Consider the following 72,089-nt stretch of genomic DNA (forward strand, 5'->3'; position numbering starts at 1 on the left):
TTTTCTTCTCCAGGGGATCTTCCCAACTCAGGGATCGAACCCAGGTCTCCCGCATTGCAGGCAGATGCTTTACCATCTGAGCCACCAGGGAAGCCCAACAAGGTACAAAAAAGCCAAAATTACAAAGAAAATTATTAGATACAGGTGACTTGTCAATGGCAATGCTCTTATTATTTAAAGTCTAATTTAGACCTTCCTAAACAGTTTTGCTCCATGTTTTTAAATGTGTTTAAACATATATATGTCGGAACCTCCATAACACTAGCAGTAAGAGGCAGCTTTGTGCTGGGACATTATGTCCGCACCTACTTAAACGTTTGGAATGCAATTAGGAAACCCTCAGTGAAAAATATCTGAGTGGTCAGATAATAGTAAAGCTTATGCATGGAACTCTACAGAAAATATACTTATTTTCCCTATTTCATATACCATTTAATATACTTGGTTATTCAGTCTCCAAAGTCCACAGCAAACCAGACGATGAGAGCAGCTGACAAGGAGAGATGGATGGCTGTCATTTTATGCTGGCAGTTATGAAAAGTGGCAGGAGACCTATGTTCGATCCCTGGGTTGGGAAGATCCTCTGAAGGAGGAAATGGCAACCCACTCCAGGACTCTTGCCTGGAGAATCCCATGGACAGAGGAGCCTGGCAGGCTACAGTCCGTGGGGTCGCAGAGTCAAACGTGACTGAGCGACTATTACTGACACAGTCACTCATAAGAAGTAGCAGCTGAACTGACAGGAAAAATGAAAAGTGAAAAAGAGAAAACTTCTAAGAGCCAGGAAGATATAAGACCTCAAATCCCAGAGGTGCAGAACAACTTTGTTTCAGGACAAGCCCTCTAAGTGCCCTCTGTAGTCATCTGTTTCAACAACAGTGAGATAATTGACTTAATTATCCTCAAACCTTGGTACTAGAAAGATTTCTTGGGACTTAGCCCAACTCTCCCAATTTACAGATGAAGAGATGGAGGCCTAGGGAAGCTCCAGGGGCCTGGGTCGGCATTGTAGCAGGTTACTAGTGGAGCTGTAGTTGGAACCAGTTTTATTCTGACCCCAATACACTTTTTTCTTGACAAAATGGTTGAAGCCTCATTGGTTAAAGATGAGGCTTGACTGAGATAAAGTATAGATGGTGCATACAAAAACAGAAAGAAATCGAAATCTTATTAGCTATTATTATGAATTTTCAAATCTTATCTAAAAAATGGTTGAGCATTTTTAATATGAATCTTTTAAATAACGTTTCTTCTTCTGAAAATTAATTTCCATGAAGCAACCCATTCTTGGGTGCTAAAACGTCACCTCTTCAGAAAGGTTCTCCCTGATCACCCTGTTGAAAACAGTGCCTCTTTCTTTTACTTTCTATCTCCTTACCTTGGTTTAATATGTCTCATAACCTATCACCATATGAAGTTATATATCAGTTCAGTTCAATTCAGATGCAGTCATGTCCACCTCTTTGTAACCCCATGGACTGCAGCACTCCAGGCTTCCCTATCCATCGCCAATTTTCAGAGCTTGCTCAAACTCATATCCTTCAAGTCAGTGATGCCATCCAACCACCTCATTCTCTGCCGTCCCCTTCTCCTCCTGCCTTCAATGTTTTCCAGCTTCAGGGTCTTTTCCAATGAGTCAGTTCTTTGCATCAGGCAGCCAAAGTATTGGGGCTTCAGCTTCAGCATCAGTCCTTCCAATGAATTTTCAGGACTGATCTCCTTTAAGATTGACTGGTTGGATCTCCTTGCAGTCCAAGGGACTCTCAAGAGTGTTCTCCAACACCACAGTTCAAAAGCATCAATTCTTTGGTGCTCAGCCTTCCTTATGGTCCAACTCTCACATGCATACATGACCACTGGAAAAATCATAGCTTTGACTGGATGGACCTTTGTTGGCAAAGTGATCTCTCTGCTTTTTAATATGCTGTCTAGGTTGATCATAGGTTTTCTTCCAAAGAGTCAGCGTCTTTTAATTTCACGGCTGCAGTTAGCATCTGCAGTGATTTGGGGAGCCCAAGAAAATAAGGTCTGTCTCTGTTTCCATTGTTTCCCCATCTATTTGCCATGAAGTGATGGGACCAGATGCCATGATCTTCGTTTCTTGAATATTGAGTTTCAAACCAGCTTTTTCACTCTCCTCTTTCACTTTCATCAAGAGGCTCTTTACTTCTTTTTCGCTTTCTGCCATAAGGGTGGTGTCATCTGCATATCTGAGGTTATCAATATTTCTCCCGGCAATCTTGATTTCAGCTTGTGCTTCATCTAGCCTGGCATTTCACATGATGTCCTCTGCATATAAGTTAAATAAGCAAGGTGACAATATACAGCCTTGATGTACTCCTTTCCCAATTTAAATATATATATATATATATATACACATTCTCATATATGTATGTGCATATATATATATATAAGCTTTCCAAGGGGCTCAGTGGTAAAGAATCAGCTTGCCAATGCAGGAGACACAGGTTCAGTCCCTGGGTTGGGAAGATCCCCTGGAGAAGGAAATGACAAACCCACTCCAGTATTCTTGCTTGGGAAATCCCATGGACAGAGGAGACTGATGGGCTACAGTCCATGGGGCCACAAAGAGTTACACATGACTGAGCCACTGAAATGAACAACAAATTATATATACATACACACACACACACACACACACAAATGTAACTTATTATAACAAGCCTAAATTGTAACATATAACAAAATCCCTTTATAATGATGGGTGTTTAGATATAAATACCAATATTCCCACCTTAAACTGAGTTCTATCAAGATTTTTTATCTGTAGTTAGGATTTAAGAGGAAATATTTGGGCTGTGGTAGAGGTGAATTCATGTAATAAGCATTCTTTTTTTTAATTAATTTATTTATTTTAATTGGAGGCTAATTACTTTACACTATTGTAGTGGTTTTTGCCCTACATTGACATGAATCAGCCATGGGTGTACATGTGTTCCCCATCCTGAACCCCCTCCCACCTCCCTCCCCATCCCATCCCTCAGGGTCATCCCAGTGCTCCAGCCCTGAGCACCCTGTCTCATGCATCGAACCGGGACTGGCGATCTATTTCACATATGGTAATATGCATGTTTCAGTGCTATTCTCTCAAATCATCCCACCCTTGCCTTCTCCCACAGAGGCCAAAAGTCTGTTTTCCACATCTAACACAAGCATTCTTATCACACGGTTTCAATGTCACTGTTCCTGACATGGCAGATAGACATTAGAACACCTTCCTGAATCTTCCCATTTACTTTCTATGCTCTTTAAAAGGACCTGGACTATTAGCTCTGATGATCAAGCAAAAACTTAAGTGTAAACAAAATATAGATAACAGCTTAGATTGAGGTGGGAAAAGAATAGCATTTAACATCTTAGTTTTGATTTGATCTAATTTCTTTAAATGATCATTTTAATTCCATTTTGTTAAAGCAAGGTTTCTAAGAGAGGTAGAGAAGTAGATGAGATTGTAGGAAGGCTGATAATTGAAGATTTAGAGAAAATAGTATTTCCTCAGCACTACCACCACTACTACATCTCCTGAAATTTGAAAAATAAAAATAGGGGGACTTCCCTCATGGTCAGTGGTTAAGACTTCACCTTCCAATGCAGCGGGTGCACCAGTTCGATCCCTGGTCAGGAAACTAGATCCCACATGCCTCAAGGGCCAAAAAACCAAAACAGAAACAATATTGCAACAAATTCAGTAAAGACTTTAAAAATGGTCCACACCAAACAAAATCTTTTTTAAAAAATCCCTCAAATAAAATGCTGTGCAATTGACATTTTCTTTAACATTCCTTCAACTATCTTTACTTTCACCCTAGTGGATTCCTAGATGTTAAAACAGCCCTGGCAAGCAGATCAAAGGAAATTAGAATATAAGGGGACATGTTCACTGTGCCAGTTCCCTCTGACGATGATATGTGTGTTATGTACGAATTAGAAACCTCCTGCCTCCATCCTGTGTTAGGATGTCTCAAGGCTGAGTCCTTGGCCCTCTTCCCTCTTCCCCAGGCAATGTCACCCACCTTCCACAGCTTTAAATGCCACGAATGTGATGGCTGAAGTTGGTATTTCCAGCTCTGCCCTCCTGATCACCTGGCCTTTCTATCCAACTACTTGCTGAACATTATCACCCAGGTGCCTAGTGGCATCTCAAATTCACCATGAACAAAACCCAACACTTGTTTTCTTCTCTCCAGACCTTACCCCTAACAGATCTTCATCTAAATGGCATCACCGGTTCTCAGACCCCAAACCTAGGCATGCTTGATTAGCTTGATTCCTCCATCTCATCCTCATCAGAAAAGGATCCACCATAAAGCTTGTGAGGTTTCATCTGCCATGCCTTGCACATGCATAAGACCCTTGCAAGGCACCACATTTTATGTTTGGGTTTTCATTTTTCTTACAGAGGTCCTCAGCTTGTATATATTTCAGGTTCCATTAAACTTGGATCTGCCTCTGCATCCTACCTCCTGCCCTATTTCATAAGAAAAGTATTCCAAGCCACCACCTTCTCTGACCTCGAGTACAACAATGACCTCCTAATGTTCCCCAGCTTCCTCACTTGCCTCTACATAATAGCCAGAACAATCTTTTGAAACTGTTTTGCAGTCGTACCCCTTATTTAACCCACTGGCTTCCCGTTCCACTTAAAATAAGTCACAGCACTGAACCATCACAATGCCTGTGGTCATCTGGTCCTTGCTTAGCTCCCAGTCCTTTCTCTACGCAGCTGACTCCCCTCTAACTGCACCCTTCTTTCCTTGTTGGAATACACCATAGTCTTTTTTTTTACCTCAAAGCTTTTGTACTTGCCCTTTCCCTGGCTTAAGAGAATTTTCCCCCATTTCTTCCCTTGTCTCCTCATCATTCAAGTCTCAGCTCAAACGTCACCTCCCCTCAGAAGACTGTGTCCTTTGGGTGGAGATTCAGCTCCACCCCAGTCATTCTTGATCCCATTATCCCCTTCTTCTCACTTGTCACAATAAGAAATTATCTACTCAGTTTTCTTTATTGTCTGACTTCTTTAAAAATATTATGTACTCCGTGAAGATTCACTTGCTCACCACTGAATCCCCACAGCCTAGCAGTACCTACTGCAGAGAAGGTTGCCATAAAGCATTTGCTAAATAAATGCACAAGTGAAATGTGTGTTAAATAAATATTAATATAGTAAAATATGCTATGAAGAGGTACTACGCATAGAGTTAGTAGGATGGAGGAATATGAACTTTTTATGAAGTTTTTTTTCACTTCTTCCTTGTTAACTGTAGACTGGTAAAAACCTATCCTTCCAGTGGATGCAAATTTGAGATGTGAATTGATGTCACAATTAATACTCCACTCTGTACAGCATCATAATATGTGAGCTAAAATGTATATGTCTTTGTGTCCAAACTGTAATATATTTGCCATAGCAGCAAGTAAATGGAGAAGAAAATATACAGACTGAATCTCATCTGAATCTCCCCATTCTTCTTTCCCCAAGATATTGGTTCAGGAGTGCTCAGGTTTGAGGGTTATGAATGTTATCCATATATTCTGAACAGAGTTACATATATTGTGAAAAAAATTGGAAGAAAAAAATCAGTGAGATCTGTGTCCATTTCCTTCAGCTCTAAGGAAAAGCATTGTTTAAAGTATCTGCTTTATTGAGATATAACTCATATACCATTAAGTTCAGTCTTTCAAAGTGTACAGTTGAGTGTTTAGTATATTTACAAGAGTTTCACATCCATCACCACAATCACATTGCAGAACATTTCACTCCCCCAAAGAAAGCCCACACCCATTACCAGTCACTCCACGTTCCCTCCCCTCCTCTCTCACTCAGCCCTCCACCTCCAGGCTCCTGGCAACCACTAGTCCACGTTTGGCCTCTCTGAATTTGCTGGTTCTGGAAATTTCATAACCATGTAACCAAAAAAATATGTGACTTTTAACATTAGGTTTCTTTCACTGATACTGTTTTAAAGGTTCTTCCATGTTGTACACTGTGTCAGTATTTCATTTTTTTTAATTGCCAAATAATATCTCATTGTGTAGACAAGCAACATTTTATCTATTCATCAGTTGATGGACGTTTGGATTGTTAATTCTTTTTGGCTATTATGAATAATTTTGCTATGACCATCCACGTACAAGTTTTGTGTAGATATACATTTCCATTTCTCTCAAGGATATACTTCAGTAGAATTGCTGAGTCATATAGTAATTCTATGTTTAACCTTTAAAGGACTGTCAAACTGTTTTCCAAATTGACTGCTCCATTTTACATTCCCATCCACAGTGTATGTGGTTCCAATTTCTACACCAATCTTTCCTCCAGAACTTGCTATTGTCTTTTTTATTATAGTCATCCTTGTGGCTATGAAATGGTACCTCATTATACATTTCCCTAATAATTAATGATGTTGATCATCTTTTAATGTACTTAAATCTATCTGTATTCATGTATCTTCTTTGGTGGAGTGTCTATTCAAATATTCTGCTCATGTATTAGTTTGGGAGGGGTTTTTTTGGCTATAGATTTGTATAGTTCTTTATACATTCTCATGCAAGTCCCTTAACAGCTATATGGTGCAAATATTTCTCCCATTCTATGGATTGTCTTTTCCTTCTCTTGATGGTTTCCTTGCAAGCGCAAAAGTTGTATCTGTTTTTTTCTTTGTCTTTTTGTGATTTTCGTGTCACATCTAAGAAACCAATGCTTAATTCAAGGCCATGAAGATTTAATCTCATGTTTTCTTCCAAGAATGTCATAGTTTTAGCTCCCACATTTAGATCTGTGCTTCATTTTGAGGTCTACACACTGTGCAAGATAGCAGTCCAACTTCATTCTTTTCCTGTAGATATCCTGCAAAAGATAATATCAAGTTGTACCAGCAATCTTTGTTAAAAAAGAGTGTTCTTTCACACTGAGTGGTCTTGGCACCTGTATATATCCCCATTCTCCAGAGAACCATTAGCATACATTATAGAGAGATTTATCTTAAGGAATTAGCTACCATGATTGTCAGGCCAGGCCTGTCTGAAATCGTAGGGCAGGCCAACAGGTGGAAATTCAGATAAAAGTTGATTTTGTAATCTAGAGCCTGAACTTTGCAGAGCAAGCTAGCAAGTTTTCCTATGTTGCCGTCTTGAAGCAGAATTGCTTCGTCTTCTGTAAACGTGCCTTTGCTATCAAGGCCTTCCACTGTTTGAATGAGACCCACTCACCTATTGAGGGTAATCTGCTTTACCTAGATCAACTATTGTAAATGTTACTCACATCCACAATACCTTCCCAGCAACATCTAGACTAGGGTTTGACCAAACAACTGGGCTTCATTGCCTAGTCAAATCGAAACATCATAGCACCCTTGTCAAAAATTAACTGACCTCAAATGTATCATATATTTCTAGATTCTCCATTCAATTTCATTGATCTATATATGCCTATCCTTATGCCAGTACTGCTGTGGTTTGATAATTGTAGCTTTATGGTAAGCTTTACAATCAAGGTGTGAGTCCTCCAACTTTTGTTTTGTTCAAGATGTTTTGGCTATTTTGTAGTCTCTTGCAACTCATATGAATTTTAGGACCAGCTTGTCCTTTTCTGAAAAAGAAAAAAAAAAAAAGAAGTTGAAATTTTAAAAGTTACTGTCTTAAATCTAATTTGAGGAATACTGCCATCTTAATATTAAGTCTTCAATTCATGCACATGGATTGTATTTGCATTTATTTAGCTCTTCATAAATTTCTTTTAGCTATGTTTTATAATTTTCAGTGTACAACTCTTACTCTTTCATTAAATTTGCTCCTGAGTGTATTATTTTTGACGCTGTTATTCAGCATCAAATGGGATTTCCTTAATTTAATTGTTTTGATTGGTCATTGCTAGTTTATAGCAATGTAATTGATCTTTCTATATTGAGCTTGTGTCCTGCAACCTCACTGAGTTCTAATAGCATTTTTGTGGATTCATCTGGATTTTTTTCCATACAAGATCATGTCATATATGCATCTCCAGTACAATGAAAAATAGAAATGATGAGAATGGATTCTTATCTTATTCTTGATGTCAGGGAGAAAGCATTGATTTTGTGGGGTTTTCATCAATGGATATTATCAGTTTAATGATGTTTCTTTCTTTTCCTAGTTTGTTGAGTGTTTTTTATTTTGAAAGGGTGTGGGATTCTGTCAAAGGCTTTTTCTGCATCACTGAGAGACAATGTGATCTTTTTACTTCATTCTATTACTATGATATATTACATTGATTGATTTCCTTATGTTATACCAACCTGGCATTCCTGGGATAAACTCACTTGGTAATAGTATATAATCTTATTTGTATGTTGCTGGATTTACTTTGTTTGGATTTTGTTGAGAATTTTCGCATCAATATTTATATCGGTAAGTGGTTCTCCTGAGCTATCTGTCTTTAGTTTTGATATCAGGTTAACATTAGCCTCATAGAGTAAGTAAGTGTTCACTACATTCCTGTTTTTTGAGTTTAAGAAGGACTGGAGCTAACTCTTCTTCGAATGTTTGGTAGAATTTACAGCAAGTACTGGAATTCTGTGAAAAGTTTTTTTAAATTATCAACTCAATCTCTTTTCATTTTTTTTCTTTTTATCAATCTCTTTTCTATTCAGATTTTCTACTTCTTCTTGAATTCACTTTCAAAGTTGAGATTTTCTAAGAATTTCTCCATTTTATTTAGGTTATTTAATTTACTAGCATATGATTCCTCATAGTATTCCCTTATAATTCTCTTTATTTCTGAAAGGTTAATAGTGATCCCCTCTTGTCTTATTTTATTTTGGGGGGCTGTGCCATGAGGACTGAGGGATCTTAGTTCCCTGACCAGGGGCTAAACCTGGGCCACTGCAGTGGAAGCGCTAAGTCTTAACCACTGTACCACAAAGGAATTCCCTCTTTTTTTTATTTCTAATTTTAGTAACTTGAATCTTCTTTTCTTGGTCAACCAAGTCCAAAGTTTGTCGATTTTTTGACTTTTCAAAGAATAACAATTTTTTTCTATATTGTTTTTTTATTCTCTATTTCATTTATTTCCTTTCTTTTTATTTCTTCTTCTTACTTTGGGTTTAGTTTGCCCTTCTCCTAGTTTCAGAGGAATTAGATTATTGATTGGAGATCTCTCTTCCTTTTTAATGAAGATCCTTACAACTCTGAATTTTCCTATGAGAATTGTTTCCATTGTATCCCATAAGTTTTGGTATCTTATGTTTTCATTTTCCTCCATCTCGGCACTTTCTAATTTCCCCTGTGACCTCTTCTTCAAGAGTGGGATTTAGGAGTGGGATGATTAATTTCTACTTATTTGTGAATTTCCTTTGTTCTTGATCTCTAATATCATTTTACTGTGGATGGAGAACATACTTCACATGACTCCAATCCTTTTAAACCCACCGAAGCTTGTTTTATGGTCTAACATATGATCAATCCTGGAGAATGTTCCCCATGCACTTGAGAAGAATGTGTATTCTGCTGTCATTGGATGGAGTGCTACAGATAGATATCTGTTAGGTCTTCTATTTGTTCTTGCTTTTCTGCCTAGCGGTCCAATTCATTAATCAAAGTAGAAATTGAAGTCTCCAACTATTTTATTGAATTTCTCTCTTCAGTTCATTAAAGCTTTACTTCATATATTTTGGGGCTCTATGGATAGGTACATATGTTTATAATCATTAAGTCTTCTGGACTGATTAACACTTTTATCATAATAAAGTGTCCTTCTTTGTCTCTGATAACAATTTCATTTTAAAATTTATTTTCTCTAACATTAATATAGCCATTTTAGCCCTCTTTTGGATACTGTTTACATGTATATCTTTTTCTATTCTTTTACTTTTAAGCTATTTGTGTTCTAAGGAACAACATTAAACACTAAACTATTGTGCTAAGTACATTTTTGTCTCAGGTATTAGAATGCAGCAAGTGATGGTTTTAAAATCCATTTACTACATTTAAATGAAAATAATATCTAAATAATAAAAGATAGTCTTCCACACCCCCCCCCCCATCTCTTAACCAGTCCTTGATTTAACCCATAATGGTTTATTCCACAGGATTAAATCTGGAGTCTCACTTACCTTCTAAAGGTTCACCAATCCATTTATTGTCAAACCAGCAGGGAAAGGAGATTCCTCGGCAAGGAACACTGCTCAGAAAGTACTGCACCATGTCTGCAAATCCCTGAGAATCAAGTCCAGGAGACTGGAAGCAACGGAGAGCACTATAAGGTAACTGGTATTCATTTGAGTTCCTAAATCTAAGTGAACAAAGTACTCAGGACACCTGAGTTAGTTCTATTATTTTATTCTCTGGGAAAGCACTGTCCAATAAAAATATAATGTGAACAAATGCAAATAACATATGTAAATTTAAAAAGTTTCTAGGAGCCACATATTATTAAAAAGAAAAAAAAGCCAAATTTATTTACTTATTATTTAGCTAATAATTATAGTTAATTAATACATATATTTTATTTAACCCAATATAATATCATTTCTACACATGACTAATACAAGATTATTATTCTCTGTTGTTGTTCAGTACAAGTCATGTCCAACTCTTTGCAACCCCATGGACTACAGCACACCAGGCTTCCCTGGCTTTCACTATCTCCCAGAGTTTTTCTCAAATTCATGTTATTCTTAATTTCCTACTGAGTCTCTGAAATTTATACTTAAAGCACAACTTAATGAAATCTAGCCACTTTTCAGATGATTAACAGCCATAGTCACTAATGGCTACCACATTGGACAGTGCAACAGTAGTATTTAAAGCTGAAAATTAGCCTTGAAATCCTCTATGATGACCAAATCAAACCTAAAATTTCTTTCTTAACCACAATTATTATCCATTGCTTATATTTAGTAGCATAAAAATATAATAACCTAACAGGTGGTACAATCAGAATTAAATTTACAAAATTTGGAGGTTCCAATCTGCATTGGTTCAACAGACTGCATGGAAAAACAGACTGGTTCCAAATCAGGAAAGGAGTACGTCAAGGCTTCATATTGTCACCCTGCTTATTTAACTTATACGCGGAGTGTATCATGTGAAATGCTGGGCTGGATGAAGCACAAGCTGGAATCAAGATTGCCAGGAGGAATATCAATAACCTCAGATATGCAGATGACACCACCCTTATGGCAGAAAGTGAAAACTAAAGAGTTTCTTGATGAAAGTGAAAGAGGAAAGTGAAAAAGTTGGCTTAAAACTCAACATTCAGAAAACTAAGATCATAGCATCTGGTTGAATCATTTCATGGCAAATAGATGGGGAAACAATGGAAAGAGTGACAGACTTTATTTTGGGGGGCTTCAAAATCACTGCAGATGGTGACTGCAGCCATAAAATTAAAAGATGCTTGCTCCTTGGAAGAAAAGCTGTGACCAACCTAGACAGCATATTAAAAAGCAGAGACATTACTTTGCCAACAAAGATCCGTCTAGTCAAAGATATGGTTTTTTCAGTAGTCATGTATGGATATGAGAGTTGGACTATAAAGAAAGCTGAGCACCGAAGAATTGATGCTTTAAACTGTGGTGTTGGAGAAGACTCTTGAGAGTCCCTTGGACAGCAAGGAGATTAAACCAGTCTAACTAAAGGAAATCAGTCCTGAATATTCATTGGAAAGACTGATGCTGAAGCTGAAACTCCAATACTTTGGCCACCTGATGCGAAGAGCTGACTCATTTGAAAAGACCCTTCCTGATGCTGGGAAACATTGAAGACGGGAGGAGAAGGGGATGACAAAGGATGAGATGGTTGGATGGCATCACCGACTCGATGGACATGAGTTTCAGTAAACTCTGGGAGTTGGTGATGGATAGGGAAGCCTGGCATCCATGGGGTCACAAAGAGTCGGATATGACTGAGTGACTGAACTGACTGAATCTGCATTGGTAATGATTTCTAAGATTTTTTAAGCATTTGCTCTGTGCCAGGCACTATGACAAGTATTTTAAAACATTGTGAAAGTTACTTCTGTTATCTCGATTTCATGGAAGAGGAAACTGGGGCTAAGAAAAGTTAATTAACTTGGGTAAGATCAAGCAGCATGTGAGTTGTGAAGTCTCTTTCTGGCTGGCTCTGGAGCCTGTAAGCCTAGCCTCCAAATTCTACTGCCTTCCTAAAATGAATCAACCACCTGCAGACATACAGTGAATTTCATATATAAAGCTATGAGAGAGAGTCTAAATTTCCCCTGTGTGTGTTCAATTCAGCAATTTGCTGAGGGCCTATTGTGTTCAGTGCCCTTGGGAATCAGGTTTCACTCACCCCTGGCTGGCATGCTCTGACTGAAACTAACTGCTTCAGAGAGGGGCTTGAACATTTTGATAAAGAGCAGCAGAAGAAATGTGAACTGTTCAGCATTTTTTATTTTCAGTAAATAGCTCTTCAATAGCTCTCAACTTTTTCTGCTTGCTCTCATCTAGGCAATTGATAACATCAGTAATGGAGTTAGAAATCTTATTTATCAGCCAAGTGTCTACTAACTATTCTTTGATTCATCCACGTGCTATTTTAATTCATATAATTGAAAGACTAATAGAAACAATATTTTAAACACACAAAAATGTGATTACACATTTATATCATATGTAGCTTTAAAAGTAATTGTTTAAGGCCTGTTTATTATTTAATACCCAAATCTATCTAACTAATGATGGCTGCAACTGCCAAGTAAATATGATACAGATGCCACACTATGTACATTTACAAATGTTATCCTAGCTTTTACAACACTCCTATGAAGAAGTATTACTCCCATTTTACAGATGAGGAAACATAGCCAACTTTTTTTTATTACGTTATGTTATTATGTTAGCTATTAATAAAATACAAACATCTGTAAACAATATCATCACCTTAAACCTGTGTACAGTAACAGATGATAATACCTCCATTTACATCATCCAAATTGACTCTCACAGTAAGTCATGATACAGAAAGCCCATGTGCTTACAACTACCAGGATAGGTAACTGAGGTTCTTTTGGAGTCCTGCAGCAACTTTTAAAAAATTACAAATTGTTCATTCGGGAGAATCTTATTTTATTTACATTCAGCACCTAATGAACCAAAAATGACAGACAAGACCACATTCTACCACAGCTGACAGGAGCTTTCACAGAAGTTTTATAAGCTTCATTTGTCCAGCCTCCTGCCATTTCTAGGACAGGCTCATCCACGTGGAAGCCCAGGAAACCAAGGGCAGCAGCCAGAGAGGACTCTGAGGCTCTCCTTTGCCTCCCGTAGCTTTATAAACAGACTGATGGCCAGTCAGCGCAATGCCTTCTCACAAACTTCAAATATCCTCAGCTACCTAGATGTCAGGTCCCAGCTGACAGAAACTTGCAGCTTTCCATTTTTCCCACCTCACCGTCTTTTACAGGGAGTTGTAAAGGCCCTAAGCAACTATGCCTCCAGAATTTAATAGAGGTCTGGAGAATTCCAGACTATACAGTCCATGGGGTTGCAAAGAGTCAGACACGACTGAGCAACTTTCACTTTCACTAAGACAATAAGCATCAAGAGCTGGCAGTTTTCCCAGTTAATCAGCCCAAAGCAATGCCAACCAATTGCAAGTAAGACTGAAAAAGTTTTCTGCTTCTCCATTTCATTCCCAATTATAATGTTAGAACTTTTGTGATTAGTAATATCATACCTTATTCCTTTTTATAGATGAGACATTGAGCTTTAAAGACATTAAGTGCTCACTGAACTTCACATGACTAGTAAGAGGCTAAAGACCCAAACCCGTTCAACTGAAGTTCAAGGTTCTTTACCTTAAACCATCTAATCTCCTTGGGAAATAAATCTCTATTATTGTGGACTGCCTTTATACAATATCTGAGCTATTTTCTTATGGGGAGATAATACTCAAAAAACAAACTATATTATCTCCATGGGAAACTGGTTCCAGTGCAGTAAATTCCTAGAAAGCTGAGCATTACAAACTCTTCTAAGGTGGCAGGCAGTCCTGCTGCTGAGAGGACAGTAGGTCCTGCAATCTATCCACCTAGTAGGTTCTCTAGATGCCAAAACTGGTCTCAACTGTTAGGAAGTCTGTTACCTACCCCCAAGGTTATAGGAATTTCTCCCATTTGGGACTCTCCTTATTCATTACCCTTAAAAATCTGCTCCTTCTCTTTTGATTAAATACTTACAATATTAAAATAAAGATGGGCTGTCATCCCATATTCTAGCAGTTGATGTGACCACTAATACTAACTTGTGTTGTTTCTAGCCTGAAATAATTTTATGCTTTTTTGCCTCATCAAACTTCCTATTTTGACAAATCTGTAGACTTAGGTTGTGGTTTAGTCACTCAGTCACGTCCAACTCTTTGCAATCCCATGGACTGTAGCCCACCAGGCTCCTCTATCCAAGGGATTCTCCAGGCAAGAACACTGGAGTGGGTTGCCATTTCCTCCTCCAGGGGATCTTCCCAACCCAGGGATCAAACCCACATCTCCTGAATCACCTACTCTGGAAGGTGGATTCTTTACTGCTGAGCCACTAAGGGAGCCCTAGGCTTAGGTTGGAATTTCTATTATTTGAGAGTTATTAAATATATGTAATCTATAGAGTCATTGCCTATAAAAACACATACTACAGCAGGTGTTAGATCAGGCCATACTCTGAGCAAGACTGTAGGTAATTCACTTACTTCATAGGTAACCTAGTCATTAAAAGTGATTGTTGTAATATGTAATTCCCCAAATCCTAATAAACCTTGGGTGAGGTTATTAAGCCTCCTCAGAATCCAGACATGTCCACTGCAAAAAGCAAAACCCAAAACCTACCCCAAATTAATGTACACAATGGTTTGTCTTTGAAGAAATAACGTGTTGTAAGAATAACAAATTGTCACATCTAAGAAACATCAATTGTACAAAGTTAGGTTGGCAATCTTCTTACAGACAATACCATCACAGTTAGAGATAAAACTTTCTAAGGGAGTTTTCTCCTTGAATCAATCAGAATTCTTTAAAAAAATATCTTGGCCAGCAATCATAGTTTCATGTGGATCCCTGGCAGCTCAACTGATAAAAGAATCTGACTGCAAAGTGGGACACCTGGGTTGGGAAGATCACCTGGAAGAGGGCATGGCAACTCCTCCATTATTCTTGTCTGGCGGGCAACAGTCCATGGATTCACAAAGAGTCAGGCTCGACTGAGCAACTAAACACAGCACCCAAGCCTTGGCCCAGATTCTGGACACAGTGGTCTAGACTCTAAATGTACAGCCAAGGTTTATCATTCACTGAAAAGCAAATGTTTGAAGACTTTCAAAGACTAGAACCTCAACAGAATAGTCAACAGAAAATTAAATCCCCTAAAGAAATACTTTGAGCAGCTAGAAGTGTAGTCATCTCTATGTACTCCATGTGGAACCTTCTCACTACAAATGTGTCTTCTTGAGGCAAAAATGAATTGTTACTTTCCTCACTGTCACCTTTAGCCCAATGCATTGGACACAGTAGGAGCTCAGCAGAAGTGCCCTTTGATTGGAACACTACTACTCCCTCAGCCTTTGGCAGCTCCAGTGAAGGCAGATTGGGGGTATTATTCATTGAGTGAAGTGAAAGTGTTAGTTCCTCAGTCCTGTCCCACTCTTTCCGGCCCCATGGACTATAGTCCACCAGGCTCCTCTGTCCATTAATTCTCCAGGCAAGAATACTGGAAAGAGGGTAGCCATTCCCTTCTCCAGGGGATCTTTCTGACCCAGGAACAGAACCTGCATCTCCTGCATCGCAGGCAGATTCTCCACAGTCTGAATCACCAAGGAAGCCCAGTATCTGTGGATTGGACTTCCCTAGCCGCTCAGAGATTAAAGCATCTGCCTGGAATGTGGGAGACCCCGGTTCGATTAGTGAACTTCAAACTGAAACCAGGTCTCTGAGCTCTTAAGGACTGGTGTGAACCAAGCACTTAATGAAAGATCACTACAAGCCAGTCTTTCTTCAGGAAAGGGGATGGGGTCTTAATTTACCCCAGTCATTGAAAGAATGACATCACCGACTCAATGGACAAGAGTTTGAGTAAGCTCCGGGAGTTGGTGATGGGCAGGGAAGCCTGGTGTGCTGCAGTCCTTGGGGTCGCAAAGAGTCGGACACGACTGAGCGACTGAACTGAACTGATTGCAAGAAATGTGACCCCAAAACAAGGAAATCAAAGGAATAGTCTAGGATCCTGGGGTGATAAGAGGGGGAGGAAAGTGTGCTACGTGGCTATCTCAGGACAACGGGCTAGGGGAGGAGGGGAGGCCTCGCGGCAGGGCCCGGGGCTGAGTAACCCCTCTTCCGGGCAAGCCCAAGGCATGAGTCACCGGTGAGCGTGGCGGGAGGAAGGGGCGGCCTGAGTCACAGCCCCGGGGAAGATCGGAAGGTCTGACTGACGAAGGGATCTGTGGACCTCGGGGTGCAATGGAAGTAGGAGGTGGATTTTGAAACCCAGTCTCTCCCTCTGGGGCGGGGGTGGCTGAGGAAGTGGGGGTCTAACCTAGGGTCCCAGGGGCTGGGGGCGCTGCTGGGGTCGCAGAGAGGGGCTGGCGGACAGCAAGGGGGAGGAGACCCGCCCGCCTGCGGCGCGGAAATCTCCCGCGCTCTGGAGCTGGCCCCTCCTCCCCAGCCTGGTCTCACGCCCCCTCGCAGCCCGGCAGGCTGGCCCACCGGCTCCTCCCGCTTTCCCCGCGACACAGCCGCGACCACAGCTGGGCCGCCAAGGCCCCGCCCCCTTCCCGCCCCGCGCCCAGCCGGGCGGCCGGCAGCGCGCTGCCAGTGACGGCGCTGCAGGGTGCGTGGCCAATCGGCGCGGCCCCCGAGGAGGCGGCCTCGGCTCCGCCCCCCCGCCCGGCGTTCAGGGCCAATGGGACGCTGGCGCCGACGGCCGCGGCGGGGGTGAGGGGTCACGAGACCCCGCCCCGTCCTCCCCTTTCCCCTTTGCCCCGCCCTTTCCCGCCGCCCCGCCCCCCCGCCCCCCACCTCAGTCCCGCGCCGCTGCTGGTGCCGGTCCCCGCGCAGGGCCCGCCCCCGCCCCTCCCGCCGGCCCGCCAGCGCGCCTCACGGCTCCTGTCTCCCCTCCCTCCTTCTCTCTCTCTCTCTCACGCCTAGCGCAATGGCGGCGGCCGCGGCGGAGCAGCAACAGTTCTACCTGCTCCTGGGAAACCTGCTCAGCCCCGACAATGTGGTCCGGAAACAGGCAGAGGTAACAGCGCGCCGCCCCCGACTCTCGGCGCCCTGGGCCGGCGCGCCGACCTTGCCCCCCGACGCCGCCCGCCCGGGCCTCGGCCGGTCCGCCGCGGCGGCGGCGGCGCAGGCCGGGCCGGGCGGGCGGGCGGCGGCCGCGCAGCCCACGTGTGAGGCGGCCCGCGGCTCCCTGCGGTGCCCCCAGGCCCTTCCGGCCCTTGCAGCCGCGGCGCCCGGCGCCAGTTACCTCCCCGCCGCCGCTCGCACACACGTGCGGCCGCTGCTGACACGCTGCCCCCGCCCAGATGGGGAAGCCGGGCGGCGGGGAGGGATGTGAGGTGTGGGGCGGGCCCCTCGGTTCCCCTCGCCCTTTTCCCGCTTTTCTCCGGCTGGGAGCCTCCCCCGCCCTTCCAGCTGCGGTCTCCACCCTGCCCAAGCCCTTTGGTCCCCCCCCCAAACGCTGGCTGCTCCCTGAACCATCACCCCTGCTCTTCTTCTCCTGCCCCTCAACTCTTCACACCACCGTCCGTCCCTCCCTTCCCCGATCCCTCCTACTGAATTGTGTGCCTCGTCTTCTTTCCACCTATTTCCATCTTGTCCTCTTTCTCAGTCCAGTTCCTAATATCAGAAGCCGGATTTTCATTCCTCTCTCCACCGCCCCCACCCCCCCCACACACACACAAGTTTTTGCGAAGTTGCCTTTAGGATTTCTTTCTAAGCAGCTTGCACCTTAACTTTGCTCATCCTTCAGATAAATTTTCTGTGGTCTCTAGAGACTTGTGGTCTCTTAAATGGGGTATCCTCGGACTTCCGTTGTCTATCTCGGCCAGTGCCACATGTTTAAGGCTTTTTTAATTTCACCCAGTCTAACCTGAATTTTTTTTTTAACCATCTTTTTGGCTCCTGACCTCCAAAATGTGGAGCTGTGGATAAAGTTTCAAGAGACAGTGTTTGAAATGTATCTGCAAGTTCATTTATCAGGTAGCGGTAAGGCACACTTGATTCTGTGGAAGACTGTTGTTCGAGTGTGTTGAGATGCGATTTGAGACATGTCAAGGGAAGGGCAGAAACTTTCCTGTTTCTATGAAGTGCGTTATCAGATCCTATCCTCAGACTTGATTACATACGGAGTTCTTTGTCACCACGTGATTAAAGATTTTTATAAGATTCAGTGAAGGAAAAGAAAAAGATTCAATGAGGGATGTTCAGCCACATATTCTTATAGAGCAAACATTTATTTTTACACAGCTAATGAAGTCCTTTTCAGGACTCAGGAAATTTTATAGTTATTTTTAAAATTACAGCATCATTCCTACTTTAACTAGGTAGAGGATCTGCTGGTTACACTTAGTGGTTTTATGATCCCTGAGGTAAATACTCTGGAAGTTCAGTGCTGTATGAAAATCAGTTTAAACTATGGTTAACTTTATCCTAATGACTTTTGATGCACTTATTATACACGTGATGCATACTCAGGGTAAAAAATTCAAATTGCAAATAGTTTTTTATCCCATTCCCCAAAAGTAACCACTTTTAAGTGTTGTATGCATCTTCCTTGCAAAATACCTTTACGTGTATATCTGTATGCATTTATTTTTACATGAATGGGTTTATAATATGCGTCCTATTGCCCAGCTTGGAATTTTTTACTCAGTCTGTCTTCACATTGCCCCGTTAGAGGATTATGTTTTGTTTTTTAAAGCAGCTATGGATGCCTTACTCAGCCAACCTCCTATGAATGAACGTTGAAGTTTCCAGTGTCCTGCTGGTAAAAACAGTGCTGTACATAGCAGTACATGTATACTGTCTTTTCAGACTTTTGCCAGGTTTACTTGTATAGTACTTAAAAGTTCTCTTTTCCTCAGAAGTGATATGCATTTGTTAGTTGCATCACTGTGCACTGATACCAGTGGGATGTGATGATCCTATAAAAACGTTTTAATGCTGTCTGCTAACTCTAGAGGTAATTTTTCACCAAAATAAGTTCTTAATCCCAACCCATAATAGAAATTTCCATGTGTTGCAAAGCAGAACAGCATTGTAATTAGTAAGCTAGTTTAATTCTCCCTCTTCCCTCCAGTTGCTTAAGTCTCTATTGTCAAGCCTAGTGGGGAATCTCTCTTCTATTGAACTAAATACCAATGTCTGGTTCAGCTTGAATTCCAATTGGTGCCTGTTGTAAATCTTTTATCTCTCCCATCACTTTGGGGATAGTTAGCAGCATTCAGCACATTTTCTCATCAAGAACAATTGAAAATAAGTACTGTTACGCTCTCAGTCTCTTTATTCTCAGTGAAAACATACAGATACTATATTTTTCCTTTCATTGTCTATCCTGGGACTGTGTTAACATGTAAAGTACTATAATACACAATTTTCTTAATTTGACAGAAAAGGTAAATGTTTGAGAGGAAGCTCCCTGGCACTATGTAATATAGCACTAAACTCATCTGTAGATAGAGCTCCTTAGTAAAGCAAAATATTTGAAACAGAAATGTCTGCATGAAATGATACCTTAATACCACCTTCTTCTCTTTTTTGCCTTCCAAAGTGAACCTTTTATAACTACTCAAACTAAATAAAACTGAATATTACAGTTTGTTATAATGTAACCCGGAAGCCCTCGGGCTTCCCCGGTGGTTCAGCAGGTAAAGAATCCACCTGCAGTACAGGAGACACCAGTTTGATCCCTGAGTGGGGAAGATCCCCTGGATAAAGAAATGGCAACCCACTCCAGTATTATAGCCTGAAAAATTCCATGGACAGAGGAGCCTGGCAAGCTATAACCCATGGGGTCGCAAAGAGTCGGACATTACTGAAGCGATGGAGCACACACATACACACCACAGCAAATACAAAATTGTTTCTTAACTAAAGAACTGGCATGGGCTCAGTAAGTATTTGTGTAATTTACTCAGTCAAAATAAAAATACTTAGTTGACACATAAGTACCAAACTGTTGACTATGGTGGCTTGTTTTGACTTCACATATGAAGTCAAGTACATTTGAAAACTTATTGTTATATATTGAAATCATTGAATGGCTTCGGAACTTTTAAAAGTTAAAGCTTTTTCCATTGTACAAAGCACTTGTTAGGCTTTATTTCTATTAAATCTTACTCTTTAGCTTTACAAAAAAATGTTTCTGGTATGAAGAAATGATTTAAATTCCCCTAAGTCCCAAAATTCAGTAAGTTGAATGTCCATGGCATTCATTACTAGACATTTTTCTGTAACATAAGCTTGAGTATTTCACTAATCATATATGCATGGATTTTATATTCTCAGTTGTTCCCAATGACTTCTATTCTTCATTGATTCTAGTACGACACTTCATTGATGAGATTTAGAGGAGGGCAGTGTATTATAAATTTTACCTGAACCAGAGTGTTCATTAGATAAAAGTTGATTGTCCTCTCTTTACATTTCCATGTACAAGGTATGTGAAAGTGTTAGTCACTCAGTTATGTCTGACTCTTTATGACCCTGTAGATTGTAGCCCACCAGCCTCATCTGTTCATGGGATTTCCCAGGCAAGAATACTGGAGTGGGGTGCCATTTCCTTCTCCAGGGGATCTTCCTGACCCAGGGATTGAACCCAGGTCTCCGACATTGCAGGTAGATTATTTACCATCTGAGCCTACCAGGGAAGCCCATATACAAGGTAGGCTTGCCATAAATATGTATGGAATGAGTGAGATGAGTGCATATTAGCATTTCTCCTTTGGGAGGGTTAGATGAGGTCTGCTTTACATTGTGTGATTGTTTTTGATGGTATCAAATGGAATTGAACTTTTATTATGGTGACACTGCTCACATTTCATTGAACCTGCCCGGGCTGGTGCTAGGAATATTATTAGAAAAATTCCTTGTATTTGCTGTACTCTAACCTGCTCAGTGCTGGGAATACAACCAAAAAGTGATACCATTTCTATCTTTGTGGAACTCCGTCTACTTAGGCTAAGAAAAAGTTACTCTTTTGACTTCTCGGCTGCCAAACTATCCTGACAATGTTGTGGTATAAATGTAATATTAGATCCGGATTGCCACACTGAAACATATCAAATGGGGAGAACCCTCTTTCAGGAGTCAGGGGTCACACTAAACTCTCATCTAGTCGACTTCTAATTTGTTATGGGATAGAGTTTAATAAGTTTTCTGAGCATGGTCTCTTAGTGAAGAATATTTTTTCCCCAGAACTTGATTTAGACCACTGAAAAGTTAAATGTTTATAGCATCTACAGGGCAACAGGGGCTAAGCTAGTGCAAGGAACAGGAAGATATTTTTATTGTACTGTGAGAGTTTGTTTAAATGAAAATACCTTTACATGTATTACCTCATTTCTGGATAAATCCAGACCCTCTTTTCTCCTCAGCCATGAATGCTTTTGGTCACAGTTTTCAGCAGTGTTATGTTCTTATATGTTTATGTACTAGAGAGGAACTTGAGGTTATCAGAAGATTTTGTATTGTCTTTTCCTCAAAATGTGTTCTTCCCCAAATTCAGATATGTTTGAGAAGTTTGAAAACTGAATGGCACTGGTTTTTTTGCACAGTCGGGCTCCAGAGGTGAAACCCAGAGAGAGCATTCAGTGTCGGGGAGATTCGGGGTATGGTTAGTCTCAGAAGACCAGAGTTCTTTCCACTATTTATTGTCTGTGATGTTGAGCCAGTTGTTTAACTTCTGAGCCTTTACTTCCTTATCTGTCAATATCCCAGGGTACCACAGAGCACTAGACAAATGGGAGATGTGGATTCAGAGAAGTCCAGTTTTCCTTTCCTGGTCTTCATCACTTCTGACTAGAAAGAAACTAGGTAAATTATGGGGCACAGAAGCTGTTAAAGTGCAGGCCAGCTCTTTAAATTTAGACTGCGGAGAAATTAATGTGTTATCTACATGTTATACCCTTAAAGTGGACAGATGAGAATAGAATATTTACTAAGAGACTTCTTGGGGAAAACAATTCCAAGTGTTTTCCAATTAAAAGAATGATTTCTTTCCCACATTATTTGCATGCACATGAATCTATTTGTTGTTCAGTCGCCAAGTCATGTCCAACTCTTTGCAACCCCATGAATTGTAACCCGCCAGGCTTCTCTGTCCATGGGGATTTCCCAGGCAAGAATACTGGAGAGGCTTGCCATTTCCTTCTCTAGGGGATCTTCCCGACCCAGGGATTGAACCTGCATCTCCCACATGAGCAGGTGAATTCTTTTACCACTGAGCCACCAGGGAAGTCCGCATGAATCTATACCTCTCTTCAGTTTACTTCTGTAGGCATCATATACTTAGGTCTTATATTTTGATCCAATCTAACAATCTACCTTTTAATTGGTGTCAGGTTTTGTTTTGTTTTGAACTGTTTTAACAGTTCGCTCTCATTATTTATGTTATAAACGGAAAAGGGAAGAAGTGTCCTGAGTTACAAAACCTAGATTTCTAGATCTATTAAAGTGATACTAATGAAATGATACTAAGTTTTCAGGCCAACTTTCTCCTGACCTTTTGTTTATGTATATAAAATGGTTTCAGTATAATCCTTGCTTGAAAGAAAACGTAGCATAAAGAATTTGAATACTTATCCTTTCTCTGACTTGCGTCATCTGAGCTTATTTCTCTGGTGGTTATAATAAGTAATTTGAACCAGTTCTACATCATCTGATCAAAACAATGTTGACAAAATAAGCAGTTTTCCATGATGGAAGAGGATATTGAGTGAGCACTTAACTTTGCAGCATGGTATCCCAAGTCCCATTGATCAAGTTTTTGGTTCTCTTAGGCCTAGAGTTTTTGTTTTGTTTTGTTTTTTTCCTTTTAATTAACTTATTTATTTTAATTGGAGGCTAATTACTTTACAATATTGTGGTGGTTTTTGCCATACATTGTCATGAATCAGCCATGGGTGTACATGTGTCCCCCATCCTGAACCCCCTCCCAGGCCTTGAGTTTTATTAATCAGAGGACCCTAAGATCCTGTACATCAGAAAAATCTATTTAAGAAGGGTGGAAAGGATCTTAATTAAGTCACTTATTTGATATCTTCCCTTTCTTGGCCTGTCCAAAGTATGTTCTGTCCCAGGAGAAAACTTTCACACCAGACCTAGATTGGTAGACTCATCATGCATGAATCTTTGCTGCTCTTCCTTGTCATTTCCTTTCACTGGTATACTCATGAAGTTTTCTAACATTATATTCTAACCTTTAATGTTTTTCCTTTTCATGTAGGAAACCTATGAGAATATCCCAGGCCAGTCGAAGATCACATTCCTTTTGCAAGCCATCAGAAATACAGCAGCTGCTGAGGAGGTAGGTACTTCTTTAATACCTGAGAAATGTGACTTTTTTTTTTACAAACAAGTTGGGTATCAGATGGTGGTCAGAGTGGGTAATGCGAACTGTTGTTTACTGCATAGACATTACCAGAACCCTGAACTTAATTCGTTGTGAAAAGCTACTTGGAATGATAATTTTTGTAAATACTCTTGTCTTAAGAGTGAGGATTTCTTTTTTTCCATGTAAGATGGTGTATCCCGAATGTTTTCAAATTAATGGTTCTTAAATAATTACATAGAAATTATTAAATTTAAGTGATTTTTTAATAGCTATAAGATTTTTTCTTCCTAGGAACAGTTCATTCTAAAGGAGGAAATTGAGTTCAGTGTTCTAATGTGTTGCCAAATGAAAAAATACTTTTTGAAGTTTTTATGCTTAAACTATCTCTGGATGGTGAATTTGTGCTACAGATGCGTATGAACAAGGACATACTTTATTAGAATCCTTTAAAAATCATGACTTTTAGCAAATTACCTAGCTTCTGTACTAAATTCAAATTTATAGTTTGTCACTGCTCTTCTATTCGTTTAGCAGCCAGCTTTATCTTCTCAAAAGTAATATCCTTATATATAATGAATGTTCATTGAATAGCCTCCCTCATGGAAAAGGCGTCAAAATACCCAAGTCTAAAAAACTTACTCCAAGTAAAAAACATGGCATTAGAATTTTGTAAAGTGATACTTTATTGCTAGCAGTCACATTAGATGTAAAATGCTTCTATTAATTAACACATGATGGAAATGAAGTCACACTCATCTTCTTATAGTGTTAACACCTGCCTTCTAGTAAGTCAATTTAAGCTGGCAATTTAGTGCTTTCCAGAAACACTTAGGAAACACTATAAATGTGCCTCATTTTTTTAGAACAGGTGATAAAGGCACTTCTTCACCTTTGTAGCGTACTGTTTTTCTTTAATTCAAAATAAATGTCAAATGTGAGGAACAACATAGAAGTAACTTAAATCTCTAAAATAGTTGGCTGTTTTCATTCTTGAAGATCGATGCAGGTTAGCTGCGAAATGTTTCAAGCCAAGAATAATGTGAAAATTATTGAATTTTGTCTTTAAAAACCTATTTTGAACCCTCTTTAGATCTTACTTTGATTTATGAACTAGCCTCAGAACCTTCATAAGTCAGTGTATGTGTGTGAAGAATTGCACTAATTTTAACCATTGTTTAACTTTTCTGTGGGCTTCCCTGGTAGCTTGGATGGTAAAGAATCTGCCTGCAGTGCTGGAAACCTGGGTTCGATCCCTGGGTTGGGAAGATCCCCTGGTGAAGGGAATGGCTACCCACTCCAATATTCTTGCCTGGACAATCCCCATGAACAGAGGAGCCTGGCGGGCCACAGTCCATAGGGTCGCAAAGAGTTAAATATGACTGAGCAACTAAGCACTGCAAAGCAACCTCTCTGAATCCTTTGTAGAGCATAAATTAAGTTTTGCTCTCTGCCAGAAGTGATTCAAGTAAGATCCAGATAATGGAAAAAGTGGCAAATTTTATTTTTATGGCTTCTTTTTGTTGTCACCGTATCAAAATTGTTACGGTGATCTTGAGTACCCACGTCCAGAAAAAAAGAAGATGAAAAATTCAGTTTAATATTTTCAGTGGTTTACTGACTTATTATGATGAAATTTTAAAAGCATTTGTTTCAGCTTTCTTTTAGTAATCAAGGAATATTACGTAGGAAATGCCAAATTTAAATACATTTTACAAATTTGAAAGTGGGTTAGTAATACACATGCTGAGATTAGTTAGTACTTTTTAGATGTGGGGAACTTGTTATATTTACTTGCATGAATGAAATATAAAGACAAATGGATTTGATAGCATTTTATCTAAGAGGCTAATGAAAGGGTAATAATATAGTAAGATAGGCCAGGCTGGGAGCATAAGATTAAATAGGAAAGGTACCTTATATCCTGGAATGAGAGCCAGATAGAGACATAAGAAAAGACTTATTAAAGGGTTTTTGACTTATATTAAGATTTGCTTTTCTCCAAAGAGAAAATTAAAAATAGAAATTAAAGACAGGTTCATCATTACCAAGATTCAAGGTATAATATGCTCAGGACTTTCCCTCAGTTGTAAACAGCTTTTTTGTGGCATTTTCTGTACAAAAGACTAATGTGATTAGAAAGATTTTTGTATTTTTTATGTATTTCACCTTTTTTTTAAACAAAATGCTTTTGAAATGAACTGTAAAAATAGAATAGTGAAATATATCAATGGCAGTGTGAATGTAGTTTGTTGGAAATTTTTTCTCCAGTAAGACACCAGGTCATTAACAATGTTATCTATTTATAGGCTAGACAAATGGCTGCCGTTCTCCTAAGACGTCTTTTGTCCTCTGCATTTGATGAAGTCTATCCAACTCTTCCCACTGATGTTCAGACTGCCATCAAGAGTGAGCTACTGATGATTATTCAAATGGAAACACAGTCTAGCATGAGGAAAAAAATTTGTGATATTGCTGCTGAACTGGCCAGGAATTTAATAGGTGTGTATACAAATAAATTTATCATTATGTTACAGAAGAAAGTGAGTATATATATATATATATATATATATATTTTTTTTTTTTTTTTTTTTTTTTTTTTAGTGGAATCTTAGAGGAAGAGTCACAAGTACTTGAGTATCATTTATTCTGTTGGAAATGAGTGTGATTGTGGATTTTGCATTTAAAGCAAAACATTACAGATGTTGTGAAATGCAGATATAATTCTTACCTCTTGATCTTCAAAACCATTTCTCTATAGAGAAATAATTTTCTAGTTTCCTTTACAATTGTCAGTTTTATCTTCCTCTTAATCTGTAGTTTTCAAAGCGTAGTCTAACTTACAAACCTGCCCGTAGAAGTAGAAATCATGAACTCCAGGTGATTTTGTGCTGTTTTATTTGTGTTTATAAATTAAGCACATGTGTTTATCATACTATTATAGTTTGTTATTCAGTACCACAAAATATTTTTAGAAATTAGGCTAAAACATTTAAAAATGCATTTTATCAGCAGCCAGAGCTTCTTTTGGTCACACTTAAAACATTAGTAGTATAATTGGATATGCTGTTAACTTTCTTTTTTTTTACAGAATCATCATAAACTCCGTTCACTTAGGTGGTATTTTTAAAGGTTGAAAAGAATAATTCACTAAGATAAGACTAACTTAGAGAATATTTTTAGTTGTGCTTAGTAAATTATGACATGACTTTTTAAATCTCCTTTCCTGGTGGCTCAGTGGTAAGGAATCCGCCCTCAATGCAGGAGATGCAGATTTGATCCCTGGGTCAGATCAGAAAGATCCGCCAGAGAAGGAAATGGTAACCCACTCCAGTATTCTTGGCTTGGGAAATGCCATGGGCAGAGCAGCCTGGAGGGCTTCAGTCCACAGGGCCGCAGAGGAGCCAGCCGCCTAGGCAGCTGAGCCACCGCCACTGGTGATGCATGTGTCACCTGACTGATGCCGCCAGCCCTTACTGGTTAATAGGGATGTGTTGAGTTTTTAAGTAAGTTCTAAACCCACAGAAGCTTGAATTTTTAAGTAACTTGGGAAGTTCTGTTTTCAAGTTTTTTTAAGTTTGCAGATGAAATTTTTATAGGTTACATCACTCCTAACTCAAAATCACTTAATAATGTAAAAAGTGCTCTCTCCATAAATTTTTTGTCATCACACTTCTCCTTTCAGAGAAGTTCAGCAAATATGGGGTCAATTTTTTAAAAAGAAAAATTGCATAACTTGTCTATATTCTCTGTAACTCCGAAGTTCTTTGTGACAGTAAAACCAACAAGTCTTAGCTGTTTCAGTAGATTTTTGTGGTTCATTTTTATCGCAAGGTATCACAAAAATCTGTGTTATGAAATCTTGTTAAAAATGTCAACACATTGATAACATCCTGTAGCACTTAAAACTGCAAAGCGTGAGCAGTGCTCTGGGATTCCCACTCTGCAGTTTGTAAGTAGTAAGTATTTTGGTTTCAAGACTTGTTATCATATGTTAACTTTGCCTACTTTTTAGGGTCTTTAATAGCAACAGTATGTGTGAAAGATTCAACTAGTCACATAGTCAAAGTGTGCTTTCTTTTCTCCAAATCCCCCTCCTGAGAAATAACCACCACTAATATCTGTGCTTCTGTAACTCAAGATTTACACAATTGTTTTTTTACTAGATTATAATGCCATTTTATGGTTGAAGGACTTGATTTCATTAAAATTTTTGTAAAAACAGAGCAAGTAATATTTTCTATAGCCACATATTTTGAATGAGGCTTATGAAATGAATTCACCATCAGTATTTTGAAGTTCTAATTTTCACACCTTGTGCCTGGATTTCTTTACTTTTAGATGAGGATGGCAACAATCAATGGCCTGAAGGTTTGAAGTTCCTTTTTGACTCCGTCAGCTCTCAAAATATGGGACTGCGAGAAGCTGCCCTTCATATTTTCTGGTATATACATTGGTCTTATATGTTTGGAAAATTTTAATGTTACGAGTGCCTGAAGTGCAATTTAAATGATTGTTTTACTCTAGTTTAACTTTTAAGCCTTAAAGAATGCCTCTAGATAACCTTTGTACTTTTGTTGGAAGCAAAATTGGAAAGAACAAAGCTTTTCATTTTATATTATGAATCTTTGTTATACAAGGATTCTCTGCAATTTTTATTTCTTTCCTTTGTCCTTTATGATTCTGAAAAAATTTCTGGGACAGTTTCTTCTTCAGGAGATTAACAGTACCGGCTGTAACTTTTAGAAAGCCATTCTAATATTGGCATCTGAAAGAAAAGAAAGAAATTGGTGGTGAACCCCGACTGTCTTCTGGGTCTTCTGTGACCAAGCTTTAATAAAAATGTATTATTTTAATTACCTCATTTATAAGCAGATGATCTAAGTTTAGGATTAAATGATTGTCTGCATTTAAAAAATTTGACCCACTGTACAGTTCTGCATTTTAAATAATACACAATTGAATTTATAACTTACCAAGATCATATATATTTTTTTTATGAGATCTACCTTGACCCTCTAAAGAAGGGTAGATATTACACCATTTTCTACTTTAGTTGTCAAATGTATCTTGTTTCTATCAAAGGTTCAAACTGGAGAATTAAGTAAAGGTATTCAGTTTAATTACTTACCAAATTTAAAATAAAGCAGAACATGGACTACCTGGAGACCAAGGCTGGGAGCAGCTTCTGAGCGTGGTTAGTACAGTTGCCCTGAACCCCTGTGCTCGCTCTTGTCCTGTCGTGCACCCCGGATCAGCTTCCTGCTGAGAAAGCAGGAAGGGTGAAACAGAGACTTGGGCGGGTGTGCGCCTGAGTCCCCTCTCCCCCAGTCTGCTCTCCTCTGCTGCGTTTGTTTCCGTTCACCTGAGCCCAGAGGAGAATTGCTTGGAGGTCGGGTAGATGATGTCCACCCTTAGGGATTAATGTCAGCTTTTTGAGTCATGTAAGCAAACATAGAATTAGATGTTCTGGCTGACACCTCCCTAAGATACAGCATAGTTTAAAGGATGCTTTCTGTCACTGTTTCAGGAACTTCCCAGGAATTTTCGGAAATCAGCAGCAGCACTATTTGGACGTCATCAAGCGGATGTTGGTGCAGTGCATGCAGGATCAGGAGCACCCGTCGGTGGGTAACTTCCGCTCCAGCGGTGTTAGCGCACAATTCAGTACAGCGTCTGACTTGCGAAAGAGGTCTATGTGTTTGGAGATTGTCTTGGTTCTTATACTTGAAAATATAAATACTAGTTATGCTGATAAAGAAAATTTCATCTTGTGGAAGAAAACTTGAATTTGCACATCTATCAGAAATGTCTCATGTTTGGCATTTGTCCTGTCTTCCTTTTAGATCCGAACATTATCTGCTAGAGCTACTGCTGCGTTTATACTTGCCAATGAGCATAATGTTGCTCTGTTCAAGCATTTTGCAGACTTGTTACCCGGTTTCTTACAGGTAAGAAAATAGTTTAGGTGATAATTATATCCTTAACTAGTTTTCTGTTGCTTAAATTCTCATCAGAGTTCTGTATTGCATTCATTTATTCATTAAATATTTATTGCCTGCTGTGTGCCAGCTAAGGATACAGCAGTGAACAAAACATGCACTCCTCTTAATATTTTTTGCCTTTGATATACCTTGGGTCTCTTCGTTTCAAATTTTTTCTTTAAGGCAAATGATAATGAGCAACGTATGCTTATTTTTGAGTATATAATCACAGTAGGTTATTTCTGTTAGAATAACCAAATAACCTATGAAATGCCCGTTTTACAGGAGAAGCTAAGAGGGGGATAAGAAACTTGGCCGAGGTCACAGTGTTGAGTGGTGCGTGGTGGAGTCATGCATATCTGAAACCCAGATTGGACCATAGTCTTTACTGTTAAATACAGGGCTTGTGACAGTTTGTGTCACAAAGTAATTTTCTAGTTAAACATTATTGGAATCCAAGGCTAAGTTATTATTTTAAGGACATCTGCCTCAATGAGAAAGTAAAATAAACTTGGGGAAGTTAGAGTAATTGGTCTCAACTTTGTCAGACTTCAAACCTCCTTTTATAACAAGTATTTTATAATTTTCCATATTCTCTCTTAAAATGAAATGCATGGTAACAGTTCATGTATGCACATAAGTTTTTAAAATATCAATGTATGGTTGTAAGTAGATACGAAGGAAAAAGAAAGTATAATGTCTAGTAAAATGACATGCTTTTCCACATATAAATGCTAGGGCCTGACCCAACAAAGACATAGGAGACTAGGTGATTTCTACACGGTCTATATGAATGCAGTAGCTAAAAATGTGGACTGATACAGAGATATCGTTGGCAATTTGAACACCATGATTTCTGTTACTGTTGGTGTTTTGAACTGGTGATTTCTAGAAAAGGTACAGTTCTGGATGAAACAAAATATGTGTTTCTTCTTTATTTGTACAGTATCTGCATTAGAGGGAAGAAATATATCATGGTACATTAAAACCAGGCAAAAAGGAATTTGTGAGTTAGGGTCTAGGTTGAGACCACTATAAATGAGTTTTTTATATATATGTTTGACATAATCATGTAAAGATGCATGATAAGAAGGTCAAATTAATTCCTCATAAGCGTTTGTGTCACAGGTGTGGGACATCTAGTACCCCAGCCTTTCCATGTCCTCAACCGAAAAAAAACACCTCCTGAGAGGGAGAGTGCCCTGCTGAGGGCCGGGTTAGAGAGGGTAAGGGGAACTGAGACTAGAAGGTTCATGTGTGATGGAGCTACTGCCAGGACTGAGTAGAAACTTCTTTTCCCATGATGTTAATCTGAAAAGATGGTTTAGTCAATGACAAAACATTAGCTGATGAAACATTCTATTGTTTTATATTACCAACACATCTTGACTTACTATTTAATTTCATATTTTCCTTGTCTGAATTTAGAGTTAAAAATGTTAACCAGAACTTCTAGGAGTTATGACTGTGATATAGGCAAACATAGATACAGAATGCTACATTAAAATTCCACAGTGACTGAATTTGTCATTAAAGAGAAATTCAGTAATATTGGACACTTTAAATATATCATAGGCTCTAGTATTTCCTATCTGTATGAATACTGGAAGGACAGAGAAAAAGAGATTCCTTCTGGTTATGAAAACACTTCTTTGCTGGTCTTAAGTTTTATTGTTGTGGTTATTGGAGATTGACTGGTTTTAATTTTGACTTAGGTTTAAATCTTTATATTATACGTTTCTAGTTAACATTAGACTAGAGGAAAATATGTACGTAGTTGTAGGTAGAACATCTGCATAATGTTGATTGCAAAGTTAATTAGTGAAAAACTACGCTAGTGTTTCTGTTGTCCTTGCCTCTTAATATTCTGGCTAATGAGGCATCATAAAGTGACTGTTGAACACAGACCCTTTTTTTTCTTTTTTTTTTTAATCTTCTTCATCTTTTCTAGGCCGTAAATGACTCCTGCTACCAGAATGATGATTCAGTCCTAAAATCCCTTGTTGAGATTGCAGACACGGTTCCAAAGTATTTACGTCCTCATTTGGAAGCCACTTTACAGCTGAGTCTAAAGGTAAATTAAATACTGCAGTGAATGTTCTGTTTCTTGTTTTCAATGTATCAACTACTAAATGTGTACAAATATATCTTCTTTGTAGTTGTGTGGAGACACTGGCCTCAATAACATGCAGCGCCAGCTTGCCCTGGAAGTAATCGTGACCCTCTCTGAGACTGCAGCTGCTATGTTAAGAAAACATACCAATATTGTTGCACAGACAAGTAAGTCAAAAGTCTTAATAGATTGTTTAAAGGTGACAAAATTGTCAGATAGGTTTGCTGAGAGTTGTGCAAGGCCACAGATTTATTGGAAGAGTGAACATCCTTTCAAACCCAGGTGAATCCATGGAAATGCACCAGTACATTCTTAACTGCTTAGGCCCGATGGAATGGCCATGGTCCAGCACCCGAAACCTCAGTGTAGCAAGCATGGTTTATCACACTTGGAAATAAAAGATGTGTAAGACTTCTGGGGAGAATTGGGTGGCACATTGAAAGACTAATAGGAGACCCCAGTGTCAGTACCCTTCAGATTAACCTACAAATTCAGAATAATTTCAACCAAAAATTATAATAGAATTGGTCATGAGAAGGTAGAGTCTAATGTAGGGCCTGGAGTAGCCAAGACAATTTTGATGACTAAAGCACAGGTCTTGCCTATCAGCTATGAAGACTTAGAGTTTGTTGATGGTGCAGCTATAGACAGATGAATCAGATGGGACAAAGTGGCCCAGGAGCAGATCCACTCACGTGGAAAAAAACTGAACTTTGATAATTCATCAAAGATAGTTGGCACGACTGTTTTCTATAGGGAAAACATATTAGAACCTCAGTTTTCAGTTGATTAGACATGAAATAATACAGATACATTTTACATGTAAAGCTTAATATTAGAAAGTGATTTTTTTTTAAGACAGAGTCAAAACCTTAAGTGCAAAATATTGCTAAATTTGTACTAAAACAATTTTTTGACCAACCAAATACACCATAAGTGAGATCAAAAGATAAACCAGACTGGAAGAAAGTAGTTGAGTGCACATATCAAGAAAGTTTTGGTGTGCGGAAAACAGTGGTTGGAAACAGGAAATTCACAGAAGATAGAGCTGTTGAACACTGCTCAGTCTCAGTAAACACAAGTGTAATTAATCGTCGAGTACCAGTTGTCAGAAAGTTTGACACTGTCAGATGTTGACTGATGAAGGGTGTGGAGCAGAGGACTCACAGGACCACGTCACACCTGTGACTAAGACGCCGCCTTTTGAGCTTCCCATAGGAATTAAGTTTATGGTGCCACTATGGAGAGCGTTTGAGTGGGTTCTAGTGATAAAGATACTTGTAATAGTTTCAAGTACAGAAACAGAGAGGAAAGATTTATTTGTCCTGGGTTGTATAGACTGGGTTTAATATCTGTTCTCTTCCTTTTCACAATGCCCTGAACTCGCTCTTGTCAAGGAGATGTATGTATCTCATCAAACCACATTTTGTAATGTCCACTGACAGGTTTATGTAATGGAATGCTGTGAAGCATTTCAAGTAAAATCCATGTGTCTTGAGAAAAAAGCAAGTTGCCAAAGGATATATGTACCATTTATTATATAAAAATAAAACCTTTGGATAGTACTATATGTTATACATAGATAGAGAAAACGGTAGTTCAAGTGTAAAAAAGAAAAAAAGTTTGGTAATGAGAAACATTGATTTTATTACGGTCTGTCTTCCGTGAGGGAGGAAGAAAATGTAACAGGACTTGTAAATTTTTACTTTTCTCCTTAATATTGATTTCTTTAAAAAGAACCAAATCTAAAGCCAGGGTGATGAGAAAGGTGAAACTATAACAAGCCACCCCCACTCCAGTACTCTTGCCTGGAAAATCCCATGGACGGAGGAGCCTGGTAGGCTGCAGTCCATGGGGTCACTAAGAGTCAGACACGACTGAGTGACTTCACTTTCACTTTTCACTTTCATGCATTGGAAAAGGAAATGGCAACCCACTCCAGTGTTCTTGCCTGGAGAATCCCAGGGACGGGGGAGCCTGGTGGGTTGCCATCTATGGAGTCGCACAGAGTCGGACATGACTGAAGCGACTTAGCAGCATAATAAGCCACATGTGGGGAGCACAGACAAATAAGTTTTTTGTTTTACTCTTAAAGAGTATGTCCTTTGTGTTTTACTTCTTAAAATTCTTGTTGGTGACATTGACAAAAGCAAAGCGTCATGGTCTTTGTGTATGAAGTAGTTCTTTTCTTTAGTTCCGCAGATGTTAGCTATGATGGTTGACCTTGAAGAGGATGAAGACTGGGCAAATGCAGATGAACTGGAAGACGATGACTTTGATAGGTAATCACACACACCAAACACTGTACGAAGGTTCCCTGACGGGACAGAGTGAGGCCAGGTGCGGTGAGAGCTTAGGGTTACAAGGTCTGTCTCTTACCCATGTGGTGGTCTATAAATCTGAGGTTAAGCCTTTAAATTCGAAACGTGGAACATTTAGGCTTTCTTCATTGTGTGTTTTCCTGTATCAAATTTTGTAGATATTTATTTTTAGTGAAGTAGCTATCTTTTCTACCCCATCTTACTCTAAACTGTCAAGAATTTTTTAAAAGTATCTTCTGAAATATATATGAAGGAGCTCTATTGTGGTAAGTACCTTTATATATGTGTTGACCTTAACTTATAATACCTGTTTGAGCAAATTCCCTGTGTTTTCCTCGTATAATGCAATTTAACTGTAGAATAGAAAAGGGGCAATGATGGTGAAACTTATACACTGGATGACGGTAACACTGAAATTACTATTTTACTTATTTTGACTCAGAAGGCACCCGTGAATACAGATTCCTATGGAAAAGTCCCCAAAATGTATATTCACTGTAAAATAGTAAAAAATGGCCCCTTAGATATGTATGAAACACAGCACTTCAGAGCTGCCATTTTAGTTGATCCTTTCAGTGGGCCTAAAGATTTAGTATCATTTTAAGTGCAGAAATAGAGAGGAAGGATTAAGTGATTTGTCCAGGGCTTATGGCCAGTTAGTAGACTGGACTTAAAACCAGTTCTCTTACTCTTCCCAGGACATCAGACTGCCTAACCTCCTTTTCTTAAAAAGAACTGAAATTATTTCCCTGAAAGATTGGTAGTCGATGTAAGCTACTTTTACAGATATAATTAAAGACATTCGACTTCGAGAATATATGGTCTGTTTTTGAAGCTTGATCCTGTCATTAAAAATGACTGACTTTTGACCTGAATACCCTATAGAAGTATATGAAAATAACCCTTGACTGGAAACGCCTAAATAGGACTGAAGAGGAGACTGGGCTCTGATCAGGTTTCCTTGTCGTGGTTCAGTTACCATGATGTGTTGCTACCTGGCTTTTAATTTGCCCTGTAAAAGACACTAAGGTGTATGTGGTGTTAAGAAGCTATTTTTTTCTGAACTAGATGAATAAGATTTTATCTCTGAGTAAGTAGGACATAAATACATTTTCAAGGTCAGGCTAAGTCTTAAGAGCCTGTTTTCAAGGTCATAGTGTTGTCTTTCTGGTCTTGCCTTCACAGAGCAGTTAGAGGTCGTGTACGTGGCAGCTGCTAATCTTGAGGTTCTAAAACAGAATGAATGTGCAAAGGCATTAGTGCCCGAATTTCTTCAGTTTTCAGTGAAAAAACTAGAATTGAGTTTCACTTACGCATGGTATTTTGCAGGGCAGGTTGCACCCCTTTAAAGGTGAATAAGCTCCCAGTTTAGAGAAAAATCACATACAGGCTCGTGCTGAGCCTGTTTTCTGTTTTCTGTTTTCTGTGTTCTGATAAGTTTGAAGACTGTATTTCCAGGAAATGTGATTCAAAGGCTCTCCTAAAACACTGCTGATCCCTCTGAGTCTTCAGTGTCAGAAGCTAAGTTTTAACCAGTGAGCTGGGAACAGAGGGAAGTCTTGAAAGATCAGATTCAGACATAAGACTTTTAAACTATTAATGAGGCATAATAAAAATTTTATCCGCCCCCCCCTTTTAAATTCTAGGCTTTTTAACCCACAACTTCACTACACATATTAGAAAATACTACTCGAGCTATGCTTCTTCAGCCTCAGTTTAAAAACATGTCCATGTCTGTCCTGTTCTTACCTGTTGCATATGTCGATTGCATGATTCTCCATGTAGCAATGCGGTTGCTGGTGAGAGTGCTCTGGACCGGATGGCTTGTGGACTCGGTGGAAAGCTCGTCCTGCCGATGATCAAAGAACACATTATGCAGATGCTTCAGAACCGTAAGCTGTTACCTCTTTGAAATGCTGGAATAGTGGAGCTTGGCTTAGACTATGTCTAAAAGTCAGTCTGCCTTTTTATATTCTCTGTTCAACCTACTTCTCATATTGATAAAATACTACTTGGCCATCTTTAGAAGCACTCAGTCTTATGGTAAAGGATGTTTTTTCCTCAATACTGCAGCTATTACTCTATTCTCCCTCCTCAGAATTAGCTTCGGTATATAGGGAAGAATTTTTAATTCTAGGAAAAATTGAGTTTTACTCCCTACTCAGAAATACCTAAGTTCGAATTTAACGCACCAGTATTTGCAATGTTTATGAAATATTAGTGTATTTGATTTAGTCTTCCTTCATCTAATATCTTTTATTTTTTAAAAAAATGCCTGGTACAAATCAAAGGAGAAGGCATGTCTGTATCTGTTTCTATATTCTAACAAATACTTGGTCACTTACTAGCCTTGAACCATGTAATTTTTTTTCAATAAGAAAAATTGTCATTTTTAAGTTAATGTGCTTTACATTTTTAAATCCGAATATGTATAAACTGAAAGCCCTTAACTGAGATTCAGAGGTGCTCACTGTTCACTGCTCTCTGAGACTTGAGTCTCTGTCCCCATTATGCATATAGGCAGCTGTGTTTAACGTGAATGAAGCACCCAGACCCCACGCTTCCGGTAGCTTCTGCCCCACAGTGTATCCTGTCACCACGTGATAACCTCCCCTTTGTTTAACAGCCACAGCATTGCACAGTTCCCCATTAAACCGTACAGTTTTGTTGGTAGCAAATAATGTCGCTGCACACAGTTACAGAAGTCCCGGCTTACCTGAATTAGCATGTATGTTTGTAGTATGCATTGCAGGAGACAGACTTGAGGGTCCAGCCTTTGATTCTGGGTCTTATAACAGCTTCATACCAGCCCTTCTGCTTTGAATTATGTAGGTCCTCCTTATGCTATAAAGCTCTTACTTATCCTAAAAGGGCACTGTCCAAAGCCATTGCTTTTTTAGGATGATGATGATTTTACATCTGGGTCTTGAACAATAGCTTCCCCTTTTATTACCCCTAAATTTTGAAGGATTTTTCCCCAAACAGAGACAGCATCACAGGCTGATCAACCTGTAAGAGCTAGTAGAGTCTAGCTTTTCCATTTTAAGATGAAGAACGTAAAGGCCAGAGATGTGAAAGTTTGCACAAGGTCACCCATTGTCATATTGCACACTGCTTAGTGCCAGTCTTCAAATATATTGTGGACCTGCTTATTTGCAGTTAAAAGAATTTGATTGTAAGTTTCTGCTACAATATTAGCTGGCTGCAGAAGGCTTCACATGTATTACAGTGAACTCGAATGTATTCGCAGTAAGGCAGTGAACTCTTAGTAAGGATTTGTTATTGTTAAATGTGTAGCTTGGTGCAAGTCTGGACCTTTGGTTTTCTTGTTTGTGGGGGAAAAAAAATAGGGTCTTCCCATGGAATTAGGGTCCAAAAGTGTATTTACTGTTAATACTACATGTGAGAAGGAAATGGCAACCCACTCTGGTATTCTTGCCTGGAAAATCCCATGGACAGAGGAGTCTGGTGGGCTGCAGTCCACGGGGTCACCAAGAGTCGAGCATGACTGAGCAACTACCACTTCACTACACGTGAAAAGAGTGTTAAAAATGACAAACAATACTTTTTCTCTAGCAACTTAACATCTCAGTTCAGTTCAGTCACTCAAATCATGTCCGATTCTCTGCAACCCCATGAACTGCAGCACACCAGGCCTCCCTGTCCATCACCAACTCCCGGAATTCACCCGAAGTCATGTCCATTGAGTCGGTGATGCCATCCAACCATCCTCATCCTCTGTCGTCCCCTTCTCCAGACCTCAATCTTTCCCAACATCAGGGTCTTTTCCAGTGAGTCAGCTCTTCACATCAGGTGGCCAAAGTATTAGAGTTTCAGCTTCAACATCAGTCCTTCCAATGAACACCCAGGACTAAGTTCCTTTAGGATGGACTGGTTTGATCTCCTTGCAGTCCAAGGGACTCTCAAGAGTCTCCTCCAACACCACAGTTCAACAGCATCAACTTAACATCTACCCCACTGTAGTTTAATTTTTTTTGTTTGTTTATTTTCTTTTTGGCTGTGCTGGGTCTTCACTCCTGTGTGGACCTCTCTCTGGTTTCAGAGAGTGGGATCTGCTCTCTAGTTGTGGAGCACGAACTCGAAGATGCTTGGGCTTAACAGTTGTGGCTCCCAGGCTCCGGGACGCAAGCTGAATACTTGTGGCACGGGCTTAGTTGCTCTGCGACATGTGGTATCTTCCCGGATCGGGGATCGAACCCTTGTCTCCCCATTGGCAGACGGAGCCACTGAGCCACCAGGGAAGCCCTTGTTTTTTTCTTGCAATGATGAACAGCAGTTTTTTTAAATCTTAAAATTCAAAGCAAGAAGACCATTTTCACATCCCAATACCATCCCATCACATTTGCCAAATATACTTCCAGGAACTCTGCCCATTGAGAATATATGAGACATACTTTTTTAAATGTCCAAACCAAATAAAGACATCTTTCTATTTCAATATCTGTTGCATTAAAGTTTTTTCCTTTACTATTTATTTTTGTTTGAGTTATAATTAGGATAACAATATATAGGTTTCAGATTTATAGCATGGTGATTCCAGTATTTGTATACATTGCAAAATGACCACCACAGTGTAAGTCTAGATTAGTATCTGATATTGGTTTCTTAAGATTCTGATTCCTCAGTTGAGAAATTCTGGCTTAATAGTATAGTGATAACTGAAATACATTTAAAGTGTGTATATAATAATGTTATCATAAATAATAAAGTTTTAATGTTTTGCAAATCATTTAGCAATTTTTCAGAAAAATTAGTTACAACAGACATCTTTACATGAGTTTTGGGCTCCCCAAAGGGAAGAATTAAGTCTGATCTCTAATTTAGGGTTTTCTTTGACAACTTACTTAGCTCTTACCCCAGCAGTTCTCAAACTTTATAATCTCAGGACCCATTTACAAGTGAGGATCTCCGAGTGCTTTTGATTTTTGGTTTTTTTATATGAACATTTGCTCCCCTTTATAATAATGGTGAGAGCATTTTTTTTATTGAATATAGTTAATTTACAATGTGTTAGTTCCAAGTGTACATCAAAGTGAATCAGTTATACATATCTATCTATATATCTGTATCTCCACTTTAAGATTCTTTTCCTGTATAGGTCATTATAGAGTTGAGTCGAGTTCCCTGTGCTATAGAGTAGGTCCTTATAACTATTTTATGTATAAGTGTTAGTTGCTCAGTCGTGCTCGACTCTTTGCGACCCCATGGACTGCAGCCCACGAGGCTCCTGTCTTCATGAGCTTTTCCAGGCAAGGATACTGGAGTGGGTTGCCACTTCCTTCCCCAGGATTTTATGTATAGTAGTGTGTATATGTCAAGCCCCCCATCTCCCAATTTATCCTTCCGCCTCCCCCTGGTAACCATAGGTTTGTGTTCTACAACCATGACCCAAAGTGCTTTTGTAAAACTGTTACATGTTAACAGAAATGACATCGTTCATGAAAAATGACTCTCTTTTCCAAGACAAACAGGAAAATATTAGAATGTCTTTTGGAGGGGGGGCATTTTTGTAAATATCTTAGGTAAAACTGAATTCTTATGTCTGCCTCTGGATTGATTTTCTTTATTTCACATATACTGTAATCCTGAGAATACTGTATGTACTCTCAGAATGAGAGTGAAAGAATAATGTTATTAGGAGAATGATTTTGACCTTGGGAACCCCAGGAATGAGTGTTAGGAATCTCGGGGTTCTTGAACCCCACTCTGAGAACCACTGCTGTACAGGTTTTTATATTTAGGTATATCTTCCTTTGTTCCACACAGAATTTAAAGCAGCCTTAAAGTGAACGATAATATAGTAAAAACAAATATTTAGAAATGAGAGTCAAGGAAATTATATAGAATAGGATATGAAGTCCAGTAAAATAAACATAGGTTTAGTTAATATTCCCTTAACCTAAAAGCAAATAGCCATTATTAATGTTAGAATACAGGTAAGGTTCATCCATACTCATTTACCATATTATTAAATAAAAATTTTTCGAAAGCAGCATCTTTTCTCCTTGGCTTTTTTTCTTTTTAGAGAAATATGACTGTGGAGATCATTACATCTCTGTTCAACGAAGGGTAGTATGTGACACAGAAAATCCCTATAGTCATTTCCCATAGTCAGTCTGAGGGGGAATGTGTCTTATTTTTAGGTGGTTGGTATAAATACTGACAAGCTCTTTGCTGCCATGTTGCCTTTTTAACTTTCAGAGTAGAAATGCTTGTGTGACGTAACTGCTGTGACAATGAAGTAATGCAGTCAGGCACTTTTTCTGTTTTCCTACTTAATAGCCATGTATAACCGTATTTTGTTACTGTCATACTCCTGGTGACCAGAAGGCCCTGTCGGGAGTGCCTAATCACTCTTCCCCCCCATGTAACTGTTCTGCAGCTGACTGGAAGTACCGGCATGCAGGGCTTATGGCCTTGTCCGCCATTGGGGAAGGATGCCACCAGCAGATGGAGGGGATTCTCAACGAGATAGTAAATTTTGTTCTGCTTTTTCTTCAGGATCCTGTAAGTACCAGTAAATGTTTGATTTGTTAATATATTGCTATGGTTTCGCAGGGGACCCTGTTGCCTTTACTAACACACGGGCTCCTCTTCCAGCATCCCAGGGTAAGGTATGCAGCCTGTAATGCTGTGGGACAGATGGCTACCGACTTTGCACCTGGCTTCCAGAAGAAATTCCATGAGAAGGTAAGTAATGAGTCTGCAGACACTGAAAAACTCGGAGAAAAGGGATGGCGTTTGAAAAGCCTGTGTGATTTCATTTCATAGGTGATTGCAGCACTGCTGCAAACCATGGAAGACCAGGGCAATCAGCGTGTCCAGGCTCACGCCGCTGCCGCTCTCATCAACTTCACAGAGGACTGTCCCAAGTCACTGCTTATTCCGTACTTAGACAGTTTGGTGAAGCATCTGCATTCCATCATGGTCCTTAAACTTCAAGAGGTAAGTTTTACGGTCTTTTAAGCTCTCTGTTTGGCTGGTAATACGGGAAATCGGAGGGAAAAGTGATTCTGAGAGAGACTTCTCAGGAAATGTTAGCAGTTTCTGCCACTTTGAATTTAAAAAGATGAAAGAGAAGGAAGCAAAAAGTGCTGACCACTCTCTTAAACCTGAATGACAGACATAGAGAAGATGTGAAAAAAGGATATCCTTTTTGTATTAAACATGTTGAATTCTTAAAATAAGACCTGGCCATCCAAATAGAATATGGTTTATAGTTTACAGCTTAAGTAAGAGGCAACCTAAAAACACGTGAATAATGTCAGTGCAGCAGCATGAGAAAGACAGGATGCAGGTAAGACAGGCACAAACAGAAACCTGGTTTGTTATCAAGTAGAATGAAATGAAATTTCTGCTATAAGATAAAAAGGACACACAAAATAAAAACCTTTTAACTCGAATATTCAGCGAACATAAAGTTACTGTCAAATTGCTATAAACATTTTTATAAACACTCAGTGTCTGTCCTTTGGCTCATGATGAACTGGTAACAGTTGGTAAACCACACTTCACCTAACCTGGTCTAAAGGAGAGCAGGGAGGAAGACAGGAAAGTACAAGGTCCTGGAAGGCAGAGAAGGACTTTGAGGCAGAGGATGGGCACTCGGTGTCCTGTGATAGCAAACTAAGAGCATGATACGGGAACATGAGTGTACGTGAAGGCGGGGAGGTGGTCGAGCTGAGGGCAGGTCAGTTAGGTTCGTTAAATCAGGAATAGATGGATCAGATAGGACATGAGAGTAGATTAGGGTAAAGGGCTGAAGTGTGAAGGGTGGCTCTGTATAACCCAGCTCCCCCCACGGGACCCATGTGTGAGGTGCAGGCTGAAGGAAGGAGCTGCTGAGATGGCCTGGGGGAAGAGGGTCGTGTGTGTGAGAAGAGCTTTGAGGAGATAGAGTAGCCAAGGAAGAAGGACGTTCCCGTGGGATCACAGGCCGGTCATGACGTTAACCGCAGAGTAGATGCGAGCTGCCAAGGGAAGGAGTGAGCTCCCCTCTCAGGGGTGTGGGGACTCTAGGTACCAAGTAGAAAGAGCTCTGCCGAGAGTGGCTGTGGTTGATGAGGGGGTGAAGGGTCTGGAGCGGCTGCCGGCTCAAGTATGTCTATGAACCCACAAGGAGTTACAGAATAACATTGCCAGGTGCTGACATGGCCTGACCGCAGGTACCCAGGAAGGATTTTCCTCGGCAGGTCAGAGAGCACTGGATCACTGGTGCAGGGGGAAGGCTGGTCTCACCTGTTGCACCAGGATGGGGAAGGAGGCACCTCTCAGGGGTGTCCTCAGTGGTATTTTTCTGGAGAGAAATAGAAAATAAAGGAATGGGCCATAAAGGGAACTCTCTCCATGACCTGGTCGGACAGCACAAGATAAGAAATTAAGTAGTGAGAGTAAATGAGGAACAATGAGTGAAATTAAGCTTGCTGGGTACAGAAATTTAAGGGAGTTCACATTTATGCTCAAGAATTAGCAGTGCTTTGAGATAAAGTGGACGCGAGTGAGGAGCACTTGCTGACAGGAGAGAACCCCTCGCACAGATAGTTCAGCGGGCTCTTTAGTTTGCGCCGAGACCTAGTCTCCACTCTGGCTGCCGGAGGCTGGGCTCAACTTGCAGTCTCAGAGCAGCCCTCAGGAACTGGCCGGGAGTGTTTGCCCCATCTTCTCCTCTGTGGGGCTTATGTTCTGTTGTCTTCCTTCCAGTTGATCCAGAAAGGCACCAAGTTAGTTTTGGAACAAGTTGTGACGTCTATCGCATCAGTTGCAGATACTGCAGAAGAAAAATTTGTCCCCTACTATGACTTATTCATGCCATCACTGAAACACATTGTTGAGAATGCAGTTCAGAAGGAACTCAGACTTCTCAGAGGAAAAACTATTGAGTGCATCAGCCTCATTGGTCTGGCTGTTGGGAAGGAGAAGGTAAGTGACTTGTCAACAGTGTGTTGGGTTTGTTGTATGTCATCTGGCTTTGGGGGCATCGAGGGTACCAGAAGGTTTTTTCTTTCTGATAAAAGGTTTTCTGAAGACTTAGTGTTTTCCGTCATCTTATTCTTGTATTACTTTAATTTTATATATAAATTGTTGCCTTCATATTTTCATTGCTAATAAGGTTTCTTCTTAACTCAGTTATGCTTTTGAAACCTTCCCTTACATGTACGGTCTTATCTCTGGAGGCTTGTGGAATGCCAGACCCATATGTTCAGTTTCACCCATATATAAATATGTGCTTGGGGGACCCAAGTCCAGTGATTGAGACTCCACCTTCCAGTGCAGGGGTTGTAGGTTCCATCTCTGGTCAGGAAACTTAAGACCCACATGGCTCAGGGTGTGGCTGAAAATTAAAAAAAAAAAAAAAACTAAAAAAAAAGTGCTTGGGAACATCCCAGTTGCATTCATATTAATCCCAAAAGCATTGAGTGTCCCAGGAGAAATATGCATTTAGTTCTTCAGAAAATAATTATAAACTAAATATGCATTTAGATCTTCAGAGAAGAATTAAAAAGGACCGTTGGCCAATATGTTTTTCTTCCTAGCCAGCATCGCAGCTGTCAAAGCTAACCCTAAAGAAGTTTCTGTTATCAGCCCCTCCTATTCTGATTCTCAGAGCTTTCAACATAGAACCTTTCTCTCTGGTCTCCTCCACAACTAGCATTTTTATCTTACAAACAGTTTTCTGGGAGACACTGAGAATCTAGTCAGTAAAACATTTTTATGTTCCATACTCTATTTTGGCTTTCAAACTATCTTTGTGAAACACTGCCTGTTTATACAGTGGAGATTGCCAAAATTAAACAGAGAAGTGAAAATCATAGTTTTTGCATGCTCAGTCACTCAGTCGTGTCCAACTTTGCAATCCCACGGACCATAGCCCACCAGGCTCCTCTGTCCATAGTAGGATTTTCCCAGAAAGGATACTGGAGTGGGTTGCGATTTCCTCTTCCAGGGGATCTTCCCAACTCAGGGATTGAACCAGGGTCTCCTGCATTGCAGGTGGATTCTTTACCACTGAGCCGCTAGGGAGCAATCCAGAATTGCTTTTCTGAATTTGAGTTATCTTTTTACTGCTGGAAATGCATAAGCCAAGGACCAAAACTGGATGCCACCAGAGCTGTCTTTATACTGTAATTCATTTTGACTTTAACTGGAAAACATTTTCTAGAAATTCTAGAGCACTAAATCCATTGCAATATATGTGAAAACTTCTCTATATAGTACTTTTATCTGAGGGGTTAAAACTCATGTGGGAAATGTTAATAAGATTTGGGGGGAAAGATTTATTATATAAGAACAAAATTAGGTAGCAGTAGTATCTCTGTGATGTGATACACATGAATAATATGTGTCTACCCCAAACATTTCCTTCCAGTTCATGCAGGATGCCTCTGACGTGATGCAACTGTTACTGAAGACGCAGACAGACTTCAGTGACATGGAAGATGATGACCCTCAGGTAAAGCAGCACTCACGGTCCCTTATCCTGGTTGATAGCCCTGGACTAAATACTGAGAAGAGAAATTGAGCAGTAGGTTTCTTGAGATAATACCAACCCCTGGTTTCAGGGACATCCTTCACTGGCTTTGCATACCATGTGTGCATACACGTGTTTACTTTTGCACACCATGTTTTTTTTCTTCAGTCGATTTTCAAGCTGCTACTCTTGTGACTAAAGGTTTTTGGTGCTGTTCCATTATCCTAGGTGCTCACATCTCCTCATTTCCCTTGAGCAGTGTCATCCACTGTCATGGCATTGGTTTTCCTGCATAGCATTGTGACTTCAGTCGCTGAACGCAGGGTTTATTTATCCAACCACTTCCAAGACATGTCCGTTTGGATGTCTCCTGGCCCGTTCAGTGCCACGTGACTTCCTTCCCCTTTCGAGAGCAAAAGAAATGTCGCAGCCAACAATTTTAGAATGTGTTGTGCTCTTTTCTCTGCCTAGGAATAAATATCCTTTAGCTTGGAAAGAGCCGTCCCCACTCAGCCTTTCTAATTCCTGCTCAGATTTCCTAGCTGGTACAAGTCTCAGTGGTGGGTGCTTAGGACCTTGTTGTAATAATGTTGTAAATGTCTATCCTATTCTTGGTGATATTCCCAGTGCCTGCTGAACAATGAGCATTCAATAAATAATTGTTGGATTAAATTTTAACTTTACACAGCCATGCTGTAGTTGTTTTCCATACTTAAAAAAAATTTTTTTTTCAAACACTTTTTGGTTTTGTTTTTAAAATTAGGAGAAGGGGAGTGTGTTTGCACATGCAGCCACATGAGATAAACAAGTATATAAATAGATACTGGAGGGTAAAAATCCCTTTGGGAGCAATAGAGATGAAGTAGAACCAGATTCTCTGTAGGTACTTAGCAGTGATTAAAGTCTTGGTAAATTGAGTAGTAGGAGAAGAGGTGTCTTAAATGTGGACGGCCCCCTGCACAGAAAACTTAAACAGAGAGGAGAAAGCGATGATTAATATTGACTGAGTGGAGTGTTAGGCTGTAGGCAAAGTCAGATAAAGTCCTGCCTTGGGGAAAATTAGCAGCCAGGGGTTGATAAGTCTAAGTGGATTTTTGTTATATGATTCATGTGCTGTTATGGACTGCTTCTTGAAAACAGGAAAAAATAAGACATAGCCCTGTTCTGTCTCTTGCCTCACCTGTTGTCTGTATCCTCATGTAGAAGTTCTCAGTGACTTTTTATTGTTTCTGAACATTTTAAGTATGTGATCTTAGCTCACTTGTTGCTTAAAGGGCCAAAATAAAACATCATTTCTATGAGAAGGGGAAGGGGCTTTACACATTTTTGAAACATCAGTTTAAATTTAATTTTTAATTGTTTTCCCCCCAGATCTCTTACATGATCTCCGCATGGGCCAGGATGTGCAAAATCCTTGGAAAAGAATTTCAGCAGTACCTACCGGTGGTGATGGGGCCTTTAATGAAGACAGCTTCAATTAAGCCTGAAGTAGCCCTTCTAGATAGTAGGTGTCTTCATGAGGAAGTGGCACTTGTAGGATTTCTCTTTGTTATCGTTTTTAACAGAGTTAAAATGAATTTGCTTTGCTTCTTTGTTAATAGCTCAAGACATGGAGAACATGAGCGATGATGATGGTTGGGAATTTGTGAACCTTGGAGATCAGCAGAGTTTTGGTATTAAAACTGCAGGGCTGGAAGAAAAGTCAACTGCTTGTCAGATGCTGGTAATTATGTTTACTGAACTTTATTTTACAACTTCTCATGAGTACATGTGTGTGTGTGTAAATATATTTCATAGGAGTGCTTTTTATAGATACTGAAGAAGTTAGTTTGAAGAGCCAGGAATGCATTCTTTAAGAAATAAGATACAGAAACCTTTACACTCAACTTTTCCACTTACGGATTTCGATCCTAAAGAAATCATGTAGATGAAACCTTTGATTACCAATGCTGTTTTTAATAACAAGAACAAAGTGAATAGCCCAAATACCTATTGTTAGCAAGATGATCAGGAAGCACTGTGCCTTGGAGTGTTACAAAGCTAACTGAGGGAAGGATTTTTGTGCATTTTGTGCTTAGTGTATGACCAGAGGCTAAGGAATGGTTTTGAATGAACAAAAATGTGCTCATAGTATTAAAAATAAAATAGGTATGAGTTCATTGTATTAAAAAAGATGTGGTAGGAGAATCAGGATATTTACAGTGATTATCTTAACCTGTATGAGCATGTGTTGTAGACAGGGAGGGGTAAGTTTTGTTTTGTTTTCAACTGGTTAAGAGATTATGGTAACACAGCTTTGCGAGTCAACTAAACATCAGTAAAAAAATTTTTAAGAGATTATGATATATTCTAAATCTAGCAGTTAAGTAAGTCTAAGTAAAAACTAATGGCTTCAGTTTTATTTTTCTGTAAACAAGGCATTGCTTTCTAATTCATTTAAGCGTATCTCTTGAACTTACTCTTAGCAGTGCCTGTGTGCTTACGTACTCTGTTGTGTTAGACTCTATGCCCGCATGGACTGTAGCCCACCAGGCTCCTCTGTCTGTGGGATTCTCCAGGCAAGAATACTGGAGTGGGTAGCCATTACCTCCTCCAGGGGATCTTCCCGACACAGAGATTGAACTGCATCTTGTGCATCTCCTGTGTTGCAGGCGTATTGTTTACCACTGAGCCATCATATTTGCCTATAATTTATAAATATTTTAGAATTTTTGTAGTATCTTTCAACTTGAGAAAAAATGTAAATGTAACAGCTTTTACATTTGCATAAACACAATTGCCTTTTAATGTAGTAAAAGAGAAAAGAATTACTTACGATGGGTTTTTTTTGTTTGTTTGATTATTGTAATTTTTTTAAAAATTCAAAACAGAAACTCATAGCTGCAGATTTACAGAAGTGATGTGCCGTGATTACATTTTCATGGTTTTGAAAATAACTTTTTATATTGCCTTAATTAAGTGGTATCTTTCGTTTGAAGTATTTTCAGAGTACTGAAGCTTTTGCCAAATTCTTCCCCACACTAAATAAGAATATGAAGCATTCCACCTTATGAATGACATTATATTTTACAGTTGTTTCATGGCTCTTTCCCATTTTACAGTTCCCAGAGTTAGATGACTAATTTCGTTGTCCTGCATACAGCTTTAAAGTAGTTAGCTCTAGTTACGGTAGAGCATTCTGTGGTCCATAGGTTTTGCAGTTTGTAATAAAAAACAAATGTATAACATGGATCTTGATTTCTCTTCCAATACTTTGATTTCAGGTTTGTTATGCTAAGGAGTTAAAAGAAGGCTTTGTGGAGTATACCGAACAGGTTGTCAAACTCATGGTACCTCTACTGAAATTTTATTTCCATGATGATATCCTGTAATTTTTGAACAGAAAAGATTTCTAGATATACTTCAGTTGTGGATTGTTGAAGTATTAGACTTTGTGCTAGCTGAAGTAAGTGGACATCACCAGTGTTCTGTTTGCACCGATGGTGGTTTCAGATTCTTTGCTTGTGCCTTTGTTTCACTTGTGCCAAAAACCTGAAAAAGAAAATGTCAGCTGTCCACTAGTTTGACAGTTCTCTGTGAAGCACTGAAGAGTTTTAAGGACTGGGATTTTATTAGCAAATATCTGCAACTTGTGTAATGCCACTTTCCCCAAATATCTTTTGGTGATGTTAAGAAAGTAAGATTCTTTTTCATAGGTTAGAGATGAGCTTGACTTTCTAGCTCATTTCAGTTGTGGATAACACCTCTGGGGAGAAATGTCTCTTAATGAATCTGCATGTAACAATTGTCCTCTTCACTACAATGGTAGTTGTAATAAGTATAGGTATATTTTTATACCTTTTTGCACACACATACTTTTAGATGTGTTAAAAAATGACAGCCCAGTGTAGTGAGAGCCACAGGCGCAGATCTGTGACCCCAGAGCCCCTCGGTGCTGGCTCCCCACACAGCATCCCACAGCGGCATCCTGCACAGAAGGTGGCTTTTCCCCAGCAGACATCCCGTGATGCCTGAGGGCAGAGCAGAATCATTTCTAAAAGGAATTCTCAAGGCCTTGATATTAGGTAGGGTGAAACAACTCTGCGGAGACCAATTCAGGAAGAGATCCTTGGTAGTTTTCTCAGTAAAGTCGTTGCTTCAGTTGCCTTTGTTAGCAATGTGTTAGCTGAAGTTTGGGGATAGGTATATCCTGAGACACGCTGTGAGAATCCTGGCTGTTTCCTCATTTATTTTTGTGTTGAGGAGTTATATTTGAACCTTTATTCCTGTTGTGTTGTAGGTGATGGGAAAGACAGGAAGTATGTCTTGGGGCAGGGAGACTTGTGTTTTTATACACAGGTTATATTGAACACAAGTTCTTGGAGAGCACTCTTAGATAAACAGAAGTTGCCTAGCACTCCTGTTAATAACTCAGTGAGCACTTCAGCATGTAAGTGAACAAAACAATAGAACACTCTTGAGGATAGTAATCACACTAAATGTTGTCTAAGGTTCATTTGAGTACATTTTCCTTAACAATAAAACGCGTTCGAGTGGCAGCAGCAGAATCCATGCCTCTTCTCCTGGAGTGTGCAAGAGTTCGTGGTCCTGAGTACCTCACACAGATGTGGCATTTTATGTGTGATGCGCTAATCAAGGCCATTGGCACAGAACCAGATTCAGATGTCCTCTCAGAAATAATGCATTCTTTTGCAAAGGTAAATATTTTTCTCTTCAAAAATAATGTATAAGGTTATGTGTCCATATATTTGTCTTGCTAAATAAATGGGATTTTTTTTATGCTGTAACATAATTTGCAACCAAAAATGTTTAATATTTTGGTGTTATCACTCTTCTCCTTACTTTTTAAGAATAGCTAGCTGCTCTTGTGTTCTAGTCTTGATTAGTTTCCATCATCATTTACCTAGTAATCCAACCACAGAAGCTTGGGTGTCATCCAAGTCAAGTCTAATCTCTGTCCTCTTCTCTCTCCCCTAAATTCCTCTCTGTTTTTTTGTTGTATCTCTTCTTTTTGCTTTAGCCTCACTTGGTCTGCTCCAGAAACCATTCCTTCTTTCCCTCACAGTTCAGTCACCTTTCCTCAAGCATTAATTTGCTCGAGTCACTCCCCATTTTCCAAGGCTCACAGCTCCGGCACTTGCTTCACAATTGGGTTTAAAAATCCTTTGTCCCCATTTGCACTCCTCAAGTTCAGATTTTCTGTTACTTTTCTGAAGAATGCATGCTTCCATGCCTTCACTTATCTCATTCCCTCCATTTATGACACAAGCTTAGCCTTTCTCTAGCACCATCTCTGTACAGAGTACACATGTGATAACTGAGCTTCTTAAGAGCTGGTTGGTCTTTTCCATCTTTGAATTTGCAATACCCAGCATAATTCCTGGCACTTAAGACATGCTCAGAACATGTTTAAAGGAAAAATATTTTAAAATTCTTCTCTTTAAAATACTGACGTGGTAGCAAATATAATCCAAGTGTACCTACTGTTTAATCTCTGGGTAGGAGTTACGTTCATTTGTCTCATGCCTCCATCTGATTCTTAATGGAGTTTAACACTTAAATCTTATGAGTCGCTTTGTTTCCTCAAACTCCTTTTTAGTGCATTGAAGTCATGGGAGATGGATGCCTTAATAATGAACACTTTGAAGAGTTGGGTGGTATACTGAAAGCTAAACTTGAAGAACATTTTAAAAACCAAGAATTGCGGCAAGGTAAGTTTTCCACACTTTTATTTCTGGATATAATTCTTGACCATTTTTGGCGACCATTTAAAAAGACATTTATTTGGGTGTGTTTTAGTTAAAAGACAAGATGAAGACTATGATGAGCAGGTGGAAGAATCACTACAAGATGAGGTAAGTTACTTTGTTTAGAACTTAACTTATGTGACCATTTGCATTAATGCTTGAGTTTCTGATTCATCTGACTTCTAAAATGTACTTTTAGTAATCGTCAGCAGAAGAATTTGATGTGTGTTTCATTTATTAATTTAGAGATTAAGTGGTTTGAAGTTAGCTGGTTTGTGTTTTGGGTGCTGTGTGTGCACTTTGTTGCAGTGACCTTACATATAAAAGCACTTTGGAGTTCCCTCGTATCTTCTACACCTTCTCACAACACTCATCTGTGCCCACGGGTGCTTTCACCATTTTGAAGATGAGTGAACTCAAACTGAGATGTTAAGTGATTGCCTAGAGCCACACTGTTGATACTCTCGTGCTTAAGGCCAGGTCTTTCTGTAACACCTGCTTTCTTTCCACTGGAGCACAGAATTGTGCAAATTTCCCTATAAACAATAGGCCTGTGGTTGACATAATTCTTCACGTTGTTACTCAGAACTTCCATCAGACCTCTTGATGCCATCAGCATATGTCAGCTCTGTATGTAGGGTCTACCGTGTGTGGCATGTGGCCGTCTGGTGGACCCGTGCTGGCTCCTGGGGGTCATCCCTGTCCTCAGCAGGTGCTTGCCCTGACACGTACATGGTTCCCAGGGATGAGGTGGTGTAAGTAACTGACCCCACATCTCCCCACCATCCTGCTCCAAAACTAGAGATGTCCTAGAAAACAAACAAAAAATAGTAAAGTAAAATCACTCATTTCAGAACTTTGAAATTTGGGATAGACTTTCAGTCACCTGTTTTAAGTACATTCCATGGAAAGTATTTGCAGTCAGTTCAGTATTTGCCATGCTGCTTCTGTCTTCATTGCCAGACAAGACATCACTGGAGTAACCTCAGTCTCTGGACTCTGGCTATGCTGTTAAGAAAGTGACAAGAAATTTAATTTTCTATGTTCCTTGGATTTTTTTATAATAAATGTTAAGAATAGTGAGGACACTTTTTAAATACATATGTACTTTTTTTAACACGTAGTATGCCCACTTGGTTTTTTTTAGGATGATAATGATGTTTATATTCTGACCAAAGTGTCAGACATTTTACACTCAATATTCAGTAGCTACAAGGAAAAAGTGTTACCATGGTTTGAACAGCTGCTTCCATTAATTGTCAACCTAATTGTGAGTATTGCCTCTTTTTGACAATTATTTTAAATAGCTGACCTGAAAAAAATCTATTATAGCATTTGAAAATTTAATACTTTCAGGTTAAAATGGATCCTAGGAATCATAGAATTTTTACCGTGCCTCTTTAATTTACTGAGTTGATTGCATTGCCTTGGATATTTTCTCAGTGTATGCTTGGAAGTTCACTAATTGGGTTTTCTGTAATCCTGTTAATTTATAGTACAGTCTAAAAATATACAACTGACTTTTTATTATTTTAGATTATCTATACCCTGCTAAATTAATAAATGGAAACAAAATAGTTACAGGTTATTGTTTTAAAGTAGATGCTAGAAAATTCAGTTTTGATCTTTATTATGTACCACCAGCAATCATAGGTTCTGGATGATAGCATTACATATTCAATTTTTTAAAATGTATTATAAATGAAAAGCAGTCATCGGGTATTTATCCCCTTTTGGCTTTCAGTTTTGTGTGATACTTAGCAGTGCAGTATGTCTTTAAAAGTGATTCAGGCGCGTGGCACCCTGTTGAATCAGTACTGGATTCAGGCGCGTGGCACCCTGTTGAATCAGTTCTGTGAAGTTTTGCGGCTTCTGCTGTTACTGTGCTTTTTAAATAGAGCGTTGCTGTCTTCTTTGCTGTAAAGTGAAGGTACCTACGTACCTGCTGCTGTCACTTTTCCTCATCCTTGGTAATTTCAGATGGTGGGACATCTGTAGAGTAGCTTGAGGGTTATTATTCACAAGAACTGATTGCTGCGGTGTTTGTTTTTCATTACCTGTATCAGGAATATCCCTGTGAGATGACAGCCAGTAGTGAATATTTGTTTCTTTACAGTCTTCACTCCAGTATCCAAAGCTTAAAAGAGTATCTCTTTTGTAGTGTCCACATAGGCCGTGGCCAGACAGACAGTGGGGACTGTGCATCTTTGATGATGTCATAGAACACTGTAGTCCAGCCTCATTTAAATATGCAGAGTATTTCTTAAGGCCAATGCTCCAATACGTATGTGACAGCAGCCCAGAAGTCAGGCAAGCAGCTGCGTATGGCCTGGGAGTCATGGCACAGTATGGTGGCGATAACTACCGTCCTTTCTGCACAGGTACTTCTGTTTATCTGGTTATGCGCATTTCGCCCCAGACATCCCTGTTAGCCCTACCTTGCTTTCTGCCCTCACCCTGAAAGTAGTATACACTGCTTCCTTCTTGTATCCTTTTGCAAACACCTTATTACACCACATAGACATTTACCATCATCACTTGTGTAGAGATGGGAATGAAGTCTGAGTGGAACCAACGCCTCTTCGCCCCGGTTCCAGGGTACAGTTCATCTGGGGCTTGGAGGACGTGCTTTTAAGGCATGCCTGGGTCCCTGTGAGTTCGGCACAGGAATAGAGCCTGGGCAGCTTTTAAAAGCTGTAGTATGTGAAGGTGATCAGGAGTGCAAGTCTGGAGGCTGCTAACCTCTTAGGGCCTATAAATTAATGTAGTGCAGCTGGTCCTGAGCACACCGGGCAATCTCCCTCTCCCCCGTCATGGTTCTGAAGTCATGAAAACAAAGTGCTCCTTACACTTGGACATTTTCTCACTGTAATTTGTAGCTGGACCAAAAATAAGACGTATTTTTTATCATTTGCATGAAAATGAGCCTTGAACTGACTTCTTTCCAAATGCTTATTTTAGAAGCACTTCCACTGCTGGTAAGAGTTATTCAGTCTGCTGATGCCAAGACCAAAGAAAACATCAATGCTACTGAGAACTGCATCTCAGCAGTGGGGAAAATGATGAAGTTCAAGCCTGACTGTGTGAACGTTGAAGAAGTCCTCCCACACTGGCTATCTTGGCTTCCACTGCATGAGGATAAAGAAGAAGCCGTTCAGACTTTCAATTATCTTTGCGACCTGATTGAGAGGTAGGCAGCGGGACAGGTCGACCTCATTTCCTTCCCCTTCACGTAACTTGGTGCTTCCTGGGCATGCCTTTCAGGCGTTCAGGTTCTAATAATGCTGTCTTTGTAAATCAAGTTAAGAAACCTTATCACAGTTAGGAGTGCCTTATAATCACATTTAATTTTGAGTTACTTGTGAGATTCAGTTCAACAGATGAGGCATTATAGAATAAGATGTTCAAAGAAGGTTCTGTTCTGTCTTTCCCACCCCACTCATTTATTCTTTTATCCATTTAATCATTAGCTTTACTGTGGCATCATTGGCATATCATTTAGTAATAGAATGAGATGAAAGAACATGGGTTAGTACTGTTATTTGACCCTCTGAAATACTAGTGTTTCTCTTTGAATTAAAAAATCAGTGGTCTAAGGGAAATATACCAGATGGGCACTCAGGGTCTGGCCCTTGACCTCTGGCGTTATTAGTGTTATTTTGTGTCTATGAGTATTGGTAAGAATTAGAACAACCAGGAGGTTACAAATGCTATCACATCAAAGTTATGTCCATTGGTGGTCTGGGCTCTGTCACTTAATAGTGACAGAGTGAACTGCTGCTTTCAGTTCATAAATAAATCCCGGGGCTACAACCACTCATCTCATGAAGTTTGTAGAAATGGGCCAGTGGCTGTATTGCTTCACGCCTAAGTTCTCATTGGTCATACAAATACTGGAAGTCTTTGACTGAGGACATCATTAAGGAATGCTTCAGAGCCATTGTGGAGATGCGTTAACCTGCTCTTGCAACTGAAGTGACCCGTTCTCCATCATGCTATTTAATCTTCTCCCTTAGAAATGACTGCTCTGGAATTTTCCTGATGAAAAAGATGAAACTAGTCAGATTCACTGTTAGGTTTCTTTCCATTAAACTTGACTGGAACTTATTTCCCAGTTTACTTTTGAAATGCCCATACATCTTTTTGAACTTCAGATTTATTTTAGAAACCATTCTGTAGTATCTAAATAAAATTTATATTAAGGAACTGTTCTTATATGTATGGTTTACATGGGAAGAAACTGCAAAGCTAATCTGGTTCCCTCCTACTGGATTTAAAAGGCAGTTGATTTTAGTGCATAACCATTGTAAAAGTGAAAGTGAAGTCACTTAGTCGTGTCTGACTCTTTGCGACCTCATGGACTGTAGCCTATCAGGCTCCTCCGTCCATGGGATTTTCCAGGCAAGAGTACTGGAGTGGGTTGCCATAAGGACCTAATAACAGAATTTGGTACTGGGGGGAAGGGTATGGAAAAGTATATGAGTGCTTGAGTGATTTTCTGTTACAATTCTCATTTATAATGGTTTTCTTCTCTTGTTTCAGTAATCACCCAATTGTTCTTGGCCCAAACAATACCAATCTGCCCAAAATATTCAGTATAATCGCAGAAGGAGAAATGCATGAGGCAATTAAACATGACGATCCTTGTGCCAAACGTCTGGCTAATGTAGTTCGCCAAGTACAGGTAAGCTGATTTGGTTAAATTGGGAAAGAAGAACTAAAATGGTTTTGGGGTTTTATTGTTGTGTTTTTCTGTATTTTTTCTGTTAGAGGAAGAGAATAGAAATTCAACGAGCTAAGGAAATTTCACTTTTATATTATCTTGTTATCAAGCCTCAAATGGATTATTATCTATTAAAACTGGAACCTTTGTCTTAAATTTGAGATTAGCATATACTCATTATGTTGTTTTTCTGTATATATGTGAAAACAGAAAGGCGAGATGTTAGTTGTAGTAACTGTCAGCTACCAATGTTTTATAATCGACTTTTCCTCCCTAAGTGGATGTGTGTAGATAACTTGAACAGGTCATCAAAAGTGTAGCTTTATCAATGTAAAAATGAGAAAGCTTACTGTAAGTGAAACAAACTTCATAGAAATGAAAAGATGTCTTGCTTCTACAATGATGTTCATCAAGCCAATCTACTGGAAAGAAAGTATGTTGGCATTACAGTCTGCCTAATGATGGTTATGAGAGTACTGCCCAGTGACCGTTTTGCCAAATCTAAACATGTGACGTTGTTCTTTCCTAGACTTCTGGAGGACTGTGGGCTGAGTGCATAGCGCAGCTTAGTCCCGAGCAGCAGGCAGCCATCCAAGAGCTCCTGAACTCTGCCTGAAGGGCCTTATACCACCACCAGAAAACTAACTCCAAATAAACGTTTACCCTTTTGTTTAGGTTTCTTTGTTTTGTTTTTGAACAAAAGAGAACGGTAGAGTTGTGTGTAGGCCATTCTTCTGCAAAGCCACAACAGCAGAACGAGAAGCCCTGGGTTTCAGGATGGTGTGTAAGTGGATTTCCCCCCCCACTCCTGAGGAAGTCCCGTGAGCCCTGCAGTAACACTGAAGAGTATTTTTCTATTGGTGTAACCCACCCATGTGAAGGCGAAAGGGAAATAAAATTAATTTTCCTCACTAGATACAAGGAAACTTAAGACAAAACAGCTTTAATTAAGATCCGTTCCTCAGCATAGATGTGTGTTAAAACAAGTTGCTATACACCTAGTGATCATTCTGTTAATTGGAGTGTGAGTCTTTTTGTGGGGTAGAAAGAAGCCTTCTACCCAGCAAGCTCGTAGATCCAAACATTGAAGAAAAGCTGAAGATAAAAACAACAAGCATGAAAATGTTACTTTACGTCACTTTCGATCCTTTTCCCCAAAAGGCTTATGCAGTGACTCAGTTTGGAAAGCTTTTTGGCTTCCAGCCCTTGAATGTGAAGTGTCGTTGGCATGTCTGGCAGTAGTCTCATTCACTCCTCAATAAACAACGTTGAAATACGAAAGAAGTTTGTGTAAAAATTCAGTACTGTCTGGCTTTGATTCATTTAATGTTTTTAATATAAGAGTAATATTTTTTAAACTGATAACGATGGCTCTGAATTTTGTTTCCCCCTGATATTTTCCTCATGCAATTTAAAGTTAAAAGCATCTAGTTTTTACCATCTTCCACTTTAATTTAAGCTAAATTGTGATACACCTACTCCATTCACAATTGATGTGCAAACTTCAGTCATTTTAAAAGCTAGCATTGTTCTTGTTAGAAAAAAAGAATTTGGCTTAGTGTTTTTATTGCAAATTGTAATTGCTATGGAGCCACACACAACTTTTAAATTTTTAATTTTATGATAAGTATTATGGCTAAAATTATTTACTGATAAATTCAGTAAAATGTGTGAATGTTTTTTTCTTTATGTATTAACCTCATAGCAGTAAATGACTTGCTGTTGTTTCTTTAAGGAATTTTTCTAAGAGGTCTTACTAGATTTCTGTTGAAACTCAAGTGTTAACAATTTTATAGTTTGTACTGAATTTAACCATGATACAAAAATGAATTTTATGCCTAGATCAGAAATTAAAATTAAAGGTTTTTTCTTTAAATGATTTGCATTACTTTATTAAAAGTAAATCTGAAATGAAATAGAAAGTAGAATAAAATATATAAAGATGATTTGGTTGGGAGCAAATACCCTTCACATGTATTTTATTTCCAACCCAGAAGCTTTGGTATCTGGCAGGACAAACACCATGTTGAATGACTTCTCAAGAAGATCATTGTTGTCGGTGGTACCTGTTTGACTCTCTCAATATGGTGGGAGGGGATATTTGAAGCTCCCTAATAGCCTGTCTTCCTGTTGGAGTAAAATGTGGTAGGACAATCCATCAGTCCTTTCTTAAACTGAATGCTGTTTGGAAAGCTCATTCGTGTACTGATGGCAATCAACTGGAGCAATTTAGATTTCCCTTTTTTTTTTAACTTATTACTATACTTAAAACATGTTTAAAATGTGGTGTGTGCTCACCTCAGTTGAGACGGAATATGGTTGGAAGATGGGTACGCTTTTTGGAGAGTCCAGTGTTTGTGGGGGACTGTGCTGAGCACTTACTTAAACATTTTTGGAAAAAGTCAGAAAACATACCCGTCACAGGGGTCTAAGATCCCTGAAAGAAGCAGGTGGGTGCAAATCAGTCAACTGCAGGTTGACTACATCCTTCTGCATAGAAATAGAATAAATAATCAGAGTTGAACCAAATTAATCAGAGAAGGTTGGATTTAAAGACAATGTGACATGATCCTGAAATCCAGGGCTTGTAACTAATTGTGACACACAACTCTTTGAAATTATCTGGGGAAACTTTTTTAACACCTCATTTTGCCTCTACAAGATGAAAATTCATGGTTTTTTTCCTTTTGTACCAAGTTTAGTGGCCTTGCATGACAGCCAATAATGATATATTTATGAATCCGAGCTATTTCTAGAGGAAAAAAATGTGTGTGGCCCTTACATTTTCTGGGTCTTTTGTAACACAGAGGGTTAAGCTACGTGTACAAGTGTCAGAAATTTTTAGCGTAACTCATTTGGAATATTTTCTTAATGCTGTAAATCTGAAGAAAAGCAAAATTGTCTTAAAGCTCATTTGATGTTTCCGTAATGAGAGTCAACTTTATCGTATCTCTGTAGTTGTTTGACTAACAAAACCGTCAGTAAATACTGCACCTGGTCTCCTGATAAGTAGGGGCAGTGCATACTTGCAGTGCCTTGAGCGTTGTATCCTCGTGATCTCATGTTGAATAACGGCCTATTTGGAGTTACAAGCAATTTGGAGGGCTAGAGAGCTAAGCTAAACGGTTCGCTTAAGTAATTAGTGCAGCTTCATTCTGCCTACAAGTATTGCATCAAACCATCTGGCTCTCAGCTTGCTCCGTAGAAATCACTTTGTTCCTCCTAACCCCCTGCCTCAAAGGAGTCATAGCCAAAATCTTTCATTTCTTCAGCCCTGGAGGTATGAAGCTTTAGAAGGAAGTGAATTACCTGCAAGGAGTGGGATTGGATTTTTACTTCCAACACTTGAACTTCTGACCAGGTGGGGTGCTGGTGGGCAGTTAACTGTTAGAACCATCCTGGACTGACTGACTCCACCCTCCCCCCCTGTTTTTTCCTCACACAATCTGTAATCCTAACAGCCATTTGCTGAACAATATTTGGTCATGTTTTTTCTGTGTATGTTGTGTGTTTGAGTGGATGAATACAAACTCTTTGAATATAAACTGTAGCTCAGTTACTCATTTCTAAGAAATCCCAAAGCAGTGTGATCTTAGTTTTTGTGTAAAACACCACAAAAATTGTTTTTTTTGTTTTTTAATTCCAGTTAGAGTAGCAGAATATAGTTTTGAAATGTTCAGACAACACTTAACGGGTGTGCCAGTAGACTACAGAAACAAGATGGGCCGTCATGCCTGAGAGCTGATTAAAACCTCTGCTTGGGTTCCAGAATCTCAGGGTACATGGTACATGTGCTGCGCCTCCAGACAGGCTAACTTCAGTACGTTAGTTGCCTTCTCTTTAAAATGGAAATGACATAGTACCCACCTTAGAAAATTGAATAGAGTTTAGAAGTCAGGCTTGGTATTAGCTATCATTATTTAAGTTGTCAGATTTTCAAAATCAAGTATTTTTTTTGTGAATTCCTGGAAGAGCCTCAGCGTTGAGAGGAAGTTGTGAAAAGGACTAACATCTTTGCAGAGTCAGCAGAGGCACCAGGTGTGTATCTGGCCGATGGAAATGCGATTTTACGTGCTCAGCACCAAGTGGCTGGTGTTTGAAGATGTGTGCACGTGCTGCAGCCCCTGAAGCCACCCTTGACCTCATCTGCACTGCGACCTCAAGGAGAAGGGTTTGTCTTTGACTAGGGAACACACTTCAAGCCTTGGATGGTTCTGTCCAGACCAGCTAACCAGGAACCCTTGCCCTCACAGTCACTGCCCCCCCTGCAGGAGGAGGTCTTCATGGTGACCATCCAGAGGTGAGCAGCCTGACCCGCTGTCACCAGTCTGGACCCTTGGCAAGCTCTTCAGCCTTTCTGTGCCTCAGTGCTCACTTGGAAGCTGTCCATCAACAGTACCTCCATCTGGGCATTCCAGCAAACTGCACCAGATGCTGAAAGTCTGGCCTCTCCTGGTCACTGAAAAGCCTTCTCTGAGGAGGCGGTCTCTCCAGGCCTGCTACTGCCACAGGCTGTGTCGCAGACAGCCCACGTGGGAACATTTGCAACCAACGTGTAGCGTGTGCTGTCTTGGAGGGTGAAGAAACCAGCAACAAAAAAGGCTGGATCTCTCCAAGCCCTCTCCCCACACCCACCTCTGGTTCCTGCTAGGGACTGTATTGCTGCTAAGTCATTGTTGGGTTGACAGTGAAGTGAAGTTCAGTTCATTCATGTCCGACTCTGTGACCCCATGGACTGTAGCACGCCAGGGCTCCCCATCCATCACCAACTTCCAGAGTTTACTCAAACTCATGTCCACTGAGTCAGTGATGCCATCCAACCACTCATCCTCTGTTATCCCCTTATCCTCCAGCCTTCAATCTTTCCCAGCATCAGAGTCTTTTCAAATGAGTGACTTCTTCGCATCATGTGGCCAGAGTCTTGGAGCTTCAGCATCAGTCCTTCCAATGAATATTCAGGACCGATTTCCTTTAGGATGGATTGGTTGGATCTCCATGTAGTCCAAGGGACTCTCAAAAGTCTTCTCCAACACCACAGTTCAAAAGCATCAATTCTTCGGCACTCAGCTTTCTTTATAGTTCCACTCTCACATCCATACATGACTAGTGGAAAAACCATAGCCTTAACTAAACGGACGTTTGTTGGCAAAGTAATGTCCCTGCTTTTTAATATGCTGTCTAGATTGGTCATAACTTTTCTTCCGAGGAGTGTCTCAATTTCATGGCTTCAGTCGCCATCTGCAGTGATTTTTGGGCAAGACTGGTCAGTGAAGAGAGAATGATAAATTGTAACCCTTTTAGAAACTTGGCCCCGACCCCTGGATGCAGTTTGTTGTTCAGTTGCTCAGTCATGTCTGACTCTGCGAACCCATGGACTGCAGCACTTCCCTGTCCACCATCTCCCAGAGTTTGCTCAAATTAATGTCCACTGAGTCCGTGATGCCATCCAACCATCTCTTCCTCTGTTGTCCCCTTCCGTGTTCAATCTTTCCCAGCGTCAGGGTCTTTTGCAATAAGCTGCATTTACCCTCTTATTTTAGCTCTTAGTGGGGCAAGCAGTCTTGTTTGTTTCTGGCCTAGCTGTCCGTGGCTGCTACTTTCCACTCAGTTTCACACATTGCTGGATTTTTTCTAACCCCTCTTCCCTTGGGGGCTTCCCTGGTGGCTCAGATGGTAAAGAATTTGCCCGCAATGTGGGAGGCTCAGGTTCGATCCCTGGGTTGGGAAGATCCCCTGGAGCTGCGGCTGCTAAGTCGCTTCAGTCGTGTCCGACTGTGTGACCTTATGGACTGCAGCCCACCAGGCTCCTCCGTCCATGGGATTTTCCAGGCAAGAGTACTGGAGTGGGGTGCCATTGCCTCCTCCGATTCCCTGGAGAAGGAAATGCAAACCCACTCCAGTATTCTTGCCTGGGGAATTCTAAGGACAGAGGAGCCTGACGGGCTAGAGTCCGTGGGCTGGCAGTTGCACAGGACTGAGCGACTAACACTTGCACTTCTTTCACTTTCCTCTCCCCTTGGAGGAAAATTATAGTTTGAAACAGCCGTTGAAATGAAGTAGATCCCCCTTTGATCAGGAAATAGTGAAAGTGTTTTATAGAGTTACGACCCTGTTGCATCTTCTTACTAAAAAGTACACATTGAAAGTTCATTATTAAAAGGCCAGAAAAGATAGTTCTACTTCGGGAAAAATACAGCCCATCAATGTTGTCATTTTTGTGAACTGGGTCTCATGGGGAACGATTACCACCACTATGAACGATCAATAAACCATAAGGCAGATAAGCTCTGTCTCAAGACGAAAGTAAAGATACAAATAGCATCACCAATTCGGAGACATAATGCCTTGAAATAACCGTGTCTTAAAAGAGCAGTTAGTGAAGGTGCATAAGCGGAATGGAGGTTGCACTTGACACTGACTCACTTTTTAGTGTCACAAAAGGGATTGCTCCTCCTTCCAGAGTTAGAAACCTCACGGGCCCTGTCAGCAGAAGCAGAGTGAGGGGCATCTCCCTGGCCTCAGACCCACCGTTCACCCTTCAGCAACTTGTTTCACCCACACAGCCTGCCCACCTCCAACACAGCAGCCAGCTTCTGGAAGTCACTCCCGAAGGCCTGCAAACGGGTCGGCCAGCCAGGTCCGAGCCCATCTCGCATCTGACTGGTCACCGTCCCTTTCAGTCCCAACTCTTCTCACCTGATAAGGAAGCCCTAGACGCACAGGCTTCCTGCCTGAAAACCACTATTTCCACCTGAAGGTAAGAAGGTAAGAATAAAGCTGGCTCCTTGCTTTATTACACAGTATACAGAGAGCATTTGCATCCGGATAGCTCAAAGGTCAAGATAGGATGTTTCCAATGAACCAGGTCGAGGTAAGAAGCAAATGCTCTCCCCGTGAAAGTGAAAGTGCTCAGTAACACTTCCATACCAAAGTATTTGCTTCTTACCTGGACCTGGTTCATTGCAAACATCCCATCTTGACCTTTGAGCTATCTGGATGTTGTTTAATCGCTAAGTCTTGTCCACCTCTGGCAACCCCATGGACTGTAGTCTGCCAGGCTCCTCTGTCCACAGGGTTTCCCAGGCAAGAATACCGGAGTGGGTAGCTATGCCCTCCTGCAGGGGATCTTCCCAACCCAGGGATCAAACCCACATCTACTGCTTGGCAGGCGGATTCTTTACCACTGAGCCACCAGGGAAGCCCATAGATTATGTTGTTTCCAAATAGTTTCTTCTGGGTGCTCCAAAGGCTTCCTCTGATTGGTGTGTGGTAGAAGGTGGTGATGAAGATTGAATGGAATGCTGTAACCACAGTGCAGCCTGCTCGGGGAACTCCAGCAGTGGCTGTTACTTGACAGCTGCATCCAGGCCTGGGGGACCAGTCCCCAATCAGGCAGGCATTCCAGATACCAACGGAAGTTGAGACTCTATTAGCAATCTGAGCTTCCTGCTTCTGAACACTTTACTGGAAATATTGTGGGGAAAAAACTGACATATTTTCTCAATTCAGGTGGTAGGAGCAAGTGGATATAAGTAAGGGATGCTCTCTGCCTTTAGTTCTTATACGTTAGAAAAATATGTGGGTATTTTGAGAAAGGGGTCCAAACTCTGGAGAGTCTTAATTTCCTTTTTTAATCACTTAAATTTTACAAAAAGGGCCACCTGCACCTGGTTCAAAATTTTAAGGTTTATAAAACATTATTTGCTGAAAAGTCTCTTATCACACTTTCTCCTCAGCTACCTCCGCCCAGCTCTACTCACAAGGAGAACTTGGTCCCTCCAGAACATTTTTGCTTGATGCAATTCATAACCATCTTCTGGAAGAAAATTAGCATCCCTGATGAAAATGCAGGCGTGTCTTTCTGTAAAATATCAGTCTCAGGTTAAGAATTACTCTGAGAAACTGCCCACTCTCCTAGGTAACCTAGCCTGAGTTCTTTAAAACATTTGGTTATCCTCTTTTTTTTTTTTTTTCCCCATTAAATCAACAGTGATTATCTACCCTATTTTTTCTTTTGGCCTCTAGATACCTCTGCTATGAAAGAAATTTTTGAAATTGGCCAACTCAAGGTCTGTGCCGTTGCAATAAGTGTATAATAAAGTTCCCACATAACTAAATTATCTGCAAGTTATTTTTAAAAACATTCTCAGAAGGAAAGATTGTCTATTTTAATGTATCCTTCCAGGGTGATAAACATTCAAATGCGTTTTTGGAATAAAATACCGTCATTTTGGTTAGGAATTAATTCTCAATATTGAACTTTGTTAAAGATGGAGGTTAAATGTTTCTTGTCCTTTCCAATAAATGAGGATATATAAACCAGTATGTGCAGTGCTGGTTACCATCAGAATTTTAAAACTAGCTCATTATATTGATGAGCTCATTTCATCTTAAACCAAGTGACATCTGGCCAAAATCCTGTATACTAAATCAGCATAAAAAGTTCCACTCTCTTTAGGGAGCATATTTTCAAGAATGCATTTTCATAAATTAATTGTCTCATCATTTATTTCATTTCATCTTTTTTAAATTTAATAACTGTTTTGTTTTTATGTGTGTATTTTGTGGTTGCATGCTATTTTAATAGCAAATGATATCAGTCTGTGTTTTCATTCGTAGTAGTAATTTAGAATTTTCTTTTAAAAAGTCACTGAGTGGACTTTTTAAATTATAATGTAAACAGAGGCACAATTGCTTTGAGGTATGGCAAGTACATGGACAGTATTCATGAGTGAAGTTCAGGAAACACTTTTTCTTGGATGAGATTTGCAACACAATTGTATAGGTCCAAGAAGTTTTGTTCTACTCGATTAGAAGAAATAGAGTGGTAATTATTCTGTCACTTTAGATGAACAAAAGCCAGCAAGAAGACTATGGCTCAGCCAGTGAGACACTTGGAGGTATGAATCAGAGGAAAACAGGAGAACTGCATAGGTTTGTGGGGGGCAGGTTACTTTTCATTTTGAAAAAATGCTCAGTTTATGAGAAAGTGTAAAACAACAACAACAAAAAAAGACAAAAACTCCCAGGTATCTTTTATCCATATTTTAAAATACTGTGACATTTTCTCTCTGACTCCCCTGAGAGTGACAGACTCTCCTTGACCCAAGTTCTAATCAGACCCCTCTCAGCTGTCTCCTTCACCTTGCTGTTGTGGCTCCGTTGCTCAGTCGTGTCTGCCTCGTTGTGACCCCATGGACTGCAGCACACCAGGCTTCCCTGTGCTTCACCATCTCCTGGAGCTTGCTCAAACTCATGTCCATTCAGTCAGTGATGCCTTCCAACCATCTCTTCCTCTGTTGTCCCCTTCTCCTGCCTTCAATCTTTCCCAGCATCAGGGTCTTTTCTAATGAGTCAGCCTTCAAGTCAGGTGGCCAAAATATTCAAGCTTCAGCATCAGTCCTTCCAATGAATATTCAGGACTGATCTCCTTTAGGATGGCCTGGTTGGATCTCCTTGTAGTCCAAGGAACTCTCAAGAGTCTTTTCCAACACCACAGTTCAAAAAGCATCAATTCTTTGATGCTCAGCTTTCTTTATGGTCCAACTCTCACATCCATACATAACTACTGGAAAAACCATAGCTTTGACTAGATGGACCTTTGTTAGCAAAGTAGTGTCTTTGCTTTTTAATATGCTGTCTAGTTTGGTCATAGCTTTTCTTCCAAGGAGCAAGCATCTTTTAACTTCATGGCTGCAGTCACCGTCTGTAGTGATTTTGGAGCCCAAGAAAATAAAGTTTCTCATTGTTTTCCTGTCTATTTGCCATGAAGTGATGGAACCAGATGCCATGATCTTAGTTTTTTGAATGTTGAGTTTTAAGCTAACTTTTTTCACTCTCCTTTTTCACCTTCATCAAGAGGCTTAGTTCCTCTTCACTTTCTGCCATAAGGGTGGTATCATCTGCATATCAGATTATTGATATTTCTCCCAACAGTCTTGATTTCCAGCTTGTGCTCCATCCAGCCTGGCATTTCACATGATGTACTCTGCATATAAATTAAATAAGCAGGGTGACAATATACAGCCTTGACATACTCCTTTCCCAATTTGGAACCAGTCTATTGTTCCATGTCCAGTTCTAACTGTTGCTTCTTGACCTGCATACAGATTTCTCAGGAAGCAGGTAAGGTGGTTCCTTCACCTAGGGCTTGACTTTTCAGACTGCCATGTTTGTCTCTGCATCGTCCAGTCTTAACAAGAATCCTGCCAAGTCTGTTTAGCCACCCTCTAAACAGCCATGGACGGAGGAGCCTGGTAGACTGCAGTCCATGGGGTCGCTAAGAGTCAGGCACGACTGAGCGACTTCACTTTCACTTTTCACTTTCATGCATTGGAGAAGGAAATGGAAACCCAATCCAGTGTTCTTGCCTGGAGAATCCCAGGGACAGAGAAGCCTAGTGGGCTGCCGTCTATGGGGTCGCACAGAGTCGGACACGACTGAAGCGACTTAGCAGAAGCAGCGGCAGCAAACAGCCATATACAGCATTTACCTTTCTTTGATTTAGTTCACTAAGCATAGTACTCTAGCTCCATCCACATTGCTGCAAGTGGCAGAATTTCATTCTCTTTTTTTTTTTTTTTTACAGCTGTGCAATATTTCGCTTTCTATGTGTGCCGCATCTTTATTCATTGTTGCTATATACTTGGGTTGCTTCCATATCTTGTCTATTGTAAATAATGCTACTGTGAACACTGGGTACACCTGTCTTTTCAAATTAGTGGTTTCATTTTCATTGGATGTAAATCCAGGAGTGGGATTGCTGGATCATATGATAATTGTGTTTTTAATGTATTGAAGACCCTCCATACTGTTCTGCACAGTGGCTGCACTGATCGACATCCCCACCAACACGGTGCAAGGGTTTCCTGTTCTCCAACATTTAAGCATGGACTTCACAGTAGACCAGGCTGGATTTGGACGTCACTCAGTCCTGTCCGACTCTGCGACCCCATGGACTACACAGTCCATGGAATTCTCCAGGCCAGGATACTGGAGTGGGCAGCCTTTCCCTTCTCCAGGGGATCTTCCCAACCCAGGGATCAAACCCAGGTCTTCCACATTGCAGGCGGATTCTTTACTAGCTGAGGCACAAGGGAAGCACAAGAATACTGGAGTGGGTAGCCTATCCCTTCTCCAGCAGATTTTCCCGACCCAGGAAATGAATCAGGGTCTCCTGCATTGCAGGCGGATTCTTTACCAACTGAGCTATCAGGGAAGCCCCATTTGAATTGCAGGTATCCTCTTTATTAGTTGTGTGGTTTGGAGAATGCATTTGGCATCATAACCTCTCTACCTCAATTTGCTCATTGTGAAACAGGGAAATACCCGCTCTGCTGGGTCTCTGAGAATTCAGTAAGGTCAGGTGTGTAGACGTTTTGGTGAAAGTTGGGTGCCCCCCATCCCTCTCACATTGTGGCTGTGTAACCTGAAGGGAACCTGTTCACAGCAGTTTACAAATAACTTAAAACACCTTTTCGAAATTTGATCTTTTACAATGTCTAGTAAATTCTTTTATTGGTGAGCAAAATTGAGTTGATAGGTTGATGACAGACAGAAAAATAATCAAAATTGAATTTATTCTGACAAATGTATACTGTGGGTATCATTTAAGTTTTTATTCGTTTATTTATTTATCTTTTGGGTGTGCTGGATCTTCACTGCTGGGGCAAGCTTTTCTCTAGTTTCAGCGAGCAGGACACATGGGCTTAAAGGCATGTGGGATCCTCTAGGACCAGGATCGAGCCTGTGTCTACTGCATTGGCAGGCAGATTCTTTACCACTGAGCCTCCAGGGGAGTCCCTGTGGATATCTTAAAGTCTAAAAACATTTGAAAAAAAGGCTTTGCTGGCTACTCCTTGGTGGTCCAGTGGTGAAGACTCTCTGTTTTCACTGCACAGGGCGTAGATTCAGACCCTGGTTGGGGAATTATGATGTTGCAAGCTGCGTGGTTTGACCACCCCTCCAAAAGAACCTCTTTGGGTTTTGTTTTTTGGTTTTTTTTTTTTTGTTGTTGTTGTTGTTTTGCTCTTTTACCTTAAAATGTACACACGATACATTTTAAAGATACATTATGCTTGAATTTTGCTCAATGGAAAGTAAACAGTCACCCATGAAATAAATGTCTATAAGATAAGATTACTGGTTTTTTTTGTTTGTTCATTTTTATTTGTTTTTGGCTGTGCTGGGTCGTGGTTGCGGTGCGGGCTTTTCTCTAGTTGCGGCGAGTGGGGGCTACCCTCTAGTTGTGGAGTGTGGGCTTCTCATTGCGGGGGCTTCTCTTGTCATGGAGCACGGGCTCTAGGCGTGTGGGCTTCAGGAGTTGTGACTCGTGGGCTCTAGAGCTCAGGTTCAGTAGTTGTGGAACACGGGCTCAACTGCTCCGAAGCATGTGGGATTTTCCTGGACCAGGGATCGAACCCGTGTCCCCTGCACTGGCAGGCGGACTCTTCACCCCTGAGCTGCCAGGGACACCCCACGATGACTGCTTTTAAATAACTGATGCTGTCAGTAGTCTGCCCCGTGAGCAACCTATGTATGGTTTTTATATTCTACTTGGGATAGGGTTGGGGGTGATTTAAGATTTGTCTCCCTGGAGGAAAAAATGTGAGAACCTTGAGGGGGCAGCAGAGGAGCATCACTGCTTTAAAGAGTTACCGAACAATGACTTTTTGTGTTTCATCCTTTTGGAGAAAAAAAATGCTGAGCTGTATGGAAGCTGATTCTGAAGAATATGCTGCTTATATTAGAGACACTGCAACGCTGAGGCTTTCTCTTCGGCCAGGTGGATAATGTGGCTGTCATCTTCTTCACAGGCCAGGGTTACATTTTTATCCTTCTGTGGTCAGTTTTCAGAGCATAAATGGGCAAAAAATGCCAATTATCGTGAATTAGAGCCCTTGGGGCAGAAAAGATAGCAAATGATTCCCAAGTGGAAAAATTCTCTCCTGGCTTAATTACTAGTGTGTTTCTATTATCATTTCTGACCCTCCTTCATTGTTAAGACAAATAATTCAATTAACAACATAAACTTGGTAAGGCTTAAGTCTTGAGCTATTATTCTGAAAATTTTCCACGGTGGAGGACTTAAAACTTTCTCTACTTTCAGTGCCCGATATATGCCAACCAGTTATTTGATCTTCAATAAATATATGGTGGAGAATTCATTGCTATTTGATATCTAGGATTGTTTTTTACAGCAATATTTAGAATCCAGCTTCTAGGCATTCCCTTCAGAATTAGAGCCTCGTACAATATGGTGAAGCAAACGAGCTAGAAGAATTTGAAGAAACCACAAGCATTTTATGATCAAATGAATAACAACAGAATTAAGGGACTCACTGAGGACAAATATTTTAAGATATGAAAAATAACATCTATTACCCTAAAATACAGGTGAAGCTAGCTCTGTATTCTTAACACATTTCTGAAAAGGAATATGTATACAATATGGTGAATACTTTTTACATTGTTATACATTTAGCATATGCCTATGGAGAAAACAATAGCCTTTGTATATGATGAAAACAGTACTGAATTTCTTAAGTATGTCTTTTATCGTTAGTGGTCATAATATGAATACGTTTAATTCTCCCACACTAAACAGGCAACATGAACACTCAGTATATTAATTTTTGTGTATAATTAAAGTTTGTGAATATTAAAATATGATTTGGTTAATGAATGTAAACATCTTTCCATGGGCTTAGTTGCCATCCCTAATTCCTGTTTGATGAAATATTTATTCATATCTTTTGCCCATTTCACAATTAGATTGCTAGTCTGTGTTTTTTTGTTTTGTTTTTTACTGTCAAGTTCTGAGAATTCATTGTAGATTACAGATATAAGGTTTTTGTCAGATATGCGATTTGCTAATTTTTTTTCCCATTTGGTAGCTTATCTTTTCACAGTCTTTTATAGCACAAAACAGGGCAGAATCTGTATGCTGGATAAATGTAGAGATATATTGTACTCTTGGTTGGAAGACTCAATATTGTAAAGATGTCCATTTTTCCCCAAATTGATGAACAGGTCTAACACATGCATGCATGTGTACATGTTAAGTTATTTCAGTTGTGTTCTGACTCTTTCCGACCCCATGGACTATAGCTCACCAGGTTCCTATGTCCTTGGAGATTTTCCAGGCAAGAATACTGGAGTGGGTTGCCATGCTCAACTTCAGGGGATCTTCCCAATCCAGGGATTGAACCCAGGTCTCCCGCATTGCAGGCAGATTCTTTACCAGCTGAGCTACCAAGGAAGCCCCAGGTACTGGTAGGTATACCTCTAACATTTTTTTTAACATGGCTACTTATTGTCCTCCTGAAAGGACAAACAAAAACTGAAAGACTCCCGTTTAAGCTACAATATGCACTACATGTTCTTATTTAATTCTCCCACCATGGTTCCTCAAAATTCCTCTAATTCTGGTCCTCCATCTGCAAAGAAAGCATAGAAAATCCAAGATTATTGAACCACGTGCTTTTAAATTGGTTTCCCAATCGTGCTGACAGATTTACCCACACCATCTCACCCAGACCCACTCACTTAGGAGGGCTGAAATCAAAGTACAGTTTGTATTAATAACTATGTTAGGAGCAATGTTAAGGGTCCACATAGGGACTGAACCCATGACCAAGGCCTCTTTCCAGCTGCCCCCAAGCCACGAAGACAGTGGATGTCCAGACAAGTAGCTTTGCAAGAAGATTCTCTCTTTCCAGAGATCCTTACTGACCAAAACCACCTTTTGAAGCAAAGAAAACAAGCTCATATTGGTTTTCTGCCTTGAAACAGCGTCGTGTTCCTCTGCTTCCTCCAATATAAGATTTAATAATGAGTTGTTAGTTTCAAAGATTCATTACACAGCTGTTGCTGCTAAGCCTCTTCAGTCGTGTCTGACTCTGTGCGACCCCAAAGACAGGCTCCTCTGTCCACGGAATTCTCCAGGCAAGAACGCTGGAGTGGGTTGCCAGGTCCTTCTCCGACACAGCTGTTAAGAATCAAGAAATAATCTCCGATGGTCTTCACTCAGCTTGCCAACAGCTGAAGTTCTTTACAGTCACGGGAGAGGCTCGATCCTGCTCCTTACACTTACTGAGCACGCCCCGCAGAGTAGTTGTACACAGGTTTCTTCGTCCCAGGAAGGTGCCAGCCAGTGTGACCGCGCTGCAAAGAGTGGCTGGTCTTCCCTTGAGGGGTCTTCCCTAATGAAGACAGACCCTGTGCTGGGTAAGTCTGTAAGCCTCGAGGGTAAGATAAAAATGAGATGGTGCCTGGACTGAGTCTGGCAAGGTCATGGTGGCCTCTGATATTTGCACAGTGGATATGCAACCGAAAGTGGGGTCTGGCTGCTCGCCGCTCAAAAGCCAATAGAGTCCAGGTTGGTGGAACGGAAAGTCTGCTTTCTTTCGGATGCCGGCCTCTGGTGGGGAGGGCAGACGCCTTCCAAAGGCCGACTCCCACCCCTGACAATCAGTGGACAAGAGCTTTTATAGACAGAGAGAGGGGGTTACATGCAGAAACAGCCCAGTCCTCCCTGACATTTATCTTGAGATTGGTCAGCAATGATTGGTCTGACCAGCGTCATCTTGGTTGTTCTAAGTGCAGTTAATCTTCCAGATTGCATTTCTTTCCATTTCTTTGAGGCCAAAGACAAGAAAACCTCAATTTTAAGACCGAAAAGTCAGGGAAGACATTTACAGAGAAATTTAGGACCAAGCATCACCATCCAAGGTCAGTTACCCCATCAACTTGTTGTGCTTTGAGAGGAGAAAAACAACATTTGTAAATCCTCAAAAACAGAAAAGGCTGCCATTAAAAACCATTCATTTCAAGGATCATTAAAAATGGACAATTGAATTTGCATCTCAAGACTAGACTCTGAGCAAAGATAAAATTTTCCCCACGACTAGTAGGAAAAACTTGGTGCAAATTATACTGTCTTAATGGAAAATACAATATGTAACAACAAGGTATAAAAAAGGAACTAAAAAGGTTTTAAAGCAATGATATTAATGATTTAACAATGATAGAAAGATGACAGTGAAACTAAGTGTTCCTCTAAAAGGAACTTCATACTATTTTTTATTTTTTTTTCCCATTTATTTTTATTAGTTGGAGGTAATTACTTTACAATATTGTAGTGGTTTTTGCCATACATTGACATGAATCAGCCATGGATTTACATGTGTTCCCCATCCCGAACCCCCCTCCCACCTCCCTCCCCACCCCATCCCTCTGGATAAAACTGGAGCCCATTATACAGAGTGAAGTAAGCCAGAAAGATAAACACCAATACAGTATACTAATGCATATATATGGAATTTAGAAAAATGGTAACATACTATTTTTTAAAACACATAAATAGCAAGAGTAATGTTCGATTCATTTCTTTATTCAACAACTGTTTACTGAGTGCCTACTGTGGATCAGGCTCCATTCTAGAAGCTGGCATTCAGAGAGGTCAATTCAGGGTGGTCCTGGCCCTCACACTGCCGACAGGCTTACAAAGGCAGATGGACAAGCAGACAAGGTTGTGCCATGTGCCATGGGGTGCTCTTCAAGCTACACAAGGAGACGAGGAATGGGCGCCTGCCCCAGACTAGGAAAGAAAAGGCTCCTCAGCAGAGGGAAGGCCTACTTCCAAATTTCTCAAGTAGAGAGGAGTTATTCAGGCAAAGAGGGAAATTCCAGGCAGTGGGAAGAAAACCCCCGTTCAGGCACATAGAACGTGAAGCAGGTGTGGCTGCAGCTCAGGGCAAAGAAGGCTGTAGCCGGACAGGCTGGGCAACGCTGGGCTAAGCAGGTTCTTGTATTCCACGTGAAGAGTTTGGTCCTAATTCTGAAGGCAGTGGGGAATGTTGGAGGATCTTAAGGCTGGGGATACACAGTTTTGGAAAATGACTCTGGCTTCACTGAGAGGAACAGAACTCCAGGCTACGAGGGCAAGTAGGAAGATGAGGTGGCAATCCAGAAGGAAAACTCTGAGGACTTGGCGGCAGGTATGAGTTACATTAAGGAAAGAGAATCAGCAGGTCATCGGCTGGGCTTGAAATGGGGGGCAGGTAGGGCTGTCCCCAAGGTTTCTGACTTGGATGGCTGGGCTTTTAGGGCGTAAAGAAGGTGGTAAGTTCTATTTATCAAACGCCAAATGTATTA

The 72,089-nt window shown here is 40.2% G+C and overlaps 1 protein-coding gene and 1 long non-coding RNA gene across 2 annotated transcripts; one reads left to right on the forward strand and one right to left on the reverse strand.

Annotated features, from left to right (window-relative positions):
- Nucleotides 1-3,012: 3,012 nt before the first annotated feature.
- LOC136144521 (uncharacterized) lies at nucleotides 3,013-17,534 on the reverse strand. The gene is made up of 4 exons (XR_010658561.1): nucleotides 17,190-17,534; nucleotides 10,110-10,233; nucleotides 7,393-7,609; nucleotides 3,013-6,868 (listed from the first exon to the last, which is right to left on the reverse strand). It is a non-coding gene; the product is annotated as an uncharacterized lncRNA (long non-coding RNA).
- Nucleotides 17,064-55,606, forward strand: IPO5 (importin 5). Its single transcript, XM_065902431.1, has 26 exons — nucleotides 17,064-17,243; nucleotides 23,451-23,531; nucleotides 25,865-26,057; nucleotides 27,897-27,999; nucleotides 29,086-29,182; nucleotides 29,402-29,506; nucleotides 31,491-31,613; nucleotides 31,699-31,819; nucleotides 33,847-33,934; nucleotides 35,759-35,865; nucleotides 40,377-40,501; nucleotides 40,595-40,684; nucleotides 40,766-40,939; nucleotides 42,695-42,913; nucleotides 44,361-44,444; nucleotides 45,834-45,966; nucleotides 46,064-46,185; nucleotides 47,726-47,822; nucleotides 48,987-49,159; nucleotides 50,062-50,173; nucleotides 50,262-50,317; nucleotides 51,357-51,479; nucleotides 52,371-52,590; nucleotides 53,171-53,399; nucleotides 54,752-54,893; nucleotides 55,462-55,606. The coding sequence occupies exons 1-26, from the start codon at nucleotides 17,154-17,156 to the stop codon at nucleotides 55,546-55,548; spliced, it is 3,294 nt and encodes a 1,097-aa protein (XP_065758503.1). The 5' UTR covers nucleotides 17,064-17,153; the 3' UTR covers nucleotides 55,549-55,606.
- The last annotated feature ends 16,483 nt before the right edge of the window (nucleotides 55,607-72,089 follow it).

Source organism: Muntiacus reevesi, chromosome 11 (genome assembly GCF_963930625.1).
Source record: "Muntiacus reevesi chromosome 11, mMunRee1.1, whole genome shotgun sequence".
In the NCBI taxonomy this organism is placed as follows: domain Eukaryota; kingdom Metazoa; phylum Chordata; class Mammalia; order Artiodactyla; family Cervidae; genus Muntiacus; species Muntiacus reevesi.

Bases quoted from the DNA above. Each gene is read 5' to 3' on its own strand.
- IPO5 (XM_065902431.1), top strand. From the start codon at position 17,154: ATGGCGGCGGCCGCGGCGGAGCAGCAACAGTTCTACCTGCTCCTGGGA. The intron at 31,614-31,698 runs GTAAATTAAATA...TCTTCTTTGTAG, and splicing joins CTTTACAGCTGAGTCTAAAG to TTGTGTGGAGACACTGGCCT. The intron at 47,823-48,986 runs ATATCCTGTAAT...TAACAATAAAAC, and splicing joins GAAATTTTATTTCCATGATG to GCGTTCGAGTGGCAGCAGCA.